At 37.4% G+C, this 72,089-nt stretch overlaps 1 protein-coding gene across 4 annotated transcripts; it reads right to left on the reverse strand.

Annotated features, from left to right (window-relative positions):
- Nucleotides 1-40,632: 40,632 nt before the first annotated feature.
- On the reverse strand, nt 40,633-52,332 carry LOC141724605 (putative serine/threonine-protein kinase PBL10). 4 transcript variants are annotated; one of them, XM_074526817.1, is made up of 6 exons: nt 52,015-52,332; nt 47,582-47,907; nt 47,341-47,476; nt 47,003-47,145; nt 46,777-46,900; nt 40,633-41,253 (listed from the first exon to the last, which is right to left on the reverse strand). In XM_074526817.1, the coding sequence occupies exons 1-6, from the start codon at nt 52,064-52,066 to the stop codon at nt 40,874-40,876; spliced, it is 1,161 nt and encodes a 386-aa protein (XP_074382918.1). In that variant the 5' UTR covers nt 52,067-52,332; the 3' UTR covers nt 40,633-40,873. The 4 variants fall into 4 exon arrangements, with proteins under 4 accessions (XP_074382918.1, XP_074382919.1, XP_074382917.1 ...); XM_074526818.1 differs by lacking the exon at nt 52,015-52,332 and adding an exon at nt 50,762-50,902 and having other exon boundaries at nt 40,633-41,202; XM_074526816.1 differs by lacking the exon at nt 52,015-52,332 and adding an exon at nt 50,762-50,899.
- Between the last annotated feature and the right edge of the window lie 19,757 nt (nt 52,333-72,089).

The raw sequence follows: 72,089 nt of genomic DNA on the forward strand, positions 1-72,089 counted from the left end.
AAGTAAATGTGATTGTAGGTTTGTTGATCATTGGACTGTCGATATTTCAAAAATCTGTCATCCTTGGCAGCATTCTTTTACCTCCTTTTTCTCAATAAAGGAATCAAGCTTGCCAAATTGCTGACAGATGACAAAAAAACTCATATAACTAAATGTACTAAATTTTAACATTTCCACGGTTTAATAGAAGCAGTATAAAACGAATTCACAAACATGCCTGAAGTTTCTTGCATTTCCCTATAAGCTTCAGCTCTCGAATTTCAACTGCAAACATAGGCTCCGTTTGGTTTGCTGTTGTAGACATCTACAACAGCTTTTTGCTGAAAATCTGCCAGAAAGATATTTGGTAAATTATAAAAGCTGTTGTTTGAAAAATTGGTCTAAAAGCTGCTGTTAGCAAAAGCATGTCCCTCGTGCTTTTGGAAAAAGTTGTTTTCAGCTTTTGCAGGAAGTAGCTATCAGTTTTACCATCAGACCTTCTCAAAAATATTATTTTTATATATTATATCTCAAAATATGTATAAATTAAAAAAAAATATCAAATAGTCATCTAATTTTCCCTAACAGCACTTTTTCATCAATACTTTTTCTACAACACAACAGTTTTCAACAACACACCCAAACCGAGCCATAGAGTCAATTTTAGTTAACAAATTGGCATGCCAAATCTATATACAAAATACAAGAAACCGTCATAAAGATACCAAGGTCTGTATCTTTCCCAAGTTATTGTCATTCATTTGTACTAACCACAGTTTGTACTTCAATATTATAAACTACATGCATTTCATTGTTGACCTATCTTGCGGTCCAAAATGTACGGTACAAACTAATATCCCCATCAGAGATATTTTCTAAGACTTACAGTCAACTTAAAATTGGGGAACTCTTATAAAGATAATTTTTAGGCTAAACCTAATCTTGAGGTCTATTTCTCTCCTAAGTTATTAGAATTTATTTCCAATAAGCACGATTTGCTGCAATATTATACACTAATTGCATCTAGGGTGGTGAATCATCATAGTTGTCCAAATGTAAAGCACAAACCCCCAAACTGATCTTCCTGTGAGAAAGATGCTCAGAGACTTAAAATCAACTACTAACATAATTTTTTCTATAATTATTATCGATGTTAAACCCAACCTGCTCTTGCCTCTATACCGTTTAACTGTTTCCAAGCATTGCCCAGGCTCTATTTAAATCTTCCAAATTTGTAGTTACCAACTTTCAAACTACTTCAATTCAGAAAAATAAAAAGAAATATGTGCAATGCATCATTCAGTATTATAGCTTAAACTGAGTTAACTGACACTCAACACCTAATGTATTTATTGTCACAACATTTGTAATTTTAAAAAAATGCCATCTAAATTTCAACTTTTCATTTAATACTCTAACATGTTGCCCTATCATTCATGAAGCCTTGCTAGAGCAAAAAATTTATACATCATGCTCTTTTTTTTCTCCTGCACCAGATCATTGCCCTACCTGATAGTACATAGGGCTCCTGGGAGGCCTACTCCTAAGCTCCTAACTCCATACAGCTCCTGGGAGGCCTACTCCTAAGCTCCTAACTCCATACAGCTCCTGGGACGCCTACTCCTAGGCTCATAACTCCACGCAGCTCCTGGAGGGAGTAGTCCCGTACACCACCACTCCTGACCAGCCCGGTCCCGCAAGCAGAGCCTTGATAAACCCCGACACGTGAGACGTTGGCCCAAGCACGTGATGGGAACAACTGTCACACATCAATCATGGGAATAATCAGGGCACGTGTCAGAGGATCCTCAGAACATTCCTCGACCAGTCCCGCGCCGACACGTGTTAAGCATCCACTCCAGCCAGGTGCCCTCCGCTCCCAGAACCAATGGCTACGATTCAAAGTTACCAACCCCAAAACCCTATCCTTGAGCTATAAGTAGCCCAAGAAGGTGAGGTTTTGGGGTTAATCATTCTCACACACTCATACACACACACAGCCACCCTGCATCCATATCCATCTTCATCTTCCCAAAAAGCTAGTTCTTACTCTCACGACGGAGGCGCCGCGGGACCATACCCCCCTTCCGGTGTTGTTTTGTAGGAGCCCCACAGCAGCTACACAACCACAACAGCGAAGGATCCAGGCACGGCGACGAAGGAGCAGCCCGCCACCAGGAGTTATCATTTGGCGCTAGAAGGAGGGGCTCTCCATCCTTGGGTCTCGGTGCCCCTGGATTCACCTTCATCAACAAACTCTTCAAAGAGTCCATTTATTCAAACTTGTAAGAACTCAAGCAACCAACCTTTTCCGTAAGCATGAATGTTGTTTATATCGGCCACGTTTGTATGTGCTCGTTACTTTAGGCCACGTTTGTGTGAGCCCGTATTGTTGATTTAAGCCACATTTGTGTGAGCTATCGTTAGTTTTAATCGTTATTGTTCTAGTTTGAATATAACATTTGCGTTGTACTTCATCGTTGAATAGTCCCATAAAATCGTTTGAGCTGCTCCCAGGAAGCTATTTGTTAGTATTTGTTGTTATTTTGGGTAGTTTCTGCAAATTTCATAAAGCAACCTTAGACCGATATTCTCTATGCCATATTGTTGTTATTTGTTGTTGGTATTGTTGAGAAATGGCAAGACCAGGAAAGAATACCTCTGGGAGGCCATCTGCTAGTGCTCAGGTCCAGGAGCCGGGCCACTCCCAGGCTCTTGACCCAGGAGCCGAGAGAGAAACATTCCAGGAGCAACCACTACACACTCCTGTAATGGAGAGAATTATAAACACAAGGGATGCCAGGACCCTCATAGAGCTCAATCAATACAAGTACACCAATGTCCCGGTAGCCGAAGAGCACATGGCTAACCTCACAAGTGATGAACTAGCAGAAGCAATCAGACTATACAGACAGGAGCAGACCCGCCTCCAAGAAGAGGCAGAACTAGAGGAGGAGCCGGAGGAGTCCGGGGACTCCCAGCAATCAAAGAGGTCTGTATTCGACCGCATTGGAGCCAAAGGAAAGAAAAGCAAAAAAGACCAAGGCAAGAAAGAAGCGGAAGCTGCTAAACAGAGAAAGTTGGTAGAAGTCCGGGAGCAAATCAGGAAAGAAGAAGAAGCAAAGCTCGAGCTAAAGATCCAAAAGAGAATGCAATTAGAAGAAGAGAAGCTGCTGACCAAGTCTAGGAGCAAAAGAGCCCGGAGAGACCCTACTCCGGAGCTAATTTCTGATGATGAAGAAGAAGAGAAGCAGAAGGACCTAAAAGACATGATCTATGAATTGCAGAGGAAGATGGACAGAGACTCAGGAGTGGAGATTGGAGAAACACTCACTCCTTTCAGCCACTCCTTAGAAGCTATCCCCCGGAAGCGGAACTTGAAGCATTACAACTTCGACTCCTTCGATGGTCTGGGAGACCCGGAGGAGCACTTGAACTACTTTGAGCAGATAGCGCAGATATACTACTACAATGACTTAACGAAATCAAGGTTCTTCGCTTCAACCCTTAAGGGAGGGGCCCAGAGATGGTTCAGCGGAATCCCCTCCCGCAGCATCCACTCATGGAAGGGATTTCGAGCCTATTTCCTTAGGAGATTTCGGGCGAACAAAACGCACGAAATGCACATGTGTCACCTGGAGACGATCCGGCAGCACGACAATGAATCCCTCTCTGCATACATGCGCCGGTTCCAGGAAGCAATCAATAAAGTTTCAAATCTGGATGAGAGGGAAGCTTTAAGCATCTTTAGAAGAAACCTGGACCCGGAGCACAACGAAAGGTATATTGTGGAGCTAATCAATAAGGAGCCGCAAAGTCTGTCAGCAGCCTATTCCATGGTTGCCAGATTCATTAAGGAAACAGATGTGCTCCAGGCAATGAGAGTGACCCGGAATGGGGGGTCCAGAAGTAAAAACACTGATGACCGACCGAAAGGGGGTTACCATCAGGACAAGAAATTCAAGCAAAGCAACCAAAGCCAAGAAAGGCAAGCAAACCCGGTTTTTCAAAGACTTGGTCCTAAGCAGGAGTCGAACAGCGACCCAGGACCCGTGAAGCAAGCTCGGGAGCCGAAGCAGGAGCCGGACTGGACTCCTCTCAACATGACCCGGGAGGAAATCTTGAAAGAAGTCAAAGACAAGCCTTTCTATTATCCTCCGAAGCCGATGCAAACTCCTCCGGAGAGCAGGCCCTACAATAGGCAGTGTGATTATCATGAGACCCATGGCCACAAGACAGAGAATTGCTTATCACTCAAGTACTTCATTGAGGACCAAGTGAAAAAGGGGAATATGAACAAGTACTTGGTTCGGGACAACAGCAGAGGGGAAGCGCAGAAGAAAGGAAAGAATGTAGTCAATGTGGTCCTAGGCGGATCCTACTCCCCACCCCGGAACCCGTACTTCGGCGAAGAAGTACTTTCAATCCAATCACTCCCAGACCTGGTGATATCCTTCAGCAGCAAGGACTATGAAGGAGTCAACCGTCATCACAATGCAGCTTTGGTTGTCACTCTAGACATTTTCGATAATGAAGTAAGAAGGATGCTCATAGACAATGGCTCTTCAGTAAACATCCTCTTCAAGCACACAGTGGATAGAATGCAGTTAGGAAACATCCGCTCAAATGAATGTCGAGAAGACCCAATCTATGGCTTCGGCCACAACTTAGTCCCGATCCAAGGAACTTTATATCTGCCAGTCATCTTTGGATCTGCTCCTAACCAAGTGACTCATGTCATCAAGTTTTATGTGATCAACGCTCCTTCCTCATAGAACAGAATCATTGGCAGATCAGCTCTAACCATGATGCAAGCAATAACTTCAATCTCCCATCTCAAGATTAAGTTCCCAACCCCGACGGGAGTCGGGGAGATTAAAGGAGATTACGGAGTTGCTGAAACATGCTACAACCAGGGGTTAGTTATGGCAGAAACCCATCAAGACAACAAGAGGAAGGCTACGGTCCTTCGCAAGCAACAAAGCATGAAGAAGCATCGACCCCGGACAAGGGAAGAAGCAAGCAAAACAAGTCCAAAAGAACTGGCAAGCAACCAAGTCATGGTAGTGGACAAGACAAATCGAGTCCTAGACCAACCTTGTCCTACCATGCAAGCAACCGAAGAACCTGAAAAAGCAAACAACTATCTAAAGAAGAACTCTGAAGCCCGAATTCATCAAATGATTTCAAACAAAGAACAAGCAAAATTGAAGCAGCAGTCGAAACAGAAGAAGTCGAAGTAGATGAAAGCAATTCAAGCAAAAAAGTAAGGATTGGGTCAGGACTCGAGGAGTCCTTCAATGAGAGATTAGTATCCCTGCTCCGGGGGTATAAAGATGTTTTTGCCTGGAGTCCAAGGGACATGCCAGGACTACATGAGTCCATAGCAATGCACAGCTTGGATGTCAACCCCAACAGAAAACCAGTAAAACAGAAGAGAAGAAACTTTGCTCCAGAGAGGCAGAGAGCCATTGATGAAGAAGTAGAAAAGCTACTCAAAGCAGGAATCATCAAAGAAATCAAATATCCGGAGTGGCTAGCTAATGTGGTCATGGTTAAGAAGTCCAACGGTAAATGGAGAATGTGTGTGGAGTACACTGACCTAAATGATGCATGCCCGAAGGACCCGTATCCTCTTCCAAATATTGATCAACTGATAGATGCCACCTCAGGACATGTAATGCTAAGTTTCATGGATGCTTTCTCCGGGTACAACCAGATAAAGATGAACCCGAAGGACATCCCTAAGACAGCATTCATAACTCACAGAGCAGTCTACGCTTATGTGATGCTACCCTTCGGGCTTACCCGCGCAGGATCCACTTACCAAAGAGCCATGAACAAGATATTCATGTCCCAGATTGGGAGAAACTTAGAATGCTATGTCGATGACATGATTTCTAAATCAACAACTATACCAGGGCACGTGGAAGATCTGAAGGAGTGCTTTGAAAATCTAAGGAAGAACCAACTCAAGCTAAACCCGGAGAAATGCACCTTCGGAGTAGGAGCAGGCAAGTTCCTAAGATTCATGATCAGCAACAGAGGTATAGAAGCCAATCCGCAGAAAATAAAAGCAATCCAGGAGATGAAAGCTCCCAGGACCCAAAAAGATGTGCAGAAACTAGCAGGATCACTAGCAGCACTCAGGAGATTTGTCTCAAGACTAGCAGAGAGGTGCTTACCTTTCTTTGATTTACTCAAAGGAGCAACCAATAAGAAAGAGGTAAACTGGAGCCCAGAGTGCCAGAAAGCATTTGAGGAAATCAAATCCTACCTCTCTCACCCACCAGTCTTAACTAAAGCTAAGCCAGAAGAGCCTCTCTACTTATAGTTGTCAGCAGGAGCACAAGCCGTAGGAGCTGCCCTAATCAGGGTAGAGAATGGAACACAGCAACCAGTCTACTATGTAAGCCAGGTCTTAAAAGATGCAGAAACAAGATACCCAAGATTGGAAAAGTTTGCCTTTGCTTTGGTTACAACATCAAGGAAACTCAGACACTACTTCCAAGGGAGGGAGATCAGAGTAGTGACAAATCAACCACTAAGGAAAATACTCCACAAGCCAGATATCTCGGGAAGACTTGTTAATTGGGCTGTGGAATTGAGTCAGTTCAACCTAAGCTTCATTCCCAGGACTGCAATCAAAGCTCAAGCTCTAGCAGATTTCATAATCGAATGCAACTTCCCGAAAGAAGACCAAGAGCCAATGGACACGGATCAGGAGCCAAAAAAGGAAATTAGTCTGGGAGCCTGGACCTTAAAGGTAGATGGTTCTTCAACAACCGAGAGGTCAGGAGCCGGACTCATACTCAGGAGCCCAGAAGGATTCAAGATTCAGACAGTTATATCCTTCAGCTTCCCAGCAACAAATAATCAAGCAGAATATGAGGCGTTGATCGCAGGACTAAAGCTCTCCCGGACTCTAAGGGTCCAGGACTTAAAAATCTACAGCGACTCCTAGATAGTGGTCAAGCAAACAAACAGAGAATACATAGCGAAGGACCCTACTCTGGCGAAGTACCAAGCGCTGGTTCAGAGCTACTTAGCCTCAATCCCAAGCCACCAAGTCCTTCAGATATGCCGAGAAGAAAATGAAGAAGCGGATATCCTATCCAAATTAGTCCGGAATTCAACAGATCTGGACTGCTCAGTCTACTTCGAAGAACTCCACAAACCATCCATTGACTCCGGAGAGGTCTTGGAAATAGAAAGCACCCAAAATTGGATGACTCCCTTCATAAACTACTTGGACAAAGGGTAGCTCCCAGAAGATAAAGGAAAAGCTCAAAGATTGAAAGCAAAAGCAGCCAAGTTCTTCCTCGAAGAAGGAGTACTCTACCACAGGACCTTCTCATCTCCAATCCTGAAATGTCACCTATCCCCTTCGCTGTTTGGGGTATTGATATCATGGAACCCTTCCCTCGAGCAAAAGGAGACCTCAGGTACCTACTAGTCACCATTGATTACATGACAAAATGGGTTGAAGCAAAAGCAATGAGGATAATCAATCAACAAGATTGCATAAAGTTTATGGACAACATTTTGATGAGATTCGGGATACCACGAGTCCTAGTATCAGACAATGGGCCCCAATTCATCGGATCAGAGTTCGAGTCTTACCTCCAAGAGCGCGGGATCAAGCACAAAAAATCATCAGTGGCATATCCCCAAGGAAATGACCAAGTAGAAGTAACCAACAGAATCCTACTCCGAGGTATCGAGAAAAGACTCAAAGAAAGCAAAAGCAAGTGGCCAGAAGAACTACAAAGCGTACTTTGGTCCTACAGGACAAGCCCAAGGACAAGCACAGGAGAAACTCCATTCAAACTAGCTTACGGAACAGAAGCAATGCTGCCCATTGAAGTGGGTTCTCCTTCCCACAGAGCAATACACTTCGAAGAAAAAGCAAATGAAGAAGGACTCAAAACAAACATGGAACTAATTGACGAGGTCCGGGACCAAGCTGTGGAAAGAATGGAGAAATACAAGGAGAAAACAAGAGAGCATTTCAGTAGGAAGTCAAGAGTCAAAAACTTCCAAGTTGGAGACCTAGTCCTTCGAGACACTTAAGCATCAGACCCCACAAACACCGGAAAGTTAATGCCCAAATGGGAAGGACCATACAATATCAAAGAAGTCCTCAGGCCAGGAACCTACAAGCTCTTGAACATGGATGCCTCAGAAATCCCAAACACTTGGCATGGACTAAGGCTAAGGAAATTCTATCAGTAGTAAAGCAAACAAAGCAACCAAAACACTTGTAGCCAATATTGGAAAGCAACCAAAATGTTTCTCATTCTATATTGTATGAATGATCAATGAAAAGCTTTCTCTTTAACTTGCATATTTTTAGAAATCCATCACTAGTCCAGACAGCCTATTAAGTCAGGACTAGAACAACCAAATTTTACTTAGAATTAATTTTCTAACTAAAAGCAACCACTAGTCCGGACGAGCCATTATTCAGGACTAGAGCAAACAAATTTTACTTAGAATTAATTTTCTAACTAAAAGCAACCACTAGTCCGAACAAGGCATTAGTCAGGACTAGAACATCCAAATTTTACTTAGAATTAATTTTCTAACTAAAAGCATCCACTAGTCCGGACAACCTATTAGTCAGGACTAGAGCAACAAACTTTTACTTAGAATTAATTTTCTATCTTAAAGCAACCACTAGTCCGGACATGCTATTAGTAAGGACTAGAGCAATCAACTTTTATTTAGAACCAATTTTCTAACTAAAAGCAGCCACTAGTCCGGACAAGATGATTAGTCAGGACTAACCAGCAAAATTATACTTGGAAAAATATTCTAAGGCAAAAACAAACTACAGAAACAAAATAAAATAGCATCAAGGAAAGAATTCATTATAAATTCACCGGACTCAACCAAGTCCGGAGCAAAGTAAGAATATTACATACATCAAACGTATCAAAAAGTCTTTAACAAATAGAAAGTCAAGCGTCCGGAGCACTGGGAGGAATGAAACTGGGACAGGTTCCGTCAAATGGCTCCGGTTCCCCCAATCTGAGCTCAATGTCTTCCTTAGCCTTGATAAACTTGGAGACGAAGCTATCCCAATCGGCCTCCGGATTAGTCTTGATGTGTCGCTCAGCAACCAGCCAGTAGCGAGCTATCTCCGGAGCACCAGCATTGGCAAGGGCCCTATCGTACTCCTCGGATCTTTTAAACTCATCTATAACCTCAGCCTCCGGACGAACAGCAGACATTTGCCTCCGGAGCTCTGCCAATTCGGATTTTAAATCAGAAACCTCCCTCTCCGCTTTATCAGCCCGGATAGTCACTTCGTTCAGATTCTTGTTCAACCCGGACAAAGAGTTATCCTTCTCAATTATTTGGTCCCGGAGCCCACTAATCTCAGCATCCTTATCAGCAACAGCGCTCCGGAAACCTTTAATCTCATTATAAGCAAGAGAGGCGGATCCGGCCATATATCCACCAAGCTACAAAAGACAGAAAAACTTAGAAAAATATTCTAAGTCAAAATAACACAATAAACAAGAAGCAAGAATAGAAAGAAAATACCTGACCCCAGAGCCAGGAACACTCCTTCATTGTGCCATCGAATCCGGACCCATTCATCTTACCCCACTAAGTTTGAGTCGGAATCCCAGCCATGAAGCGAGCCACCCTCTCCTCCAGCACCGGACCATCTTCATCCAGACTATCAACATCAACTGTTTTTCCTTTGCCAGCTCCGGACCCAGAGCCAGCTTCATAGTTTTCAGCCCTAGGAGGTTTCGACCCAAGAGTCCGGAGCCTCTTCCTCCTCCACCCAGAATTAGCACCCGGAGCCTCCCCAATAGGACCTAAATCCTCAAGATTGTCAAACTCATTACCCATATCCAACTCAACATTGCGCTCCGGAGTGGATTGGTTCACAGGAACTTCGGGCCCCGGATTGGGGACGGCATTACTCTGCGATCCCTCCTCAGCCGAGGCGTTCGATCCGGAGCCAACAACAGCATTCTTCTTGGGCAACTTGAAAGCCTTGCCCAAACCTTTCAGAGCATCACTGTACGCTGAAGACGACATGTCCGGATTGTAATGGGGCAAACCTGCAAAGAAAACCAAAAACACAAGTCAAAACTAGTACAGAATCAAGGCAAATAAAGAAATATAAGAAACATATAGAAGGTCCGGACAAAAAGAAACTACTTACACCCTATTCTATGCATAGTCCTATACATCATAAACGTATCCCGGGTCATTTGAAAACCCAAGCATTCACAAAATGCAAAAATCATCCGGAGCGCATCTCCCCGGAGAACATCCCTTCGGAAACTAGTCCGGACTCCTTCAGCAGCTATGTAGGGAAGATAAAACAAATCCAAGCCCCTCAGCATGATAAGCTCTCCATTCCAATGCTTCAGAGAAGACTACTGAATCACTGGCCTATAAGAACCCCCATAACCGCACTCAGCAGCCTGGAACCAAAGATCATAAAGAGGGGTCTGACCGGACCGGACCAAATGAAATAAGTGATGCCATAGTTTAAAAGTGGGCTGAACTTTAAACTTATTACATGTGGCAATAAACCAAGTCATCCATTTTATTCCATTGGGCGTAATCTGCATCGGAGAAACCTTATATACATATTTGCACAAGTGCTTGAGAAACAAGTGTCAGTGCGGGTTCCACCCGGACCGGAGATGCTCCAGCCATACCGGAACAAACCCATCAGACGGCCTATGATAAATCCTTTCGTCCGGAGTCGGCCACCTCCACTCAATCCGTCGATCTAGTTGAAAGGCAGCCCGGACTGAAGAATCCTGCGCCTCATGGTCCAAGGCGGCGTATTCCTCCTTCAACTCATAGGGCTCCTTAGCCACTATGCTCCCAGCAAATTTCCTATCCAACTCTTCCTGATTGTAAGGCCCCGGAGCCGCGTTCTGTTGCCTAGCGTATTCGGACCTAATGCTCCTATAGTAAAAGCTATCCTCAATTTCCTCACTCTTAGTCACGAAATACCCGAGATTCTCAACCCATAGCCCCTCCGGACTACACGGTACCTTCCTGGAGGAGATCTTAGCAACCGAAAGCTTCGTTATGGCCTCGGAGTCCGAAGTAGAAGCTTTCTTACCCATTTCAACCCGCTCAGAATCACCAGAATACTCAGAATCTGAGCTAGATGGCCCCGGATAGCAAGTTATGTAGGCCTTGGCAAGAGCTTTAGTCCGGACCATAAACCTAAAATAAGTGACAAAGGTTAGTCTATAACCCTACAATTTATTTATTTTCAAAGCTAGATGGTCCGGACTACCCTATTATCAATTTTATTACAAGTCAAACGTAGACAGTCCAGATACCCAATCCAAAAGAAAACAAAACTCCAAAACTCAACAGGAGCTCCGGACTGCGAGAACCCCGAAGTTAAACACCCAAAACTAGCCTAAGACTCCGAAATCAAATGACACATTAACACAAAAACAACAACCAATTACGAGCTCCAAATCCTACCCTATCAGCCCGGACTAGTTATCCAAGTCCGGACCCAAACAGAAAACCCTAATTCCAGAAACACTATCAAAACAGAATCAAACACCAAAGTATAGACAAAAACACACACATATACACATACATACAAAAACATCCAACAAAAACCAAACACAATAGCACAAATAAAGAATTCAATACACCAGCAAAATAAAAAAATGGAATAAAAAGCAGAAAAGCAGGGGAAAAAGCTTACAAAGTAGAGATAACGGAGACGACCAAGAACCAACCACTGGCTAAGCTACAGTGACAGGCGGCGACGGCAAGAACGGCAAAGCAAAACTCCATAGAAAGAAAGAGGAATAGAAAAATTGAAGAAACAATAAAAACAAAACAAAGACCACAACACCTCCTTTTATAGGGGGGTGAAAAACTAAACAGCCATACCACGTGGCACGATCCTAGCCGCCCATCACGAGCGGTCATTATTGGAGAGTCATTATTACAGCACATCTTTTGAAAAAGACAACTGTAAAAATTCAAATAATTGGGGGGAAATTCCCCAAAACCGTTTCAACTTCCAGGTCCGGACTATGCAACTCAAGTTAATCCGAACTGGGGGCAGAAAAGCTCAACTCTTACTAAGGACAACCACCTTAGTCCTGATTCGCCGAACTCAACGAACTCCGGACTGGCGGCAAGAAAAGCTCAACTCCTGCCAAGGACAACCACCTTAGTCCTGATTCGCCGAACTCAACGAACTCCGGACTGGGGGCAGAAAAGCTCAACTCCTACTAAGGACAACCACCTTAGTCCTGATTCGCCGAACTCAACGAACTCCGGACTGGGGGAAAGAAAAGCTCAACTCCTGCTAAGGACAACCACCTTAGTCCTGATTCGCCGAACTCAACGAACTCCGGACTGGGGGCAGAAAAGCTCAACTCCTGCTAAGGACAACCACCTTAGTCCTGATTCGCCGAACTCAACGAACTCCGGACTGGGGGCAGAAAAGCTCAACTCCTGCTAAGGACAACCACCTTAGTCCTGATTCGCCGAACTCAACGAACTCCGGACTGGGGGCAGAAAAGCTCAACTCCTGCTAATAACAACCACCTTAGTCCTGATTCGCCGAACCCAACCAACTCTGGACTGGGGGGAAAGAAAAGCTCAACTCCCGCTAATAACAACCACCTTAGTCCTGATTCGCCGAACTCAACGAACTCCGGACCGGGGGCAGAAAAGCTCAACTCCTTCAAACAAAACAATAAGAAACTCATGTTCTAAAACAAACAAAAATAACACTCCCCCATCCAGAAAATCTGCATAAGGGAGTGGGGGGCACATGATAGTACATATGGCTCCTGGGAGGCCTACTCCTAAGCTCCTAACTCCATACAGCTCCTGGGAGGCCTACTCCTAAGCTCCTAACTCCATACAGCTCCTGGGACGCCTACTCCTAGGCTCATAACTCCAAGCAGCTCCTGGAGGGAGTAGTCCCATACACCACCACTCCTGACCAGCCCGGTCCCGCAAGCAGAGCCTTGATAAACCCCGACACGTGAGACGTTGGCCCAAGCACGTGACGGGAACAACTGTCACACATCAATCATGGGAATAATCAGGGCACGTGTCAGAGGATCCTCAGAACATTCCTCGACCAGTCCCGCACCGACACGTGTTAAGCATCCACTCCAGCCAAGTGCCCTCCGCTCCCAGAACCAATGGCTACGATTCAAAGGTACCAACCCCAAAACCCTATCCTTGAGCTATAAGTAGCCCAAGAAGGTGAGGTTTTGGGGTTAATCATTCTCACACACTCATACACACACACAGCCACCCTGCATCCATATCCATCTTCATCTTCCCAAAAAGCTAGTTCTTATTCTCACGCCGGAGGCGCCGCGGGACCATGCCCCCCTTCCGGTGTTGTTTTGTAGGAGCCCCACAGCAGCTACACCACCACAACAGCGAAGGATCCAGGCACGGCGACGAAGGAGCAACCCCGCCACCAGGAGTTATCACTACCTTTCATGCAATAAAGTTTCAGTGAAAAAATTACTCAATGGTTTCTTTTGTTGCAATGTTCCTACAATATACCTTCAGCATTATTATTATTATTCCTGATTTTTCTAGGTCCTCAATTTGATAGAGTACTACCACACCTACAACCTGCAATATGCAGGGTGCGTGTTATTCTTGAGAAGAGGGGTAGGAGGCTGTGTGCATAGTTGTGATGAAAAGCCTGGGAAGAGTAGCAGTAGTTTCGTAGATTGATGAGATTAGACGTGGTCTATTTAGTGTTTTTCTTTTTTTAAAAAAAAAATTGGAAATCCTTATTTGTATAGTGATTGACTAATTCTTCTATTTACAATTATGCACTACTATTTGATCTCTCTTAATATTTGTATAGTGATCACAAAGGATAACTGCCCTAAATCATTTTATGACAAGGGCCGTCTTAAAAAAGCTCCATATGCTTCGGTAATTGGATCTATAATGTATGCAATGATATGTACTTGTCCTGATATTTTGTATGCTTTGAGCATGACGAACAGATACCAGTCTAATCCAGGTGAGGGTCACTGGATAGTTGTCAAGAATATTCTTAAGTACTTAAAGAGGACTAAAGATTTATTTTTGATGTAAGAAGAAGATAGGGAACTAGTTGTAAAGGGTTACACCGATACTAGTTTCTGAACCTAATTTATGGATAGACAAGGATAATTATGTGTCTATGCCTGGTTTGTGTTATGTCTAAATATAATTGATGTTAGCTTGAATAGTTCACAGCAAGAACATTGATGATTCTATGGAAGTCGAATATATTGATATTTTCGAAACAACCAAGGAGACAGTTTAGGCATGTCCTTAAGCGATATCACCTTATTAATGAGATTAATGATAAAGGAGATATAAATGTAAAGTGCATAGTAATGATAGTGTTACAAACCCACTGACTAAGGCTTTGTTGCAGCATAAGCACGATAGTCATACTAGTTCCATGAGTATTAGATACATGGGTGATTGGCTCTAGTGCAAGTGGGAGATTGTTAGTGTTTGTGACCTAGAGACAACACTATGATGTTTTAGTTTAAGACATTAGGATTATTACAGTTTATGTTCTATCGATTATTCCCTTATAGTTTATTAATTCTTAATTTACTGCGATATAATTGTTAGATTAATAAATGTCCTTGGAATATGATATGCAATTCTATATCTCTAAGTACATGACTTACAAATGAGATTATGAGAATAGTATCAATATTCCTAATGGTCCCTAGTCGAGTATTATTATTAAGGGACAATAATAATGCATTAAGACTGGTGTGTTTGTTGACTGATGATCACATTTCATTGATCATAGGTATAACGATACTAAAGTCAAAAACACAGGTAGATGTAAATGTACATGGTGATGGACAGACCCAATGTGAGATTCTACATGTCTATTGTGTCATAAGTAATTCTCACAGTGATAATGATGTAATGGTCCTCAGACCTGAAGTCATTATATTTCTATACGAGAATTAATATACATTGATTCCATTAAAAGTTATCCTTGACCGGGTAATGATAAAAGTGGGCATTGGGTATATTATGAATCGTATAAGAAACATGAATGATCTAGATGGGATTTAACCCTCCTATTTTAAGAGTGATATTATTGGCCTCTTGTGTGAGCTAGACTATGAAATGCGTGGTCACGTTCAAATATTGATTTGATATGATAGTCTACTCATTGATCAAGGAAACTTGGATTAAACTATGATGAGGATGACACATTACATGTCTCTAGTTTAATCTATAATATTATATTAAAGGGATTATATTACATTGTACATTATTCACGAAAGGTTTAATCGATCACCGATTCAATTATTATTACTGGGGTAGCAATGATGTATTACTAGATGTCGCTCATTGTTTACGATTTTAAATTATATTTAAAAATCGTTGCCAACGTAATAATAACCTATAGGGTCACACACTAGGAATGCTTGAAGGATTATTTAATTTAAATTGGATTTAAATTATATTAAAGTAATTCGAATTATTTGTAATATTAATTAAGTATGACATAATTAATTAGATAAATATTGATATTCGAATTTACTAATATTAATTATGAAATTCATTTGTTAAATAATTAAGTGTGACTTAATTATTATACAAATAAGAATTTCGAATTAATAATAACTCCTCATTAGTTAAGAGTTATAATTCTTTTTCTACTCTCTATATATCTCTTATGTGGCTGATTTTGAAGGCAAGCCTTTTACTAAAACCCTAGCCATCAAGGGAGAAGATGGAGAGAGCAAGAAGAAACGAGTTTGTGCTAGTACACATCCAATCCTTGAGTTCAAGCATTCGTGTGGATACCGATAGAGGGTATATCACGGGAGCGGGATGCGTGGTGATTGAACAAGCTTTGGATCTCCATTAGTCAACCAATTGGTAAAGCTTCTTAAGGTAAACAATCTGATCTACGAATTAAATATATGTTTTTCGCATGGATCCTGCGGTGGGTTTCGAAAATTCTATTTTTTACATTTTTAATTACCGTTTTCGTTGCGTTTATGTGCTCGAAACCCAACAATGTTGACTACTAGTGAATATGCAGAATAGGTTGATTAATTGTAAATATGAGATGTCTTGTAATTCTGTGTAAGTGAAATGGAGTCAAGTAACAAATAGCTACCCGACGGATGATCAACAAAGCTACCCGACGGATGACAAACATGTACCCAACGGATGATCAAATTCAAATATCTGTTGATAGTGACAACACAGTCACATGCATTGGGTGTTTGCAAAAGGAATGTGGCAGCCTGTTAAGTAGGAATTTGAGAACAAAGAAGCATTACCATTTCCATGCTATTATGAAGATATTCAAAGATGCTGGAATAAAGTAGTGAATCAGCATGGAGTTAGACTAGATATGTTTTGTTTTATTATCTTGTCTTATTATCATGTAAACTTGGTGATATATAAACCAAGTGTAGCTAGTAGAACATTCAACTAAGCAAACATATTTAAAAAGAGAGAGATAGAAAAAGCTGTACTTGTCAAGAATTTCTCTGTAGTTTGTTTGTTCTACATGTAAGTAGCTCTGAGCTATTCAAGCTTCACACAGTTCTCATTCGATATATATATATATATCTGGTGGATACTTTAAAATCCACCAGAAAGTTTTAAAAGCTTGTGTTTTTATTACTTTGTGTTTTGATTTATATAACTACTTCATTCCGTAATCTGCAAATCAAACACATATATTTGTCGAGTTAGAACTGTTTTAAAATCTTGAAAAAGTGGCAAGAATTACATTCAACCTCCCTTCTGTAATTTATGTTGTATTGTTAGGGAATAACACTTGGTATCAGAGCAAGCTCTTGAAGTACAAAGAGTGTAAAGATCACAGCAAACAGCAAGATGAACAAGAAGGATGTTGGAGTCAAAATTCCATTTCTGGACAAAGACAATTATCACCATTGGAAGGCGAAGATGCACCTCCATCTTCTTTCTCAAGATAAAGCCTATATGGATTGCATAGGGAGAGGTCCTCATGTACCAATGAGAGCCGCAACTGGCAATGAACCATCTGTTCCCAAACCTAGGCATGAGTGGTCAGATCCTGATATTGAGCAAGTCAGGAAAGATAAGAAGGCCATGAACATATTGTTCAATGGAGTTGATGGTGATATGTTTGATAACATCATTAACTGTAAAACAGCCAAAGAGGTTTGGGACACAATCTAAATTATTTGTGATGGTATTGAGCAAGTAAGGGAGAACAAGATGCAGCCGTTGATTCAGCAATATGAGCATTTCCCCTCTGAAGAAAGTGAGTCTCTCGCTGATATTTTTAGTAGATTTCAGAAACTACTAAATGCTCTGAAGTTGAATGGAAGATTCTATCAAACAAAAGACTCTAACCTCAAGTTCCTTAGATCTCTTCCAAAATAGTGGAAGCCAATGACAGTCTCATTGAGAAATTCTCAGGATTACAAGGAGTTCACCTTGGAGAGACTGTATGGCATCCTAAAAACTTATTAGCTTGAAATAGAGCAAGATGAGAGGATCAAGAAAGGAAGGAAGAAAGGAGAGTCCATAGAACTGGTTGCTGAGTTAGAGAAGGAGAAAGAGATGAAGGTAGAAGTTGTTGAGTCTACATCAAAGGTCTGTGAAAGCAAGGGTAAAGGGCTAGTAGCTGAAAATGAAGATTACTTGAGCCAAGATGACATGGATGATATTGATGAACATCTAGCATTCTTATCCAGAAGATTTTCCAAGCTCAAATTCAAAAAGAATTTTGGAGCAGCCAAGCCAAGTAGAAACATGGTGGATAAATCCAAATTCAAGTATTTCAAATGTGGCTTGGCAGGGCATTTTGCAAGTGAATGTAGAAAGTCTGATTCTAGCAAGAAGAAGTTTGAGCCTGTTGATTATAAACATAAATACTTTGAGTTGCTTAAACAAAAGGAAAATCTAGTCAAGTTAAGAAGGAGAGGAAAGTTAATGTTGGTCATATGTCCATCAAGCAATTGAATGACAGATTAGAAAAGATTGAGGTTAAAACAGAAACTAAAAAGAAAACCAATAGAAATGGGAAAGTAGGAATTAACAAGCATAACAACTACACACCTGATAAATATGCACCAAGAAAAATCTGTGTTAAGTGTGGTAGTGTTAATCACTTTTCTGTCAATTACAAACTTATAAATCCTACTCCTATGTCTGCACCTCCCTCTTTTCCCAACATGAATGCTATGCCTACCATGCATATAAATGTTATGTCTGCTCAGAATATGAATGCACAATTTGCTAATATGCCATTTGCACATAATCCTTATTATGCTGCATTTAGTATGCCTCAAATGCCATTTAGCATGCCTTAATGGAATAACATGTTTGCAAATAGCATGCCTTTTCCTGTTAATCAAAATGTGCATGACTATTTTGTTTTAATGACTGGTTTCAAAGGTCCAACTCAAATGACTAAGGATGAATCAGAAATTCCCAAGTTAAATGAGATCATACCTAAGAAACCAAAGAAGAAAGCTAACAAGGCAGGACCCAAGGAAACTTAGGTACCAAAATCAACTTGATTTGATTTTGATGTGTGCAGGGAAATAAAAAGAATCTTTGGTATCTGGATAGTGGTTGCTCAAGGCACATGACTGGAGATTCTACCCTGCTCACTGAGTTCAAGGAAAGATCTGGCCCAAGTATTACTTTTGGAGATGACAGCAAGGGTTATACTGTGGGATATGGCTTGATTTCAAAAGACAATGTCATCATTGAAGAGGTTGCCCTAGTGGATGGTCTCAAGCATAATTTGTTGAGTATCAACCAGCTTTGTGATAAGGGCAACTCAGTAACCTTTAATTCAGAAGCCTGTGTTGTGACAAACAAAAGGAGCAACAAAGTGGTTCTCACTGGAGTGAGAAAAGGAAATATGTATTTAGCTGACTTCAACTCATCTAATGCAGAATCTGTCACTTCTCTTCTCAGTAAAGCAAGTCAAGATGAAAGTTGCCTATGGTACAAGAAGCTGTCCCATCTAAACTTCAAGACCATGAATGAGTTTGTCAAGAAAGAACTAGTTAGAGGTATTCCTCAAGTGGATTTTACTAAGGATGGATTGTGTGATGCCTGCTAGAAAGGAAAGCAGATCAAAACATCATTCAGACTGAAGCTTGATTCAACAATTGAAGAACCTTTGCAATTGTTACACATGGATTTATTTGGACCAGTCAATTTGTTGTCTATCTCAAGGAAAAGATTTTGCCTAGTAATTGTGGATGATTTCTCAAAGTTCTTTTGGACATATTTCTTAAAGTTTAAAGATGAAGTTAGTGAAATCATCATCAATCACATAAGGCAAGCCAACAATCATCCTGATTTTAAAGTAAGAAGAATCAGGAGTGACAATGGAACTGAGTTCAAGAATTCTGTGATGAGATCATTTTGTGAAGAGAATGGGATTATGCGTGAGTTTTCTGCAGCAAGAACTCCAAAACAAAATGGAGTAGTGAAAAGAAAGAACAGACCTCTTATTGAAGCTGCAAGGACAATGCTTGAAGAATCAAAGTTACCAACATATTTTTGGGCTGAAGCTGTGAATACTGCCTGCTACACTCAAAATATTTCCTTGGTCAATCAAGCAAAGTGTATGACACCCTACCAATTGTTCAAGAATAGGAAGCCAACTCTAAATTTTCTTTATGTCTTTGGCTGTAAATGTTATATCTTGAGGAATCAAACTGATCAACATGGGAAGTTTGATGCTAAAGCAGATGAAGGAATTTTTGTTGGATATGCTGTGGGAAAGGCATATAGGGTCTACAATCTAAGAACCGACATTTTTATGAAATCAATACATGTTGTGTTTGATGACAAAAAGATTGAAGGACTGAAAGATGGAGATTTTCATGAAAGCCTCAAGTTTGATAATGTGGAGATGGTTAGTGATGACAGTGATGATGAAAGTGATCAAGAAACAGTGAATAAGGATAATGCAGAAAAATCTATAATTAATGAAGCACATAATTCAACATCTGTCGAGTTACAAAATGCTTCATCCGTCGGGAGACAATCTGCCTTATCCGTCGGGAGACAATCAGCTTCATCCATCGGGACACAAAGTGCATCATCCGTCGGAACATTAAGAGAAGCTGAAAGTCAGAATAGATCACCTACAGAAAGTTCCCCTTTCTCAAATCAAAGATTCATAAACTCAGGGGAAGTTTCTCATAATCAAAACTCAGTCACACATCAAGACAACAATGAGGCCTCTTCATCTAGAGCTAATCTACCTCAACAAAGAAAATGGACTAAAGATCACCCTTTTGAGCTCATCATTGGTGATGCATCTTCTAGAGTTCAAACAAGGAGAGCAACTCAAGAAGAATGTCTATATAGCAGTTTCCTATCTAAGGAAGAACCAAAGAAGGTAGAAAAAACTTTGTTGGATCCTGATTAGATTTTAGCTATGCAGGAGGAGCTAAACCAATTTGAAAGGAACAAGGTATGGAAGTTGGTACCCAAACCTAATGGAAAGAATCCAATTGACACCAAGTGGGTATTCAGAAACAAGATGGATGAAAATGACATAGTGGTCAGGAACAAGCTAGATTGGTTGCAAAGGGCTACTTTCAATAAGAAGGAATATATTTTGATGAAACCTTTGCTCATGTTGCAAGACTTGAAGCCATCAGAATTTTCTTAGCCTATGCAACTCATGCCAACTTCAAGGTCTATCAAATGGATATCAAAAGTGATTTTCTGAATGGAGATTTGGAGGAGGAAGTCTATGTTAGTCAGACTCCTGGTTTTGAAGACCCAAATTTTCCAGAATATGTCTACTATCTTTTGAAGGCAATTTATGGACTGAAGCAAGCACCTAGAGCCTGGTATGATACTTTATCAAAGTTTCTTTTGGAAAATTACTTCACAAGAGGTACTGTTGATAAAACTTTATTCTTTAGAAATGTTAATGGCTCTAGTATACTTGTTCAAATCTATGTAGATGATATTATATTTGGTTCTACAGATGAAAAACTTTGTAAAAAAATTGCCAAATTGATGCAAAGTAAGTATGAAATGAGCATGATGGGAGAACTAACTTACTGTGGTTGAAAAGCAAAGAGAGGAGTGTGAAGGTGAGTAAGCAAGGTGAGGGACAGGGTGAAAAGCAAAGAAACCCTAAGGATAAGGCTGGTGAGATGAGTGTACCCAAGCCTAGCCACACCACAGTTTCCCAACAAACTGTGGTTGTTAATAAGGAAATAAGCTCATTTCTAGTTTCATCCTCCCAAAAGGATGTTACTATTGAAACAAGCTCCCAACCAGGAGCACAGGCCAAGAGGGTTAGGGACACTAGTTCACCAAAAACTTATACTAGAAAGAAAAGATCAAAAACCCTTGGGGATGCACAGGGAACACACACAGTGCAAACTGGTGCTAAAGACCCAGTCACTGCACCTTCTCAAAGTCAGATTGATGCGACTCCAATAAATATGGAGTCACAACCAAAATCATTAACAATTGAAGCACTTGAAACACCAAATTCACCCAAACACTCGCTGGATGTTGACATTGTTGGATTTTTAACGCAGCGGGGGCATGGCAAAACACTTTTACACATACAAAATCCAAATAAAAGCATACAGATCATGAATAAAAATTCGAGGGATCGAATCTAACCTTTTAAAATAATTCGGAGATAACGATCAGAGATCCTTAGCAGTTGCTCCTCAAGTGTGAAGCACTCCACCGGTATCCACCAAGAAATCGATGTTAAGGAGGAGGAAGGAGGTGGAGAGAATTGGGTTTTCCAAACTTTTTGGGTTTTCGGGTTCGATGTGGGTTCGAATAAAATAGGGTCTATAATAGTGTATTTATAGGCAAAATTTTCAGCTGAAATTTTCCCATAAATAATATTATTATTATCCCATTTATTATTCTCATTAATAATTAAAACACCTTTTAATTATTAATCCTTTTTCTAAACACTTTAGAAATAATTCTCTCTCTTGATTTAATTTCCAAAAATTAAATCCTTAATTAATAATATTAAGAACTTTTCTTAATTAATTTATAATCAATTAAATCTCATTTAATCAATTATTAAATTTGCCAATTAATTATTTATTTCATAAATAAATAATTATTAGCCATTATTAATTAATTCCTCCACCATTAAATCATTCTCTTTTTATGGTGTGACCCTGTAAGTTCAATATTAAGCCGATAGTAGAAATAAATAATAATAAAACTATTTTATCATTATTTATATAAATTCTATAATTTATTAAATATGATTAATTAATTAATCACATTTATTCTACATCGTGAGGGATACTTCTCAACATATCGCGACTATCCGGATAATATAAATTCACTGCTTAGAATACCAAAAACCTATTCAGTGAATAGTTACCGTACAATAAACTCCTTCTATCCTACAATGTCCCGATTAAATACAAGGCATGGATCTCGTGTCAAGCCTATCTAATTTAATCACTTGCTTACCATTTACTATGTGTAGTTCTATGCAAATTAGAAACTCCTTTCTAATTTCATTCACTCTGGCCAGAGATTCCTGAACTAGCATAAGTGGATCAGCCTTGAACATTCGCTTCCTTCACTGGAAGGGGTAGATCCTTTATTGATCATACACTATCTTCGTGTACAAATTCTTATACCCAGAAGAGCCCTAATAATTGTCCCTGGAGACTAAGAACTAAACCAAAGCATAGTTCAGTGTACACAAGATGACTATGATGACCTCAAGTCTAAGGATACTTGTACAACTATCACTATGTGAACAACTGCTGACACGTGAGTGAACTCCATCAGTTGTTCAGCTGTGCGAGTCATGTTCAGTGAACTTATTCTATAATAAGCACCTACATACTAGCTATAGTGTCACCACACAAATGTCTATGAGAACAGACATCCTTCATAATGAAGCAAGCATAGTATGTACCGATCTTTGCGGATTATTAATTACCAGTTAGTAATCCTATGACCAGGAACTTTTTAAGTTTAGAGTTATCATCTTTTTAGGTCTCACTATTATGATCTCATCATAATCCATAAAAAGCTTTACTCTAAACTATGGTATATCTTATTTAAACACTTAAATAGATAAAGCCCGTAATAAAAACAAAACAAGCCTTTTTTTAATATCAATGAAATCAAAAACAGATTACATAAAGAGTTATTCCTAAATCCTAATACATGATTGGACTTAGGACATATTCCTTTCAATCTCCCACTTGTACTAAAGCCAATCACTCTGGTATCTAATACCCATCTTGTCTTTATGACGATCAAAGTGACTCTGAGAAAGTGGCTTTGTGAGTGGGTCTGCTACGTTGTTATGTGTGTCAACTCTCTCGACGTTGACATCTCCTCTTTCAACAATCTCCCTAATCAGATGAAAGCGCCGCAGGACATGTTTGGAATTTTTATGAGACCTAGGTTCCTTGGCTTGTGCTATTGCTGCGTTGTTATCACAATACAACACAATAGGCTCTTCGACGCTAGGAACAACTCCTAACTCAGAAACAAATTTCCTCATCCAAACAGCTTCTTTTGCAGCCTCACTTGCAGCTATATATTCTGCTTCCGCTGTGGAGTCAGCCGTTGTCGACTGTTTGGAACTCTTCCAACTTATCGCACCACCGTTTAGAGTAAACACGTACCCTGACATGGACTTGCTATCACTCTTTGATTGAAAACTAGAGTCAGTATAACCCTCTATTTTCAACTAAGATTCACCGCCAAAAACAAGAAAAATGTCCTGAGTCCTTCGCAAGTACTTAAGGATGTTTTTCACTGCTTTCCAGTGGTCTTCACCTGGATTGGACTGATATCTGCTCGTCACACTAATTGAATAAGCAACATCAGGCCTTGTACACAACATCGCGTACATGATAGATCCTATTGCTGAAGCATAAGGAATCTTACTCATACGCTCTCTTTCCTCAGGTGTCTTAGGAGACATTTTTTCAGAAAGGGACACTCCATGACTCATCGGTATGAGACCTCTTTTGGAGTTTTCCATGCTAAACCTTTTAAGCACTTTCTGGATGTATGTACCCTGGGTAAGACCTATCATTCTTCTAGATCTATCTCTATAGATCTTCATACCGAGACTGTAGGATGCTTCTCCCAAGTCCTTCATGGTGAAGTTCTTTGATAGCCATACCTTGACTGATTGCAGCATCGGTATATCATTTCCTATAAGAAGTATGTCATCCACATACAATACAAGAAATGTTACCGCGCTCCCACTAACCTTCTTGTAGACACATGGTTCATCCATGTTTTTGATAAAATCAAACTCTTTGATTGTCTCATCAAAATGGGTGTTCCATCTACGAGAAGCTTGCCTTAAACCATATATGGTTCGCAGCAGCTTACACACTAGGTGTTCATTTCCCTTGGAAAGAAAACCTTCCGGCTGTGTCATATACACTTCCTCCTCAAGTTCCCCATTGAGGAAGGCCGTTTTCACGTCCATTTTCCAGATCTCATAGTCGTAGTAAGCAGCAATCGCAAGCAAAATCCGAATTGATTTTAACAGGGCTACAGGCGAATAGGTTTCATCAAAGTCAATCCCTTGTCTTTGATTAAATCCTTTTGCCACTAGCCTAGCCTTATAGGTCTCCACCTGGCCATCTGCTCCAATCTTTCTCTTATATACCCACTTGCACCCAATAGGCTTAACACCTTCAGGCGCTTCAACCAGAGTCCATACTTGGTTGGTATACATAGATTCCATTTCAGATTTCATGGCACTATGCCATTTCTCTAAGTCAACACTACTCATAGCCTCATTATAGGTCTTAGGGTCGTCTTCATCAATGATTGACAACTCATGGTCATTCTCAATGACAAGGCCATAATACCTCTCAGGTTGGCGAGACACTCTCTCTGACCTACGAATGGGCTGTTCCACAGAAGGTTGTTCAGTCTGAACAGGTGTTTCCACTTGAACCGTAGTAGTTTGTGCTTCTTGAACTTCATCAAGTTCAATTTTGCTCCCACTGTTTCCTTCAAGGATAAACTCCTTTTCCAAGAAGGTAGCATGTCTGGAGACAAACACCCGATGATCGGTGTAAAAGTAATACCCTGAAGTCTCTTTAGGATATTCCACAAAACTACATTTTACGGATCGAGATTCCAGCTTATCTGGGTCAACTTTCTTGACATAAGCTGGTCATCCCCAAATCTTAACGTGTTTAAGACTCGGTTTCCTTTCTTTCCATATCTCATACGGAGTTTGAGGAACATATTTGGAAGGCACCTTATTCAGTAAATATGCTGAGGTTTCCAATGCGTAACCCCATAGGAATACTGGAAGATTCGCATAGCTCATCATGGACCGAACCATGTCTAACAGAGTTCGATTTCTCCTTTCAGATACCCCATTCAACTGTGGAGTATATGGAGGAGTCCACTGGGAGACTATACCATTTTCTTTGAGATAATCTAGAAACTCTACATTCAAGTATTCACCACCTCGATCTGATCGAAGAGTTATAATACTGTGTTTGGTTTGTTTCTCCACTTCATGTTTATATTCCTTGAACTTTTCAAAGGCTTCAGACTTGTGTTTCATCAAATACACATATCTGAATCTAGATCTATCATCTATGAAAGTAATGAAGTACGAAAATCCTCCCATGGCTTGCGTAGATATTGGTCCACATACATCTGTGTGTACCAATCCTAGCAAATCTGCAGCCCTCTCTCCATGTCCACTAAATGGAGATTTGGTCATTTTACCCAATAGACAAGACTCGCATGTAGGATATGATTCAAAATCAAAGGGGTCTAGTAACCCTTCCTTATGCAATGTCCGAAGTCTATTTTCACTAATATGACCTAGCCTACAGTGCCATAAATAGGTCAGATTTTCATCATCTCATTTTCTTTTATTAGTTTGTTCAATCTGAAGTAAATCATACTCTACGTCACATACATACAGACCATTATTTAAAATTCCAAATCCATAAAGAACATTATCTCTAAGGATAGAACATTCATTATTCTTAATAATAAATGAAAAACCATCCAAATCCAACATAGGGATAGAAACAATATTCCTCACGATAGAGGGAACGTAATAACAATTATTTAAAATAATAGTCTTGCCCGTAGGCATATGTAAACTAAATGATCCTACAGCTATGGCCGCAACCCTTGCTCCATTGCCCATACGTAGAATCACCTCATCTTTTTCAAGATTCCTACTTCCCTTTAGTCCTCGCAACGAATTGCAAATATGAGAACCACAAGCGGTATCTAATACCCAAGTAGAAATTTGACCTAGTGACATATTAACTTCGATCATGAACATGCCTGAATCAGAAGCGGTAGTCTCACTACCCTTCTTCTTCTTCAATTCTGCAAGGTAAACGTTGCAGTTTCTCTTCCAGTGCCCTAACTTGTTACAGTGAAAGCATACAGCTAAATTAGGATCAGTCAACTTGTGAGCATCTAGTATGCTCCCGAGTGATAGTGCAGAAGACATAATATAGTAAATCTGTAAATGATAAACACATAACAACACTTAGCAAATATTCGATTTCATATTAAAAACACTATATGAATCGGGTCTTTATTCATAAGTGGCTCCCACTAGTTTACCTAATTTATTCAACCCCCTACGTGAAAAATTAAGCATTCATAATGCTAGTGGGAATAGGGATCCTACATTCCATTACACAACCCCGGCTGTAGCACGAACCGCCATGTAATGTTCAATAGGCAGACAACTCTTGTCAATTACATCTTATATTATTCCCTAATCAAACTTTAGCCTCTTGAATAATTGAGTCTCGGCTGTAGCACGACAAACTCAATATTCTAAGTCAAGTCTAACCCAACAGTCCGTACAGTTGAATCAGTCCCCAAAGGCCCACGGCTGTAGCACGTACCGACCTTTAGATTCTTATTCAATGTACACATCTCTATGTAATAGACAAGTATTTCTTATTTTGAAATCAAAGCCCTCGGCTGTAGCACGAACCGACAATGATTCAAAAATAAGAACTACTTTCTATCATGTTGGAAGGCTATGACCGACACAAGCCTGTTGTGTCATTGGCCAATTACTACTTGATATTATTTAATTTTAGAGGGATTATATTACGTTACAATCATAATCATATTATAAAGAGATTCTTCCTTTTAAATTAAATATTTCAAATCAATAATCAATAATCAGATGATTCCCAGATCGGGTGGAGCATTGTCAAGAGGCGTCACTTAATAACCCTTTCTTACAGATAGAAATCTGTTGTTGACAAAATCATCCTTTCTCTTATATCGAAAATTCATATTCAATTACGTGTTTCATAAACACAAGAATCTCATGATTGTATTCATAATATTATTATTAAGGTTATGAAACAATTTCACTATACTAGGTTGTCTAACAAACGCCTTATGTTTATTTAAGTTCACCTAAATCTATCATCGCATGATAAACTAAGCATATATCACATATATAAACATGAATAAACATCAAGGTAGGCATGTTATATCATCTAGCACATTAGTCTAAGAATTATACATCTCTATGTATCACATGAAGCATTTAAAAGCAATTAAAACAGTCAAAAACATCTTTAAAACACTTCATGGAAATATAAATAGTTCAAAACTTTTATATAAACTAAAATTTATCACTCCATTAGATCCGTCTCAGAAAAACGAATCCAACGGTATATTGCACGCCCAAAACGGAGTTACGAAACTCCCAGAAAATCAATTTTAAATTCAACAGACGGGCTGTAACGCATTACAGGAACGCGTTACAAGCCCTGTAACGCATTCCGGTGATGCGTTACACCCCTTTTAAGCCATTAAAGGGTGTAACGCATTCTGTGAATGCGCCACAGGTGTGTAACGCATTCCCGGAATGCGTTACACCCCTATTTTTTTTTTTTCTGCAGCAACCGCCGTACCTTTTCCTCGGATTTTGTGCCGCCTGATCTGTCATTCTCTGTGCTGCTTATCTTTCTTCAACAGACAGTACAAACACAGCAGATGACAGCATATACAGATATATACATACATACAATTCATATATATATATAATTATTTAATTACGTTAATTACAAGAACTTCAAAAATTCATAATAAAAAATCTATACATCCTAAAATTATAAGAAAAATACCCAGACGATCTATAACACTTGTAGAACCCAGATCAACATTCAAAATTATTCTGAGAAACGATTTCTCATCAGAAAAAATTAATCCATGATATAACTTATAAAAATCATAATTAATTCATACAAGCACATAAAATTCTGAAATTTTTACCACAGATCTATATGCATACAACCTATGCTCTGATACCATTGTTGGATTTTTAACGCAGCGGGGGCATGGAAAAACACTTTTACACATACAAAATCCAAATAAAAGCATACATATCATAAATAAAAATTCGAGGGATCGAATCTAACCTTTTAAAATAATTCGAAGACAATGATCAGAGATCCTTAGCAGTTGCTCCTCAAGTGTGAAGCACTCCACCGGTATCCACCAAGAAAACGATGTTAAGGAGGAGGAAGAAGGTGGAGAGAATTGGGTTTTCCAAACTTTTTGGGTTTTCGGGTTCGATGTGGGTTCGAATAAAATATGGTCTATAATAGTGTATTTATAGGCAAAATTTTTAGCTGAAATTTTCCCATAAATAATATTATTATTATCCCATTTATTATTCTCATTAATAATTAAAACACCTTTTAATTATTAATCCTTTTTCTAAACACTTTAGAAATAATTCTCTCTCTTGATTTAATTTCCAAAAATTAAATCCTTAATTAATAATATTAAGAACTTTTCTTAATTAGTTTATAATCAATTAAATCTCATTTAATCAATTATTAAATTTGCCAATTAATTATTTATTTCATGAATAAATAATTATTAGCCATTATTAATTAATTCCTCCACCATTAAATCATTCTATTTTTATGGTATGACCCTGTAGGTTCAATATTAAGCCGGTAGTAGAAATAAATAATAATAAAACTATTTTATCATTATTTATATAAATTCTCTAATTTATTAAATATGATTAATTAATTAATCACATTTATTCTACATCGTGAGGGATACTTCTCAGCATATCGCGACTATCCGGATAATATGAATTCACTGCTTAGAATACCAAAAACCTATTCAGTGAATAGTTACCGTACAATAAACTCCTTCTACCCTACAATGTCCCGATTAAATACAAGGCATGGATCTCGTGTCAAGCCTATCTAATTTAATCACTTGCTTACCATTTACTATGCGTAGTTCTATGCAAATTAGAAACTCCTTTCTAATTTCATTCACTTTGGCCAGAGATTCCTGAACTAGCATAAGTGGATCAGCCTTGAACATTCGCTTCCTTCACTGGAAGGGGTAGATCCTTTATTGATCATACACTATCTTCGTGTACAAATTCCTATACCTAGAAGAGCCCTAATAATTGTCCCTGGAGACTAAGAACTAAACCAAAGCATAGTTCAGTGTACACAAGATGACTATGATGACCTCAAGTCTAAGGATACTTGTACAACTATCACTATGTGAACAACTGCTGACACGTGAGTGAACTCCATCAGTTGTTCAGCTGTGCGAGTCATGTTCAGTGAACTTATTCTATAATAAGCACCTACATACTAGCTATAGTGTCACCACACAAATGTCTATGAGAACAGACATCCTTCATAATGAAGCAAGCATAGTATGTACCGATCTTTACGGATTATTAATTACCAGTTAGTAATCCTATGACCAGGAACTATTTAAGTTTAGAGTTATCATCTTTTTAGGTCTCACTATTATGATCTCATCATAATCCATAAAAAGCTTTACTCTAAACTATGGTATATCTTATTTAAACACTTAAATAGATAAAGCCCGTAATAAAAACAAAACAAGCTTTTTATTAATATCAATGAAATCAAAAACAGATTACATAAAGAGTTATTCCTAAATCCTAATACATGATTGGACTTAGGACATATTCCTTTCAGACATGATCAATACATCACTTCCAAATTCTCTATGTTTAACTCTGTTGGAGAAGCCAAAAATCCAAGCAATTGAGCATCATCTTTTAGATGATTTCTGGCTCACTTTCCAATTCTTTCTGAATCTATTGAGACATCTGTGCCCAAATTTTCATCAATCTGCACACAGTCTACAATAGTCTCCACTCCAAACTCATTCATTTCTTTTATCCCGGTGGATATCATTCATCCGTCTAGTAGTGATTGTATCCCGAAGGATTTTCCTAACAGCAGTCATCCGTCGGCTAGCCAAACTACTACCCCGATGGATATTCCTCATCCGTCGGGAGTCTCTGCACAACTTCAAATTTCTTCAATTATCACAAGTGCATAGGACTTAGTGGTAGTATAATCTCTCTTAGAACTGAGGGAAGGGAGTGAGCTGAGTGAGAGGCTGGGTCGCTCCCAGGAAAAAGGAAAGAATATGAGTGAACAAATGTAGTTCATTTCTTCAGGACCGGAAAAAGTGAGTGAGAAGAGTCCCACCTTAGATGATGAAGGTGATGGTGTGAGGGTGGGAAGCCAAGGGGAGCCCTTGATGCAAAAAGAGAGAGATATTGAGAGAAATGCAGGTACAGGAGAGATAAGGATGGACACTATTGCAAGTGAGTCAATGAATGTCAATGATGCAGATAGAAAAGACTATTTCAGCAAGAATATCAAGCTGTGATACATTCTATTTCCCTAGATGCTGAGACATTTACTCATCCTGTTACAGCTTATCAAACACTAGCTGTACAGGGCAATGAGGAGGCTGAAAGAATGCTTAATTTGGTGCACACCACTCAATCCATGCAAAGAGTTAGGGATGCCAACAAAGGCATGCCACCTAAAGCTGATGATGATATAGACTATGGCACTGGTGAATCTGAAGATCTTTTTGGAGATGATGATGAGGATAGTGAAGAGCCCATGGATATTGGGGGAGCAGCAGGCACCAGCTCTAGATATGGCCTGCCATCTTGGGCATTCTCCAAGGAATGTGATCTTCAACATTTCAAGATCACTCTCATCCATCAAATCTAGGAGACACATAATGCTATTCAATCTACAACAGATGTTGGCACCAGGATGCTCTTAAAGGCACATTTAAATTCTCTATAAATGCATCAAATCTAAGGCTTTCAACACAATCAGGATGTCAATTCTGTCAAGACTGAGATTGATCAAGTGAAGAAGGATATTTTTGAAAGATTGGATGCTAAACTTTCAGAAGCAACACTGATTTATATTAAGAGACAACTAAGGAAGAACTATGATCTTTCCAAAAAAGTGGAGTCCTTGGACAAAAGGATGACTGCTATGGAAGCATCTCTCAGCTATACATCTACATCAAGCACAACAAACTCAACTGCTGCAACAACTGGTGGTTGTACAATCTTCTTCCTCCACTCTACTTGATGATAACAAAAGGAGGGAGAAATCATTATCTCAAGTTAGTCAAGCAAAGCCATATGGTGAGGGGGAGAAAGTGGTAAATGTACAAATCAGCCAAGTAATTGTTTCAGAAATTACTCTTCCAAAGCCACCAGTATTGGACATCATTGATCTGATCCATATAGCAGTTGCTAAGCTTGAGTCAAATTCAATTCCTAAGATGCTTGATGTTGCAGCAGTGGAGAAGGAAGTAGATGATAAATGGAGAAAGATAGATGCAGAAATTCAACAAAAGTTTGGGCCAATTCAGAAATCAGACAAAGTCTTCAATCATCACTCTCAAGTCAAGCAGATTTATGTGAATGAAATAAGTATGAATTATCTGGAAAAAGGCCAAACATCTTGCATCAAATCTCCAAAAGAAAATCTTATCATGAAGCCTAAAAGAAACTACTCAAGGTTTTAAGACAAAAATCCTATGGATATTGTGTATGAGACACCTAGGCCAGGTGAGAAGAAGCTGTTGGCTAGGTTAATTATATTTTTCAAGGATCCTACTGATTCAGCACTTAAAAGAAGAATTGCCAAGATTTATAGAAATGGTAAAGAAATCTGTATGGTGGCTAGACACCCTCAATTTGTAGAAGCTAAAAAGGAAGAGAAGGAAAGAATCAGGCAAGAAAAGAAGCAAGATGGCTTAGATGCTAAGAAGCTCAAACAAAAGAAGGAGCAAGCTGCTATCTTGGCCAAACTTCAAGCTGTAAAGACTACAACTGAGATTTCTACACAACCATCTGTAATTGCTGGACCTCAAGATCAAAAAGTGCAAGATGAACCACAGCAAAAAAGAAGATTCAGATACAAGCTCCACTCCAAAAGAAAATTGGACTTCAGTGATGAGAAAATAGAAGACTACATTCCCAAAAAGTCTACAACTTCAACTCAAACATCAAAACCCTCAATGGTATTTGAAGAATTCAAGGTGGTGGATCCAACAAGGAATATTCATGGTGAGCCCATAATTCTAAAGGATGAACAAGTAGACTGGGATAGTTTGCCAATTCCTGAACTAAACTATCCAATCTTCAACAAGCCAAAGAAGACAAAGACCAGAGCAAGTAAGAATTGAAGCCTGTGACTCTCAGATCCAAGACCCTAACCAAATCTCAACCTACAGTCAACAAGGAAGATCTCTTATACATCTGTGACATCAAGGAGATCTCTGAAATAAAACTCTACTTGGAAGAATTGGAAGAAGTAAGAGGGATTGATGCCTACAGACATTTTCCTGAAAGGCTAATATTCAAGTATAAGGGAGGGAAAGAGATCACATGGCCACTTCATAAGATTCTTCAAGAAAGCCAATTTGTACTGATAAAGGTCTATTCATCCTTCAAGAAGAACTTTGGATTTAATGTGACTGCAAGGAGGATAGTCCTAAAGAAAATAGAGGAGATAAGGAGCAATAGAGCCAAAGATGCACTTCCAAAAACTCTGTCTATTCCCTTTACAGGAAATAGAGTGCATTTGAGGCCTTGTTGGCTGACTGAATTCATGGATGATAAGGGAGTTAGAAGATTTTTCAGACTGGATGACCAACTGAGTATCTCTAGCAATGAGACTCTTTTAGAAATGCAAGAAATGCTAGATTTATCTAAAGCTGATGAACTTGAATTCCACAGACAACTCCAAAGTCAGATAGAAAAGAACAATAGGAGGCTTGGGAAGAAATCCAGACAATCAAGGAAATAAATGTATCTGCTCAGGATAGAGGAGCACCTTAACAATGATTGTGAGCAACTTTTTTGTATACTTTGCTTTGTTCAATTTTCAGTAAAAATTGTAGCACTTATCAGTTTTATCTACTATTTTTATTCTATATCTTTAGGATGTTATGTTATCATCAAGTTTCTCTTATTTATGGCTACAATTCAAGTAGATTTAAATTGGGGGAGATTGTTAGGAATATGTTGTGAACTTGATGATAAATTAAACAAAACACCTTATTAGATTTAATTTAGTGAATTTTATAGCACTCGATGGATGATTAAATATAGTCCTGACGGATGATTCAATATAGTCCCGACGGATGACAATTTGACATCCACCAGGTGAGTAGCTTATGTAAAAATAAGATCTGTAGCACATTTCTGCAAACAACTTTGTGTAGATTCTGTAGGAGCATATGAGTCATGTTGACTACTAGTAGATATGCAGAATAGGTTGATTAATTGTAAATATGAGATGTCTTGTAATTCTGTGTAAGTAAAACGGAGTCGAGTGACAAATAGTTACCCGACGGATGATCAACAAAACTACCCGACAGATGACAAACATGTACTCGACGGATGATCAAATTTAAATATCTATTGACAGTGACAACACAGTCATATGTGTTGGGTGTTTGCAAAAGGAATGTGGCAACCTGTTACGCAGGAATTTGAGAACAAAGAAGCATTACCATTTTCATGTTATTATGAAGATATTCAAAGATGCTGGAATAGAGTAGTGAAGCAGTATGGAGTTAGACTAGATATGTTTTATTTTATTATCTTGTCTAATTGTCATGTAAACTTGGTGATATATAAACCAAGTGTAGCTAGTAGAACATTCAACTAAGCAAACACATTTAAAAAGAGAGATAGAAAAATCTGTACTTGTCAAAAATTTCTCTGTAGTTTATTTGTTCTACTTGTAAGCAGATGTGAGCTATTCAAGCTTCACAAAGTTCTCATTCGATATATATATATATATATATATATATATATATATATATATATATATATATATCTGGTGGATACTTTCAAATCCACCAGAAAGTTTTAAAAGCTTGTATTTTTATTACTTTGTGTTTTGATTTATATAACTACTTCATTCCGCAATCTGCAAATGAAACACTTATATATTTGTCGAGTTAGAATTGTTTTAAAATCTTGAAAAGTAGCCAGAATTATATTCAACCTCTTTCTGTAATTCTTGTTGTATTGCTAGGGAATAACAGATGGTACTTACTTGTTGCCTTTTGTATTAAAACTATTGTCTAGCCTGGTGGTTAATTCAGGTCTTCCACTACGAAAAAAATTAACCTGAATGTTCCTCTTGGATCTTATACAATTTAAAGCTCTTGATTAACTTTTAATGGAACATCTAACACCATTACACCTTTTCTTTTTATCTACAGTATTACATGGTACTTTATAAAAAAATTGCAGTGAATGCATGAGTTGGAAATATTTTTAACCTTGATATAGATGCATTGCACACTTGTTAGAAAGTAAACAAGATAATTTATTTCAACTTCAAAATCGAAAACAGAGAAAGTACGTTGGCTCTGTAGTTTATGGTTCACTCATGCCATTGAGCAGGACGATATGGGTATAATTTTTTTAGCAATTACCTCAACTTCTACTTTTTTTATTGGTTATCAAATATGGCTTATCAACTTCTACTTTTTTGATTAATTTTGATTTATAGAATCCACTTAATGATAAGTACTCCCGCAAGATTTTCTTGCTCGGAAATTTCAATTCTAATAAAGTTATCATATACCTGCTTCAGAACTATTAACAAAATTCTGCATATTTCTACATCCAACTTTTAATATTGTACATCATAATGTTATAACGCCTCCAACATTTTATAACTTTCAAGTGACCTCTGTCATCCATTTTATAAAATCTTGTATGGTGAATCCCAATTTCTACATAGTCCAGTTGCACCCTGCTCCCCCACATTATGACATCATTTAGGGACATACTCTCAAAAAGAAACACTAAATCATTCAGAGGCTCATTTTTCTGTTTTTCTGGATTGTACTTAGTTAACTCAATTTGCTTTTCCACCATTATTAAGAGTAAATTTAGGACAATCAGTCGTATTATAATTTGACACGTCTCTGGTAAAAAATAATTGAAAGACACTAATTTCTTCATTGACATCTTCTCTAATCTCCCCATCGCATGACAAACAAGCCCCATCATCCTATAAGTCAGCCTAATATCCACACAGATAATAACGTCCCTTAAAAGCAATTTCTCGAGTAAAGCTATAGCAGAGTTGACAATTCCACCTTCAAGTGACTTAGAATCAAATACTGATTTTCTGCTTTCAAACCGACCCTCAACCTTACCATACTCGTTCTCGTGTAGCCTATAAACTATTATTTCAGATTCACCATTCCAAATCTCTAAACTCCTACTAAGCGTATTGTATGAAAGTTCACATTCTCTTACAATACCAGATCTACTTACGAGCATGAACAAAATCATCATCCTAGCAGCCTTATCCCTAACAATACATTCATCCATTTCCAGTACTTTGTTCAATATCCCTTCACAAGCCTGATACAATTCCATTTCAGCTATTTGAATGTAACCAGGCCTCTTATTTCCATATCATTGACATGTATCCATTTTTTTATATCTCCCTTTCATACGATAATTGAAATACTCATCTTCACCAAGCTTAAAAACCAATATCTTATCAGAATTCATCTCAGAACGTACTCTAAGCACATGAGTTGCCTTCTTCATATCCTTAATCTTTTCATAGAATTTACTATCAATTTTACCGTACTCATTTTCATGAAGCTTAAAAACCAATTTCTTATCATTCTTAGCACGTTCAATACCCAGTCGGGTTGTCGAACCTCTTTCAGTTGATTTGCCATGAGAAGCTACAGAGCTAAGGACAGATAAAGGTATTGCTGGAATTCGTACCATATATATCTTCTCAGGACTTTCATCAAACATATGAAGGGCATAAGGTTCCGACCCTTCTAATTGATTCAAATATTCATCCTTAACATCAATTATTTTCTCAGATCTACTCAAACTATCCCTATTACTGACAGTTGAACTACGATTAGATGTAATAGAAGAGTGATTTACCACAGGGACAATCTCATCTAGGTGAGTACTCTTTTCATCATCTTCATCGCTATTCTCCTGGACTGGATTAGTTAAGCTGGTAACGCTCTTCTCCATCTTCTTTAGCATTTGAATAATTTGGTTGTATTTGTCCTCACATTCCTCATTTCCTTCAAATTTTATGAATTATAAAATTGAGCACTACCAACACAAGTTTCAGGCCCGCAGGGGTTAGATCAGTTGGTTATTAAAGAGGGGATAACTATCCTCTTGGTCACAGGTTCGAATCTCACGGGAGGAAAATTTATGATTATGTCTTCTGAGTCAGAGTCTGTCGCTTAAATGCGGTTTACCTAGGTTCACGTGGTTTGCAGGCTATTGCGTGAGCCCGTATGATTTACCCCGTGCACACCCAAAGGCAGCGGCTGCGGGTTACCTACGATAAAAAAAACACAAGTTTCAGAAATTTCTTTAAACACATGTAGAATCGGCAGATTAGAAACCCTTTTCTTCTCCTCGATTATCGTCCTGATTTGGGAGAGTTTTACATCCAACTGGGTGACCTTGTTATCTAATTATTGTAGGAAACACTTGGTAGTATCAGAAATCAACATCTGAAATGGGGTAACATAAGGTGCTTCGGGAGTTGTGTAGAAATATGACGGTGGTTGAATATGATGGTAAACATGAGGAGGTAGGGGTGAACAAAAACCGACCAAACCGAATAAACCGACCCAACCCGCCCCTTATTTCGGCCGCACGAGCCGACCCGCCAAAAACCGAGGTTTAAATGGTTTAAATTTTTTACAACCCGAATATATTGGGTTGGGTCAGGGTTTAACCAATTTTAACTCTAACCCAACCCAACCCAACCCGCATACAATTAAACTACAGGCCCAATATATATTAGTTTTAGCCCATTACATATTATTCATTTCAGCCCGGTCTAATTCCAGATTTACAGTCATTTAACCTAGGTCAGGGTTATAACTTATATTCCAATTTCAGTTCCGCCTCTCTCTCTCGCTCACTGTTCCGAGTTCCGTCTTCACCTTCATACCTTCAAATTATTCAGGTACATAATTTCCCCAATCCAATTTAACTCTTTTAATTGTTTATTCATGCTTAGCTTCACTGATAGTTTTTATATATGTCATATATGTTTGTGTTTGTTAATGTTTATATATGTCATATATGTTTGTGTTTGTTAATTTAGGATGTTACGAGATGCTTAACCTCACTCTTCGAGTATAATTGAGATTATAATTGTTTTGATAATTTCCAGTCATTTAACTTGTTTTTTTGTTGTTTCTATTTGTTTTCTCTTATTTTTATGTATGATTCTTTGTGTGTTTATTGATTTCAGCTGTATAATTGTGTATAATTAGCTTCAATAGCAGGCGTAGTATTGAATAGTATGTTAGTGAATTGTTACCTTACATAATTGGTAGCTTACATGAGATTACTTGAGAACAAAAATGATATTGACAAGTACTTGAGTGAAGAACCTATCAGTCCTATGACATCTTCATTCGATATACTACTATGGTGGAAGGATAACTCAAGTAGGTACAAGACTTTATCGTTGGTTGCTAGAGATGTGTTAGCTGTTCCGGTGTCTACTGTTGCTTCAGAATCTGCGTTTAGTACTAGCGGGCGCATACTAGACCCGTTCCGTAGTTCTTTAAGCCCTAGTATGTTGGAAATGCTAGTGTGCACTCAAAGTTGGTTGAAGGAAGGGCGTGGTGGGATAAAAACCAAGGATTTTTTGGATGACAATCAGTCATATTCCTTTCTAGAAGCAGGTAAAACAAATCTGATCAATTAGTTTAACCATGTTTACTTTTCCAGTATAGTCTTGTTTAACAATGTTATCTACATTCATATTGTATTCTTTGAACCTGTAGGTAACATGGACAAGGCAGCGCAAGACACAGTCAAGATTCAAGATGACGTTTGATGTTATTTACGGATAATTCTATTAAGATTTTTGATGTTATTTGAAGTTTGAACTTTGAAACTAAACTGCTGCTATGTATTTATGGACTGATTTGTGGAGTGATGTAATATTTTCTATTTGAACTTAATATCTATTTTGAGTATTATTGTGTTAAACTATCAGGTTATTGTTAGTTGACAACTTGTTACCAACTTACTGTGTTAGGCAGTTAGCAACTTCGCATAATTTGATATTATTGTATTTGCATGTTTGAAACCCAACCCGACCCGACTCGACCTAACCCAATGTATCGATAATAGGGTTGGGTTAAAAAAATATTTTTAACTTAATGGGTTAAAATTTTACAAACCGAACCTATTGGGTTGGGTCATTTTTAGGGGTCCAACCCGCCCAATTCGACCCGCGTTCACCCCTATGAGGAGGTGTTGGGGTAGGTGTATATTGATATGTTAGGGTTGAAGGTAGTGTGTGCAGAGGAGTTACATAGGACGTGGATGTGTACTGGTGGATGTGTACTGGTAGGGATAGAAATTAGGATTAGGGCTTTGAATTGGGTACGAACAATATGCAGCGATATTAGGGGTGTCAGTTATGTCCGAGAAATCGCTAGCTCTGATATCATTTATCATGATCTTGACTATTGTTTTGGATTTTTGTTAAAAGTAAACTAAGAAAATGAAGCAAGAACCGTAAGAAGATTGCACAAAGTAAAAGATAAACTTAACATTCATTTCATTTCATTGATAACCATAAAATGAAGACTGGAGTTATTGCTGACTGCTACTCTATTGGGCCAAAATAGAACCAAAAGCTCGATAATATATTTAGCCCAAATAAAGCATATGAGCAAACGGTGTCATTTAGCATGAGCAAATGGTGTCATTTAGCATGGTTTGTGACACACTCAAGTAAGGCTATTTTTTTCACAAACTATGATTTTCGCAATATTGTCCTGAGTTTTTGCTAAATTGGTCATGGGTGATCAATTGTTTACATGTTTTATGTAATTAGGTTCAAGTTTCAAATATATATAATCTCTTTTTGATTTCTATAATATCGTGTTTCTTTGTTCAGTTTCTATGCTGTTAGTTAGTTCTCCCTTTGTTTAGACTTGTTTGTATAAAGATTCAAAATCAAAATCAAATTTTCTTAATTTCAAATTCTAATTTCCTGTTTATATGATCTGATTCAGGAAACCTCAGATTTGAAGAAGCAGAAGCAGCAAAGAAAGCACGCATTGCTGCTGTACTTGCCGAAGGAAGGGGTTTGATGGCGAAAAATTATGTGGCTAAATTAGAACCACTAACCGGTAGGCAGTGTCCTGAACTTTGTTGAACTCTTACTTATTCGGGAAGCAAGGACGTATATAATACTATCTCCGTCCCTCTCATTTTTTTACAGTTTTTTCACGTATTTGACACGTATTTGAAGATAATTATAAAATATATATCTATAATTTTTTTTAAAAAAAAAATTTATAAAAATTTAAACATTATATTTTTATTTAAAAGAAAAAAATTGAAAAAAAATATGCAATTACATTTAATAAGAGTATTAAAGTGCGTGTCAAGTTCCCGTCACCCAATATAAAAAATTGAGGGGGACTGAGAAAGTAACAAATATTTAATTGTTCAAGACACGCAAGCACACCTCACACCTAATACGTATAGAGTAACTTGATGATATGATAATGTGTAGAGCAATCCTAGGATCTGGATTCGATTCCAACCAAAAACAATGTTTAAATAAATATTAAAAATAGGCACATTTTATTTATTTTAACTCATGAATAAAACTTGTCACTAATTTTATGTTCATGTTCACATTAATAAAATGTCTTTGTAACTACGTTTCACTTGTGATATAGAATGCGTAATCCTTTTAATGTAAACATTCAATCCTGTTGAAATGCTTGTCACTAATTTTATGTTCATGTTCTCTTTAATAAAATGTCTTTGCAACTCCGTTTCATGTGTGATATAGATGCGTAATCTTTCTAACGTAAACATTTAGTCCTGTTGAAATGTTGAAATGCAATACTTCAGTTTGTGATTAAATTTTGTCTATGCTCACTCCGTCCTACTCATTTATTTAACATTTTTTCTCACACATTTTAAGCCTATTTCTAAATCTTTAATTTTTTTTATAAAAATTTAAACATTAAATTTTTTTTAGACAAAAAAATAAAAAAATTTAGGCAACCACATTTTATTATTGTATTTTATTATTGTAGTGTGTGCCGAGCCCAATCCCCAATCAAAAAAATTGGATGGGACTGATAAAATTGCATTGGGACGTGTGTTAAGCAACTATGTAGTGGACTCGTAGTTGATCATACTCCGAGCTTTAGTTCCAACAAAATCAGGAACTGGGATAGAAGTACTTCAGCTCAAACTCAAGTATCACCTTCCATATTATACATGAGACAGTATATAGCAGACTGTGCCCAACATTAACAACCTTATAATAACTGTCCACCCCTATATAAAAAAATTTAGTACAGTATGTGGTTGAAGTTTCCGACATCAAAAACTTTATATAAGATCAGAAAACTTGTTTATGGTATGAAAAAAGTGGTACTTCATATCTACGGTCTTGGGTAAGGAGTCACTGAGGTTTTTGGTTCACCACTTCAGGCCGTTTGAGTGGCCATGTCCCTTTAACTGAACATCCTTCTGATCAATTCTTGCCTTGTCCTTTGGGTTTTGAATTTTCTCAAGAGCTGTAACAACCTCATCCATGCTTGGTCTCAACTTGGAATCCATGTTTAGGCAATCAAGTGCAATATTTGCTGCTTGCAGGGCCCGGCCTAGGGAATACTGGCCTTCAAGTCGGGCATCAAGGACTCGGAAAATTCGACGTTTGCTGTTCAAGCAAGGTTTTGCCCAGTCGACAAGGTTGTGTTCTCCATTAGGCCGGTTTTTGTCTATGGCTTTCTTCCCAGATAGTATTTCTAAAAGAACCACACCAAAACTGTATACATCACTCTTGGTGGTTAAGTGACCTTCCCATTTAAAGCAAAATTGTCATTAGAAAAATCGTTTGGGATGTGTAAATCCAACTAAAAAACTGGTTAAATAATAGAACAGCTTCAGTGACGAGCAAATTTTGGAGCACAAATTTCTCTAAAAAGGAAATTAACCAAGCAGTTCCTCCTATTACTTAGTTTGCCAGTACTAAATCAATGTTATCTTCAAACATTAACTTAACCTAGAAAGCTATATTTTCTGAAATCTAAAATCAACTGTTTCATGAAATACCCATTTGCTATACGGATCAAACATGCAATTCTTTTTCTTTCTTTTTTCTTTTTTTTAATAGCGATCGATCATGCATATTATACGAGTAGACATTAACACAAACAAACATTCAAGTCTAAAGAAAAGCATCACATATTAATTCAAATAAAAAAAACTTGGTACTATTAAGAAACTTTTGCTTTTTTATACAAATAGCAGGGATGCAACTTTCAGGTGACTAAAGAATATAAAATGATAATACTGTACAACGAACAACAGAAAGAAACCATATGCCACTTAAAATTATACACGGCGTCACTTAAAGACATAGGAAGGGCAAAGAAGTAATTACAACTTGATGGGTAGTATGGTAATTGCAGGAAGGAAAATCCAGCTTAGATAAAAGAGAGAAATGGCCCTTTTAATCACAATTTGAAGTTAAAATGCCCAAAATATCACTATCCAAAAAAATGGCCCTTCCTATCACATAGAAATGTACTATTTAATTACGTTTCTAAAAAAAAATTGAAACCATACTTCTCTTACCGGGCTGGGCCTTGATCTGTAAACATGGTGATAAAATGTTCTGTTAAAAACGCAAGCTTCACTTGCATTTCCATATTATTTTAATTTTTCATGTTGCTGGTAACGCATGTATAACTTGCGTTTTCGGTAAAAAAAATTTATATGTTTTAAGTTTTGAGGAGAAACGCATTACTGAGATGCGTTTTTAGAAAACACAAAACAAACCAGCGTTTTTATGTGATAGTTTAGCCCATTTGCTCAAATTGTGATATTTTCGACCATTTTAGTTAAAATTGTGATAGAAAGGGCCATAGGGATGAGTGTGAAGGTTATCGAGAGTTTTATTTTGTAAACCCTAGTGGTTGTAGGAGTTACCAGGTAGCTCGAAAAGCCTGGGAAGGTTTCTAATGCTATTGTTTTTTTTTTGTAATTCAGAGTTTAATTTTGTATTGGTCCACAAGAAATTGTACTGTTATGTTGCTTTGTGTTTTCTTATCTCTAGTAATCAGCATGTAGTCGAGTTATTCCATACCAAATCTGGTATCAGAGCTGTCAATCATGGCTCCTCAATCGGAAACACGACAAGCCCAACGTATAGATTAAGTGTAAGAAGTAGTGACATTCAAGCAGAAGTCTGGATGCTTGGTATATCTACATAGAGAGAGGCCTTTATTTTAGATTCGATGAAAAATCGATGGCGGGACACCGATGTAAAAACAGGGAGTTCAGTGTGTTAATTACACGAGAGGAGGAAGATCGAGGGGGAACGGTAACCAGCAACCTGATGACGAAGCTATAATCAACCCAGAAGTATCATTGAACTCGGTAATTGGGTTGTCATCACCAAAAACCATGAAACTTAGGCAGATTGGGGGAAAACCAGTAGTAGGAATGACTGATCCCGGCATAATTTCGTATCCCTGGAAATTGTGGATAAATTGGGACTTCCGGTGATACATACCAAGGATTTTGGGGTCTTGTTAGGGTTAGGGAATGGAGAGGTTGTAAAGGGGAATGGCGAGTGTCGAAATGTGTTGTTACAATTGGGGGACTTGGATGTTATCGAAGACATCTTGCCAGAAATTCTGACATTTTTCTTGGCATACAGTGGTTGGAGAAATTGGGGTCTGTTACCACTAACTAGAAGTCTTAACAAATGAAATTCAAGGTGGGGCAAAGGACAGTGGTACAAGGAGATCCATCATTGGCTCATTCAAAAATTTCACTCAAGTCTATGTTATAGACAATTCACAAAGAAAAGTGGGGGAACCTTGATAGAACTTAGTCAAGTGGAGGTGACAAAAAGGGAACAGGACCAGCCAACATTACCCAAACTTTTGCAAGATGTTAGCCGATATGAGAAGGTTTTTCAGACCCCTGAAGGCCTACCCCCATACCGAGGCCATGAGCATGCCATCATAATGAAAGAGGTTAGCAATCCAGTAAGTGTTCGGCCCTATCGCTACCCTCAATTATAAAAAGATGAAATCGAGAAGTTGGTAAGAGAGATGGTAGCAGCAAAAATTATTCAGCCCTCAACTAGCCCCTATTGGAGTCAGGTACTACTTTTAAAAAGAAAGACGGCTCAGGAGGTTTTGTGTGGACTACCACGCACTTAATAAAGAAACCGTTCCGGATAAATATCTGATTCCCGTCATCGATGAGCTATTAGATGAATTGCACGTGGCAACGGTTTTTAGCAAAAACTTGACTTAAAAGCCAGCTACCACCCGATTCAGGTATGTGATGAGGATGTCGACAAAACGGCTTTTAGAACACACGAAGGGCACTATGAGTTTGTAGTAGTGCCCTTCGGTCAACGCCCCTTTAACCTTCCAATCCCTCATGAACGAGGTTTTCAAACCATATCTTATTATGTTTGTACTTGTGTTTTTCGACGATATATTGATTTATAGCAGTTCCAAGGACAACCACACTGCCCATGTTGCTTTGGTACTACAGGTCCTGCAAGACAACAGTTTGGTTGCAAATTTCTAAAAATGTGCTTTCGGGATGGAGAAAATTGATTATTTGGGTCAGGTTATTTCGGCTGAGGGTGTGGCAGCTGATGTACACAAGCTCCAAGCCATGATTGACTAGGCTGAACCTGCAAATCTCCGGAGTTCCGAGTATTCTTAGGCCTAACGGGTTATTATCGGAAATTTATAGCCCGTTATGCCCAAATAGCACAGCCCCTTACAGATCAACTCAAAAAAATTCAGATTGGGTGGTCGGTGGAAGCTACTCGAGCCTTTGATAACCTCAAACAGGCCATGGTTACTGCCTTGGTGTTGGAGATACCCTTCACTTCCATTCATGCTAGAAGCAGATGCATCTGAATTTGGGGTGGGGACGGGGGCGGTGTTAATGTAAGTAGGTCGGTCATCCCGTGGCATTTTTTTAGCAAATTTGGGGTCCTCAGGCATGGCAAAAGTCCATATACGAGAAGGAGCTCATTACCATCTGTCTTACCGTGCTCAAATGGAAACATTACGTGCTAGGGTGGCATATACGTATACATCCTGACCAACAAAGTCTTGAATATAACATGCAGTAGAGGGATACTGGGTCCAACTATCAAAACTGGGTGAGCAAGTTAATGGCATTTGATTTCGAAATCCTGTATAAGGCATGCTCTGTGAATAAAGTAGCTGATGCCCTTTCTACTAAGGAAATAATGTTGTCAACAATGTTGACTTCCAGAGTCATTGACTGGACAGACATGTTCGAAGAAATGGAAAGAGATGAGTTCTTCACTCGCCTCAAAAAAGAAGTCGGTGACAATAAGGGAGACATGACACTTTTCTGTCTCTGGGAATAGGCTGCTGTACAAGGAGAGAATAGTAATTCCTAGAAATTAAAATTCATTCCAGCTCTTTTAAAGGAATACCATGATTCCACGGTTGGAGGGCATTCAGAGGAGCTCAAGACTTATTTGAGGATGGCAGGGGACTGGTTTTGGCAAGGATTGAGGGCTGATGTCGCAAGTTACTTCCGAGAATGTGCAATATGCGAACAAAATAAGGTCTTCAATCAAAGCCCTGCAGGACTCCTACAGCCCATTCCTTTACCAGCCCAAAGTTTAGGATCAAGTCACCGTGCACTTCGTGAAGGGGTTACCCAAATCACAGGGATTCAACACTATTCTGGTCGTGATGGACCGTTTATCAAAATAGAACCATTTCATTTTACTTAAATATCTTTTTTCAGCTCAAAAAGTGGCCAAGGTGTTTAAAGAGGAAGTGTGTGAGGCTACATGACTTCCCGATTTCCATAATCTAGAATTGAGATAAGGGGTTTATATGTTTGTTTTGGTAAGAACTGTTTCGATTGCAAGGTACAACGTTAAAACGTAGTTCAACTTACCATCCGCAGACGGATGGCCAATCTGAAGTTGTCAACAAGTGTTTGGAGACCTATCTCCGCAGTTTTGCATCTGGACAACCAAAAACGTGGGCAAGATGGATTAGCCAGGCAGAATTCTGGTCAAATACATCTCCTCATTCATCAATCAAGATCACACCGTTCCAAGCTTATACGGTCGTGCACCCCCTCATTTGCTTCGATTAGGGGTGGGGCAAACACCGATAGGCACCCTTGAAGAAACTTTGTAGGAAAGGGATGCAATGCTAGACGAACTTCGGTTCATCTGTTACGAGCCTAGCAAATCATGAAGGCTTCTGCAGATAATCTTCGACGAGAAGTCCAGTTTCAGGTGGGGAGCGAGCCTATCTTAAGATACAACCGTATAGGGAGAGATCTTTGGCCACTTGTCCCAATAAAAAAACTGCATTTCTATTGGCCGCTTATGGTGCTTGAACGAATCGGACAGATAGCCTACAAGTTGGACCTGCCACCCACTAGCAAAATCCATCATGTCTTCCATGTTTCACAGTTAAAGAAAGTGGTAGGCACCACACCAGTTGTACCTACTCTGCCCCCGCAGCTCAGTTCAGACTTAAAATTGTTGGTTGAACCCGAGATGTTACTGGATGCGCGCAGTCCAATGGTAGGAAACACAGCTCACATAGGAGTTCTTGTCAAATGGGTCAATATGCCACTATTTGAGGCCACCTGGGAGAGGGCAGAAGTCATTGATGAACAATTTCCTGAATTCCACCTTGTCCTTGAGGACAAGGTGAAAGTCCTGGTGCAGGGTAATGCAACGAACAACAAAAAGAAACCATATGCCACTTAAACTTATACATGGCGTCGTTTAAAGATATAGGAAGGGCGAAGGAGTAATTACAACTTGATGGGTAGTATGGTAATTGCAGAAAGGAAAGAACAGCTTAGATAAAAAAGGGGAAAATGAGTGTGAAGGTTATCGAGAGTTTCATTTTGTGAATCCTAGTGGTTGGAGGAGTTACCAGGCGGCTCGAAGAGCCTGGGAAGGTTTCTACTGCTATTGTTTCTTTGTAATTCAGAGTTTAATTTCGTTCGGTCCAGCTGAAATTATACTGTTATACTTCTTTGTCGTTTCTTATCTCTAGTAATCAGCTTATAGTCGAGTTATTTCATACCATACTGCTCCTGAGGATGACCTCAGGAAAATAACTTGAGGTAGGTGCATTTTAGTGTATAAAACCATATGGCTAAATTTGAGGTTTCTGTACAAGATGTGTATTTACAAGTCTACCCCTGTAATTTTATACCAAGAAATGTTATAATCTCAGGTACTAACCTAGGGTCAGCCTCTGGTCCATTATTCTCATATTTAATATAGAAAACGAGTTTATTCTTCACAAGAAATTTGAATATACCTGTTGATAGATATTCTGGGGCAGCATACCCATAGGTCCCCATAACCCTGGTTGAAACATGGCTTTTGTCACCAGTTGGTCCATCTCTAGCCAACCCAAAATCAGAAAGTTTTGCATTGAATTTCTGTTATATTAATGAACCGAAAATAGAAATTTACCGATCAATTCAAACTTTTACAAGTGCTCAATAAAATATTTTTCAGGAAAGAAACACAAAAGTATATACCGAGTCCAGTAAGATGTTAGAGGTCTTGAAGTCCCTATATATAACTTGGTTATCAACACCATGAAGAAAGGCTAATCCCCTTGCTGCACCAAGGGCGACTTTCATTCGTACACCCCAAGAAAGTGGCTGAAAGTGTGACCCTCCTGTTCCGCAAGCAATTTAATATGTAAATAAATATGCATATATAAATAGAAGGAATAGTCTATGAAGAGTCCTATTAATTTATTTGATAAACTTGATGAGCAATATCATTTTCTCCAAGTCTAGTTTTTAAAATAATAAGCACAAAATCATAGAGGGGTCTGTTTGTCATTGTAAGTAGATACGAAAAAACTCACTCCTGAAGAGATGATTTTCCATGCTTCCCTTTGGCATAAATTCGTATACCAAGAGTCTGTGATCATCCTCTAAGCAATAACCAATTAATTTTACAAGATTAGGATGGCTAAGCTGCCCAAGATAGTTGATTTCTGCCTGTACATCCAAGGACATGATGGAAATTAACTACTATAGCCCAAATTGCAAACTTTGTATTTAGCATTAAAATAACAGAGAAAAAGTGTACCAGCTTCAGCTTACCAGCCATTCCTTGTGCCCCTGCAACCCTTCTTGGTTAAGCCTCTTGACAGCTATGACAATCCCAGTACCGGGCTTCGATGCTGCAAGTGACTGTTCATCAATCCATCCTTTAAAGACAGAACCAAAGCCACCTTCTCCCAGTACACTGTCCGGGCGGAAGTTTCTAGTTGAATTCCTTAATTCACTAAAAGTGAAGCTCTTTAAATTGGGAGACTCTAGGATTTCACCTTCACTACGTGGAGTTGCAGGTATGGATGTTGATGAACCCTTGCTATAGGAGTTACTAATATCATGTGTATCTCTGCTTACATATTTAGAATCCTCGCCTGCATAATATCCACTACTAATTGTAAACAAACACACAACTGCAGAAATTTCGGTAACACTTTATCAATGCAACAAGAGTCTACTATAGGCACAGAACACGCTGCATATATAGAGAGAATATAATTTCACTGATACTTTTTTACAAAATTACTTTCACCTTCATGTATACGTAAAATATTTAGGGGTTTTCTGTCACCAATAAAAACTAGAATCGGTAATCGGTACACTACATCTTAGAGGAATAGCTAGTTGAACATGCAATTTTATGAATGATCTGCATGTAGAATGTACAATACATAGATTTCTTCGATCATAAACATACTAAGTAATCATGGGATTTCATTCAAGCCTTAATTTGTTGATCCATACCTTCAGGGAGTAAGTGTACACAAATATGTAAGTACGCATGCTCAGGAAAATTTTTACAGCAGTAAATGTATATAGCATAGACTTCTACCATATATTAATAAAGGATTCATGAAAAGGTGTTCATTGCCTCAAGACTGAGAGAAAAGCATCAAAGGTTCTACTAACGGGTAACGAAAATCACAAGAGAAATCTCTGGAAAACTGGAAAACCAAGTGACAATGTATTAAGTTCTTATTTTTATCTATGTTCCTTTCTGAGCCATTGTTATCAGCGTAGCTTAAGCGAAGCGCACCTGTTGGGCTTCGCTTATAAAAAGCCCAGAGTAAATTCAAAAGCCCTGCTTAAGCGGGCTTTTTGATGACGTGAGAAGCGCATATAAGCATTGAAAAAGCGGGCTTTTGTTTAGATGAGTACTTTTTATTAGATCTGATATAACTTATACAGTTGGACTAGTCTTTAACTTACTGGGCCTTTTTAAATCCTATTATAAAAGAAAATTGTTACAGCTACTAACACTTCAGGAACAAGTGTGTCTCAAGCCAAAGAAACTCAAGAACAAGATGACATATCAGCTGACATCAACATGGTGAAATGTGGCTGACTGTGGTCCAGCCTGTGTGTTTGCCAGCTCAGCAGTTAGTTAGAGAATGTGATAGCTTAGTCTGTAGTCTAGTAATATATATAATTGAGTAGGAGCATTGTAACAGAATTAAGATGATTACATACTGTATCTAGTTGGTTTCTCTTTCTTACTTCTTAAGTCATCTTCATCTCTTTCTCTAGCTTACATTCTTTACTCCATTAATGGAGTTTCATTTACAAAACTGACAAAAATATTATATCAAAACCAAAAAAAGAAATCGACAAGCTCAACAAAAATTGAATAATCTTGTCTTTGTCAAATATAACGGAGCTTTGAGGCGTCATTATGAACTCCGAGACACCATTGATCCTATATTGTTAAATGATATTGATGGAAGTAATGAATGACTAACCGAAAGGCTTAGAGGAGAATATGAGAATGACTACGTATTCAATGAAGAAGATGAATTAACATATAATGATGTTTATAATGCTTCTCGTGTTCGGGAGCCACTATATAGATCAAGGTCACAATTACGAGCGAAAAATGCAAACGGGAATTCCGGATCTTCTAGGCATCTAATTGACGAGATCGAGAATTAGGATGTTTAATATGAGAATGAAGAAGAGGATTGAGTTTGTGCAGAATACGAGTCTCTATCTTAGTTCTGATAAAGGGTGGGAGTATTTGGGCGAGGAAGAAGATCTTGATGGACAAACTTAAATTTTATCCCCTTGATATCTTTTAGTAGTACGAAACGTTGATCTAGTTCAATCTTTTAAGGCATGAATTATTAATAGTATACCCATTGTTTACACGTATCTTAAATTCTTAATATATGTACAACCATATATATAAATATATTATTTTAAATAGTGCGCTTTTTTTACAAAAGCCTGCGCTTCGCTTTGCGCTCTTCGCTTAAGCTATAAGAGACCCCTCGCGCTTCTCTGCGCATTTTTCCTTTAATAACACTATTCTGAGCTATTAAAGTTAGTAATCAGTCTAATTTCAGTTATAGGAAAACAATGAAAATCTGTGTAGTTGCTTACTTCCCTGCATGGGCTATCCCCATATATATACAAAATGTTACATAAATGTCAAGTTGTTTAATTTTGAGAATTATTAGTGACACTTCTGAGAATAAAGATGCATAATATTTGTTATCCAATAACTTCCGTGATGCCTCTCCACCTTTACGAGTAAAGGTTAAATGGAGAACATCTCACCCTCCCTAATTCCAAACCGTCACTGCGTATCTTTGATTAAGTTTGGCAATGAACAAGGACCAAAACGAAAACCAACATAATTACAAACACATGAAATAATTACTGAAATTAAGTCAGCAAGCAATCTTTCTGTTTAGCTACACTTCATTACCGAACTACAACAAACCAAACTAAATATAGCAACAAGATAATGTACTCTTTATAATGAGAATAAGGATCCTGAGATAGACCATAGACCATAGACCTCAGGAAACTTCCCTAAGGTAGTGATTGATTTGTGTGCATTATATTAAGTATCTAATCATTCACTTTCCTCATTTAAAACAAAACACAAAGATGGCAAGTATATAATTGAAAATAAATATCTAGATTTATTAATTTACATGATTTTCTTATGATCTCGGAAAAACTATCTCAGGGACCTCAGAATCCTTTTTCTCATTTATTGTAGGCCAACTTACAAATAACTAAGGATACAAAAAACAAAGAAGAAACCAATAAACTCAAAGTTTATCAATAATTTAAGCAAGTGATAACTCAAGTGGTTAAAAGTTTATATCTTAAATTTGACCCTCGCCCACACCCCAGAATCATTTGTAAGGATATAAGTCAAATTTGTTAAAAAGAAAAAAGCAAGTCTTGAAATATATTTAAGGTTTATACAGATCTTACCAAGATGAAATTGACTATAGATCCTAAGTTGAGTACTATAACCAACCACCCGCAAAGACATTCAAAAGATCACAAAAGCTGATGTTAAATATGCGCTCCCAGATAAGAATCTAGCTTTGAGAAACCCGGATAAACATTAAACCTAATAAACAAGTAAACAGTTGGATTTTATTGTGAAACCCGTGATTTGTTTTTGTTTTGACTCTTTATTTAAAAATTTAATGAGGGAGGATTAAAATATTGCTCTGAGAGACTCTTAGTGCCTCCTCATATTACTAAGAGTCGTCCTTCCCTCATTTATAAAGAACCTCCTCTAACTCTTAACTCTTAAGTTATAGTTTATAATACTCCCTCTGTCCCAACTATTTTTATACAAATTGTTTGGGTACGGAGGACAAGAAACATATTAAAATAATATTACTTTTGATAAGGTAGTGGGATGAAAGAGAAGAAAAAAAAATGTAATTTAGTGAGAAAATGTATAAAGTTGGATAAAATGGTGAGACCAATTAATATTTATTGAATAAAGTAGGTGTAGTGGGAGAAAATAGTGGATGTAGTTAAATTTTATATAATTAAAATTTTACTATTTTGGGTAAGTTTTGAAATTATAGAATTGAACGAGACATCTCAAAAAGGAAAGTGTATAAATATAAATGAGACAAGGGAAGTAATAAATTAATAGAAGAAATATCTGTATCTCTCCACTTCTACTTACACTCTTATTTATAATAACAAATAGTTATAATAATTAAAAATTATATAAGGAGTATTGTTGGAAATAGGTACACACAAAATTACGAGGGAGCCGAATTATTTACTTTATTTAGGGAGTGAACTAAGATGCTCCTAGCTCACCAAACCGGTCCTTTTTTGTTTTCTATATGGTTGCAAACTTGGTCAATAACGGGTTGGGAAAAGTTGGGTAAAGCGGAAGCAGCTGGGACGAAGAAATGTAAAGGGTTAACTTGGATCGTATAGAAGAGGTTGAGTTTAAGTCTTGATGGTGGTGTTGGAATGCTGACAGGAGGGATCAGTAAGTATGTTCTAATTTTGGTTATTAGAATTGATGGCTACAAGTTAGAAAGTTAACCGGATTTGGTAAAGGTCAACCCCATTCGCTGAGGCTATAATTACAATATAATTACAAACTTAGGAAAGTAAGTAACGAAGCTAAATTAGCAACAAAAAAAAACCACCTGTTTGTTTAGCAACACATAATTAAACATCTAACAGGAGGCTTAAGGGGTTACCTCTATGAAAGTGAGTATCGATCTTGATTTGAGTACTCCAGCAAACCCCCATGAAAATCAAGAATCAAAAACCTTGATAATTCATATATGGTCGGTCTCCTAACTTTAAGAAACCCCCCGCTAATAAACCTCAAAGCAACTGGGATGTGATGTGAAAACTGTTACTTAATATTTTTAAAGAAAAGGGTAAGCTGTTAGCTGCCGCTGAAACTTGGGTGTGACTGAAAAAATGGTGGTGGTTTTGGAGCTGACAGGAATAGGGGGAGGACTCAGTTGACTAGCCTTTCCTTTGTCCTTTACCTGCCTCTCCGATAAGATAACTGTCACAATACTCCCGGAAGGCATGCCTATAAATATGTTTTTTGTCAAATATAATAAAATTTAATAAATAATTATTATACTAATATACAGTTAATTTGAATATAAAATTAAAGTTAGTTAACACTAACAACCAAATACCATCATAATACTCATTTAAATTAGTAATTTTTTAAATATTAAAATATACTAGCTTTACAACCCGTGCGATGCACGGGTCTTCATTAATATTTTTATATTATTTAAAATTATAATAAAAAAATTTTGGATCATTACCTTATTAGTATATTTATAAATAATAATATAAATATTTGTTGTTGGCAGGATTCGAACCTGAATCTTGGGTAGTGTATAAATAATAATATAAATGTTTGTTGTTCGTGGGGTTCGAACTTGAGAGTTTTAGTATTGTATAAATAATAATATAAATATTTGTCGTTGGCGGGGTTCGAACATGGGAGCTTGAGTAGTGTATATTCTTTTAGTATTGAATCGAACGATCCTTATCACTTAATTAAAAAGATTCGACGGTCATAAATGGGGATAACCAAACCAACAAAAAAAAGCATACAAAATTATACCCCATTCCGGTTATTATAGTATAATATAGATGTAAATATTTTAAAATTATATTTGTTATTTCAGGATATTTCTAATATTAAAATAATTATTAAAAAATAAAAAAAATTAGTAAAAAGGCATGCCGAATCATGAAAAGGCATGTCTAGCTAAATGACGTCATGGCATGACCATGTTGGCATGCCCGTGCCGGTGTGACATGCACCCTACTCTCTGAACTTCACTATTCTGTTTCCGTCCTCAATTATTTTATTTTAGGATAATTTCCAATTTTGCCAAAAACTTTGCTCCAATTTTCACTTTTTTTGTGTTACGGCCAAAACGTCAAATGATTTTTATTAATTTAACTAGTTTTATAATTTGTGCACATGTATTTATTAATATTTTTTATATTATTTAAAAATTATAATAAATTTCTTTTAGTTAATATTAAACAGTATATAATTGATGAGATTTGGACCATTAATCTTATTTGTACATTTATAAATATTAATATTTGTTATTGACGGGATTCGAACATGAAATTTGGATAACAAATAAATAATAATATAAGTATTTGTTATTGACGAGGTTCACACCAGAGAGTTTGAGTATTGTAAAATAATAGTATGAATATTAGTTGTTGGCGGGATTCGAACTTAGAAACTTGAAACTTGAGTAGAGCGCATTATTTTAGTATTTGAATCTAACGGTCATGATCACTTAATTAAAAAGATTTGACGATCATACATGGGGATAAACCAACCAAAAAAAGAGCATACTAAAATATATCTAATTCTAATTATTATAGTATAGTATAGATGAGCTAGTACCTCCGTTCATTCGAACTCAAGCATGTTCAGGGCCCTTTTGGGGTTTCTTAACAAATATAACTTATGACTTAAATTAAAAAGTATCGTAAAAGTGATATTAACATCGTAACTTATAAGTTATTTAGGTGTTCGGATATGTTCTAAACATAAGTTAGTTACAAGTTGATAATGTGTTTGAAAATCATAATTAATAAATTATAATTTTTTTTGAAACAAAACAAAATATAATATAAATTAAAAATTACATAAATTAATAATTTTAATAAATGAATATAACATAAAATAGATATTTTTTTAAAAAAAAAAAGATTAATGACCTCGAGATATAACTATATAATACACTATTTATCCCAGCAAAAAATAAAGTTATAATATTGATAATTGATCCAGGCTAAAAAGACAAAACTACGTATAATTAGTTGGATTTAGTTTGGTTTGTATAATGAGACTAAAAATTATAATTTATATTATTCATCGGGGTTAAAAAATATACTATTAAAACCGATTATAACAAAACTGAAATTAAAAGATAACTAACTATCATTTAAAAAATTTAAATGAACAAATTTTATATCTAAAAAATAAGAGAGACAAGGAATGGGAACGAGAATGAAAAGCGGAAAGTACCTACTTTTTAACATTCTACACATGTCATATGTTATAAATATGAATGTTCTGAAATTTTGCCGAACACTCCATGAAAATCTCGATTAACTTCTAAGACAAATGGAATCTCTTTTAAAAGGAACCAAACATGTACTTAATTACTTCCTAATCCATTCGATATCTTATAAACATCGAAACATCTAATTAGCAACATTTTCATTTTCTCTGACATCCTGATATATGAATCTTTGCACTAACCATACGCTACATTATCACTTCATAAGGAAAGATTATCAAAAAAACAAAGTTCTCTCCATATATGTGAGAGTCTAGGTTTTTCTCTCCACTTTTTGATACATTCACTAGAACTTGAAGGTGTGTGAGTCGGTGTTAGCTATGTGAAGATATCAAGATCTCAATTCTCAAATGGCGACAATAGATTTAGAGGAGGAAGAAAATATAGCGGTGGTGTTTAGAGGAGATGATAAGGAAGAAGTAAACGAATATGACTTGTTCCTGGTAGGAAAATTCCTCACTGAGAAGAACATTAATGTTCAAGCGATGAGATCAACACTAGATGACATCTGGAAGCCATCCATGAGGATCAATATCAAGGAGCTTGAATCTAGAATCTATTTATTTCAGTTTTACCACAAGTAGGATCTGCAATGGGTTCTTAAATGGGGTCCACGGTCGTTCGATAACGCAATGCTTGTTGCAGATACTATCCCTCAAGGAGAGGATCCAACAAAAGTTCCTTTGTGGTACCTAAATATTTAGATTCAAATACATGACTTACCAGCGGGTCTCATGTCATAATCATTGGAAAGCAACTGGGAGATTTCTTTTGTGAATTCGTAGAGTACGATCACAAGAACAATACGAGCATACAGAGGGAAAGCATAAGGATTAGAATCAAATTGGAAGTCAGGAAACCTTTTAAAAGGAGAAAGAAAATATGCGGAAAAAATGGATCAGATGTGATTGTTTCTTGCAAGTATGAGCGTTTGGGAGACTTTTTATTTTACTTGTCGTCTATTGTTAGAGAATTTTGGATAAAGGAGCTGATGGTAATGATAAAGAATGGGGAAACTGGTTATAAGCACCTCTGCGTAGGGCAGCCGGACAACCCAAGAGTAAGTGGTTACAAAAAGACAGTGATGCGAATCGGGAGGATTGGCAGGGACAACAACCCAACACAATTTGGGGGTGGTAGTTGCACAGAGAGGGGGACTTAACATAATCAAGGGAGTGAAAATAGGCTTGTGAACCAAAAATCACGGACTTAACAATTTTATCTGATAAGAAAACAAACAATTCTAATTTGGAGGGATTCATATCATATTCGAATCTTTTATAAGGGCCAGACGAAAATGAACTAGTTGGGCTTAATTTAAATGATAGGAAAATAATACGAGGTGTGCCTAACTCTTATAAAACCATGGATATTGAAGGAGGGATGATAACTAGAATTAGAATGCTAATGAGGATTATCTACAAGATGATGTTCTTTTTGGAAAAAATTTTGCATCAACTTCGACACCTGTTTTGGATAAGCTTGCTTGTAAGCTAGTCAGTCATAATAAATGTCTTCAGTTGGAACTGTTGAGGGTTGGGGAACCCTCGATCAGTTCGAGTACTGAAGGACTTGATCAAGTCTCGAAAACCTGATTTTCTGTTTTAATCTGAAACGTTTGTTAGATATATTTGTGATGTCATGTCTAATATGTTGTGTTTAGTTTCAGAAATTAATATCAGGACTTATCAAGACTTACTGGAAATCAGAACTTACTGAAGTCAGAACTTATATCAGAACTTAAGGCGTTATCCTTTTGTGTGCAAAGTTCTTCTCCAGTTAAACTATGTAATCCTTGATCCATCATTTCTTCCTGACACTTCTTAATCTTATCCATCAATTCTGGCCGAAAAGTGATCTCATACAATTTTCCTTTTCTTTCATTTGGCGCTCGAACTTCAATTTCCAGCTTCTCTAATTCTTTGGCGAGTTCCTCAGAAACTTTGATCGCATTCAACCTTTCCTTCCTGCTCAGGGCATCTGCCACTACATTAGCCTTGTCTGGGTGGTAATTAATGGAGCAATTGTAATCCTTAATCAGTTCTAGCCATCTCCGTTGTCTCATGTTTAGATCCTTCTGGGTGAATATATACTTTAAGCTTTTATGATTTGTATAAATCTCACATTTTTCTCCGTACAAGTAATATTTCCACAGCTTCAACGCGAACACGATCGCTGCTAATTCCAAATCATGCATTGGATACTTTTGCTCATGAGGCTTTAACTGTTTGGAGGCGTAAGCAATGACTTTATCATGTTGCATGAACACACAATCCAAACCTCTCAAGGAAGCGTCACTATAGATTACGAAGTTTCCTGTCTCATCTGGCAAAGCTAGTACTGGAGTTGTTACTAATCTCTTTTTCAACTCTTGGAAGCTTTCCTCACACTTCTCCGTCCAAATAAACTTCTCATTCTTCCTGGCCAGCTTGGTCAATGGAGTCGCAATCTTGGCAAAATCCTTTGAAAATCTTTGATAATAACTTGCTAACCCAAGAAAACTTCTAACTTATATTGGGGTCTTTGGTTGTTCCCACGTAGACACAGCCTCAATCTTTACGGGATCCACTTTAATTCCATCTTTTCCCACTACATGACCTAAGAATTGAACTTCAACCAACCAAAATTCGCACTTCGAAAACTTAGCGTACAATTGCTTTTCTCTTAGCCTTTGCAGAGTGATCCTCAGATGATCAGCATGATCTTCTCTAGTCTTCGAATAGATGAGGATGTCGTCAATTAATACAATCACAAACTTATCCAAGTACTTTTTATACACCCGGTTCATTAAATCCATGAAAGCAGCTGGTGCATTGGTCAATCCAAACGACATCACTAGGAACTCATAAGGTCCATATCTGGTTCTGAATGCAGTCTTTGGTATGTCTTCAGGCTTAATCTTTAACTGATGGTAGCCCGATCTCAAGTCAATATTCGAAAAATAGCACGCTCCCTTAAGTTGGTCAAACAGGTCATCTATCCTTGGCAGGGGATACTTATTCTTGATGGTCAACTAATTTAACTCCCGATAATCGATACACAGTCTCATACTTCCATCATTCTTCTTTATGAATAGTACTAGAGCACCCCACAGAGATACACTTGGCCTAATCACGCCTTTGTTCAATAATTCCTGGAGTTGCGTAGCTAGTTCTTTCATTTCTACTGGAGCCATGCGATAAGGAGCCTTTGAAACTGGTTCGGCTCCGGGAACTAAATCAATGGAAAAATCAATCTCACGATCTGGTGGCAATCCAGGCTATTCATCTGGAAATTCCCTTACTATTGGAATCTTGTCTAGATCAGGTACTTCTTTCTCCACGTCTACCGCATGTGCTAAGTAAGCTTCGCATCCTTGTCTTAACAATTTCTTTGTTTGTAGTATCGAGAGAAATTTCTTTTCTTGCCTTTGTCCTTGATAATTTACCTTAACATTATCCTCGGTAACCATCACAATCTTCTTTTTTTTAAAGTCGATATTTTCCTTATACTGGGACAACCAATCCATTCCTAAAATCACGTCGAACTCTCCTAGCTCAAAGGGTATTAGGTCAGCCGAAAAAGAGTACCCGTGGATTTTCAATTGATATTTAGGGCAAAACTGACTCATTGAAACTCTATCCTGATTGGCTACTTCTATAGTCAAAGGTTCAGCCAAATCTTCTACATTAAATCCATTTTAACTACACAATCCTTTGATATAAAAGACTTAGATGGTCCTGAATCAAATAAAACTTTAACAGGTATGGATTTGAGAGAGAGAGTACCTGCCACTACGTCCGAGTCCTGAGCATTGGACCATTTCGTCATTTTAAAAGTTCTGGCTTTAGCTATACTGGATGTCGCTCCTTGAGATGCAGTACCTGGAGTAGTTGTCTTACAATTCCTAGAAACATGTCCCACCTTCCCACAGTTGTAGAAAGTAACTGCGGGTTTCTCTGGATTGCACTCCCATGCGTAATGACCCTTTTGATGACATTTGAAGCACTGAACATACCTTTTGCACGGGCCACTATGTCTTTTTCCCACATCCCTTACAATCCTTCACTGAGTTTGCTGACTGAGCTGGAGTGGAGGCAATTGAGGTGGTAGCAGCCTAGCCTGAGGAAAATTCTGTCTTCTAAATCTTTTATTCCTGTTTTGGTCAAACCGCTTCTGAAACCTCTAACTGGATCCTTCTGGATTCGTCTCACCATTAATACTTTCATACTTCCGCTTCTTATCACCCTTTTCCTTGGCAGCCAACTTCTGATCACTTTCAATTAATAGAGCGGCTTGAACTACAGAGGGATATATCTTGAGCTGCAAGGATACAACCCCACTGCGAATTTCTGGCTTCAGTCCCTGCTGGAACCTCTTCGCTTTCTGAGCTTCAGTACTCACATACATAGGCACCAATCGGGCCAATTCCGTAAACTTGGCCTCGTACTCGGCCACACTCTTTTCATCCTACTTCAATTCCAAAAACTCAACCTCTAACTGGTTCTGCAAATAGTTCGGAAAGTATTTTTCTAAAAACAACTCTGTAAACCTGGCCCAAGAGACAGGGCCTTCTCCTTCCACGGCACTGGTGGATTCCCACCAATAATTTGCTTCACCCTTGAGAAAATAGCTCACATAGTCTGTTCTATGATTATCACTTACTTGCGTTAGGGTGAAAGCTTTCTCCATTTCCTTTAGCCGAATTCTGGCAGCAACTGGGTCCACCTCGCCCTTGAACTCTGGGGGCTTTACCGACTGAAAAGATTTAAAATTCACGGTTTGGTTCACTTCTCTTTGCTGAGGCTGTTGCTGAAGTTGCAGCTGTTGCTGTTGAATTTGTAGCTACTGCTGCTGTATGAACTGCTGTTGTTGTCATTGTTGTTGCAGAAATTGATGTTGCTACTGCTGAAATTGTTCTTGCTGCCAGGCCATTTGATTAGACTGTTGGCACAACAAATCTAACAACTCACCCATAACTGGGCCCCCTTCAGAAGCTCTGCTAGAGCAATTGGACGGGATATTCTTCTTGGGAGGCATTCTCCTGAAACATAACAAATGGTTTTAGTTTAAAAGAATTGCCCCAGGGTAGCAACACTTTCATGTGCCAAGAGAATGCTGCCGCAATAAAATATTCCCATCCTTATTTGGTTGGGCTCCGACTTTAATGAGTGGCTAGATTTAACAAAATCAGCAACAATTGCAACAATAAAAATAACAACAGTAATAACCGCACAACTCTAGCCGCATGCACCAATACCTATAACAGCCACAACTAATATCGCAACCTACCAACTAAATTCACATGGTAGGACTCGTTCTCGCGAAAAGACTATCTAGGAATCCCTATCGGCCATTACCAATGGCACCTATACCAGGGAAACACACTAAAGATCAGGGAAGTTCCATAATCCTCAAAATATGCCAGGGTTACACCTTCGAACGCTCGACTAGACTCTTAAACTTGCTCCTCTAGATGTGAATTGCTGATTCACACCCTATATACCAACTTTACACTTTTCCGACTCTATTCCTAACCTAAATCAGGGACTCAAACCTGCCGCTCTGATATCAACCTGTGACAGCCTTAACCTCGGGTTAGGAGTTGACGTCACTAACAATATTAAACTACAATTATAATACTATCAACTCACTTTTATTTCAATATAAACAACTCTTCCACAAGATCTTTTCCAGGTTCAAGTGTAATTTAGGTTACACACTTATTACATCCCAACTTATCGAAAATAACCTGACATAACCATTATTCTACAGCAACTCACAGACCACACTTGGTCAGACATAACCCACTCAGAGGAGCTCAACACAGGAGGGACTGGAAACCGGCCTTTACCAAGACAGCATCATCTCCTAGGCATCTGCAATGCAAAAAAATATACAAACATATTTGCAAGAGTGAGCGATCAATCACTCAGCAGTACCACTATATGAATACTAATTACAATAGTTTATAACAAACAATTGTAGGAACAAAAATCACAACTTGTTAGTAGAAAACAAGTAAAACAAGCGTAAACAGATGAAAAACTGATGAACTGTTGAAAACTGGATTTCAATATCTAGCATGCTCTCTAAAACATTTCATTAAATGTGCTCTGTAAATACCAGAGTTAAATTTTTTTAGCATGCTACTTTCATTTTCAAAACTTTCGTCCTATCACAGGACCCATAAAACGTGTCCCATCACAGGACCCATAAAACTTTTCCCATCACAGGACCCATAAAACTTGTTCAGATATAAATGTATTGGATGATCCCTGGTGAGACAGCTGATCAGGCTATCTCCATAGGATAACTCTATCTTGCCCATCCTATGAAATTTGTTCCGGAACTCAAAGACTAGCTAGGTCTCTGTCACGCTGGGCTGGTGGTTATAATAGGGTGCGCAACCACTTCACCTCTTACGCTATCTTCTAGGCCGTTATGGGCCTCCTACACACACTCATCCAATTATCTGATCATTTTTATCCAGTTTTCCAAATCACTTACCTATCTCTTTTCAAAACTATTCTATCACATCACACTTTCCAAAACATTATCATTTTATTCAAAGTTTAGAGATAGGTATTTTCAGAAGTTACTTTTCCCCCAAAACACAAGTTAATAAAACAATTTGAACACAGGGGATACGTAACTTAAAATGTTCTCTTCCACTACGAGAATAAAATAACAATATATTCATATATGCTGAACCATAAAGATATGGTCAGGGGTACTTGCATCAATACGCTTTAACAACTATATCTGAGTGGCTTTGCACCGACAGGGATGCTAGGGATTTCAACTAGAACCTACAGGAACCGAAATACCCTAAATTAGACGTCCGAATATACTTGACTATCCTTGCTAACAATCTACCCATACGTTAACAAACCCGACTCGCAATATATTCAATATAATAGTACACATATCAATTAGGGTTCGCATCTTCGAAAGTCAGTTCGGTGTTCGTTTTCAGAAAATAGGTATATTTGTCCTTTTATAAAATTATGGTTATCGGTTTTCGCAAAGTATTTCATCCCAACACATGATCAGGTTTCGCATATAATACTTATATATAACCGATCGACATCCCGATAGTCATTGGGTATGGCCTCGTATTTCCGTAGTTTAATTTTCCGGAAATCGGGCAGCACCTCCTTTAATTATCGGCTAACCCGTCGAATGTCCCGACGTCAAATCAATCACAACCGCAATCAATCACAATCCAAAAATCCAATTACCAACTTCAGTCAACAACGTCAGTTCGCAATTCACAAACACCAATTAAATACACTTATTAATTGTTAGTCATGTTTTTTTATGTTTTAATCTGTATTTTACAATTTTACTCATAGTTTGTGTTTTAAATTGTAGGACTCAGATCGAATCATCATAGTCCACCGTCGGCTCGCCAAAGCTCATCGCCGACGGCGATAAAATTTACGGGTTCCCGGTTATACCGAGCATCCTACGTAAATTCCATCAATTAATTACTATAATTCTCACAATAAAATATTTTATTTCACGAATCGTAATCAATGAATTTCTGCAGAAAATTAATAAAATTAATTAGTAAAATAAAAATTGCCACAGCAGTTAAACCCAGCAAATAACAGCAATATAAACGAGCACAACGCAGGCACACGCGTCAAAATGCGCAACTCACGCGCACAGGACCCAGCCGGCCGCCACGCCGGAAAACACGGCGGCAACCGGAATAAAAGGAGGAACACAGCAATAACAGATACACATCACACAATCAGGAAAACACGGGAATGATTGAACCGAACAAACAGAGTAGTGGTCGGAGAAAGAGGGCGGCCGGAAAAAGAAAAATAGCACTGGACTTACCACACACAAAGGAAGGAGCCGAGCAGAAGAAGAATGGAAAAACAAAGAAATATAGAGACGAAAGAGACGAGATAGAGAAGAGGGATTCGAGAGAGAGGAGGAAGAGAGATACTCAGGAGAGACAATGAATTGAGGGAGAAAAGAACGGGTGAGACCCGATAGGGCTGCCCTCTTTTGATCTTTTATTATTGAATAATTCCCGCAACTAATAGACCCGCACTTTAACTATTTAACGAACAATTCACGGGTAATTAAAACCCGAACATTAATAAAATATTTTATAAAAGATCACAAATAATTAAAAGTTATTTAAATTAATTTTTTCATAATTTGAAATTATTTTTAAAATGTAACTCATATCCGCATTTATCGATCAAATGAAACAACGCGCGGGTCGAACTAATCCCAAAAATTCCCAAAACAATTTTAAAATTCTTGAAATATTCCAAATCTACTGAAATAGAAATTTCGTAATTTTTGAAGAATTCTAGAATTAAATACTGATTTTACAATTAAATGAAATCAAAAAAATCATTTAAAGATAAATAAACAATAAAATATTGATTTCTAAATTTTATAAACTCCGAAAAATAATAAATAAAATTGTAAAGTGATAAAAATGATTTTAGAGAAAATCCAAATATTTATAGAAATAAATTTTGAATAAAACACCTTTAACTATAAAAACAAAATAACGCAACGTCACAACTAATTACACAAACGATCCTCGAACACCAATAATCACACATAATCAATAAAAATATTAACAAAATAATATCCAGCTGACGGAACCCATACACATAGCTTATTTATTTAGTTATTTAGTATTTACACACTTAAATAATACAGAAATGTACGAGTCGTTATACACGAGGACAACAAATACTGATTTTCCTATCTCTCAATTACCTTATGAAGATGATCATTCAAACAGACCAACCAAAGGGGTAGTTATAAGGGAGGTGAGTCAAGCAGATGCTAAAAAACCTCTCAGGTCCCAAGTAATCTTAAATGCTGACAGGAGTTATGAGGGGAAAGATAATATGGGGTAAATGTCCAAGCCAAGGCCTAAAGCTAAAGACGCTTAGTGTCTAAAGCGTCCAAACCTCAAATAATGATAGATCCAGTCTATACAGTAGATCAAGCTTTTGATACTGAAGAAAGAGTTGAAGAAGAAGAAGTCACTCAAGCTCATCAATGAAGAAAGATTTATGGAACTGATTGGGTTGATTAATTAAAATTAATCTCTAACAATGCTCAAGTTAATGAAAAGACAAATATTGATGTTCAACTAGTCACAACCTCTGATACTACTCAAGTTGTTGACACTTCAAACAAAATTCAAGCTAAGACTACAAATCTTGATTCTCAGAACTTAAATTCTGATATGCTAGTGCTTACTTTTGAAGAGAAGAGGAAGCTACTACGGGGAAGCAAGAAACCTGCACCTAGCAGAGATTCCTCTGAAACATTAAAGAATATTTATAGTGGGAGTTTTCATGCTAGAAGAGCTGAAGTCACAAGTGATTTGGGAAGGTTAGATGCTGATCCATTTGTGGATGATGCTTTAAATTTAAGGTAGCATGCAAATCTAACAGAAATTGAAGATAATGTGATGCTTGAAGACTTGCAGAAGATCATATTAGTACAAATTGTTATTGTTCTTTTTGGAGAAAAACTGATTTACTTTCTGTAATCTGGGAGGAGGTTGAGGATACCACAAGAGCAAATGAAAGATAAACCATGGCAGGAGTTGGAACTTGCTAAAATTCTTAAGGTAACTAATCCTGTAACTGCCAGATGGTCTGCATTATTGAAGAACTTAATACAGTTGAAGCATAGAGGGATGACTTACAAGTCAAACTACATTCCAAAGTACATTGATTAAACTGAATATACTGTTGATATGCCTATTCGGGGAGCCAAAGTGATTATGTCTCTAGGAAGAGAAGTTCTAACTTTTAATCCTGATGGAAAGAAGATTGGATTTCTGGAACTAGATGATCTATCTATTGGAAATTCAAAGCTACATGACCTCAGGGCAACCATCTACCAAAATGATGAATCAACAGGTGAGCTAAAAGATATCAAATAGAGGATGCAATGGTATTTGGATGTTATGAAAGAAAATCTATTGAGGAAGTTCCTTAAATAAGCTGAAGACTGTGTCAGAGTTCAGAATTGAAGATAAAGTCTGAAATTCACCGATTGTAAGAATGTATATGTTAACTTGATTTCTGCATTTAGATAGTTTTTGACATCATCAATTAGAACTTGTACATAATTTCATAATGCACAAGTTGGGGAAGATTGTTAGAAGAAATTGATGATATCAGGATATAAACTATCAGAGTTTATTATCAGTATTTGATATCAGGATTTACTGATGGTGATGTCATCTGTACTTGTCTATCAGTATTTGATGATCAACATTTGACGATATGTATTTAGTCACATCAGTAGATATCAAAGAAGGAAAGGGATTACAGAATTCAAGGCGGTGAAGGAATTTACTTACAGAAGCAATCATACATGCATATGTATTTAGTTTCCTTATTATAATTGAATAGGATTTCTTATTGATTGTGTAACTGTGCACTATATAGGCACGGATTAGGTTTACACTATATGTGTTACAAATTGTTATATCTCTCAGATAACCTAGAAGCTCTCAAGGATAAATTGTTCATCCTTTGAAAGAGTACTTTTGTAACAGTTTTTATCTAATTAATATAAAAACTGTTGATTCTGTTAATTGTTATCGATTTGTTTGCATAAACTCTATTCACCCCCCCCTCTATAGTTGTATTACGGATCTAACATTTCATTTGGAGTTGTTTTTATTTAGATTTCAAAACCTTCTCCCCCTTTTTGGCATCGTCACCTAGTAGAAGGGAAACAATAAGCTCCAAAGATTGATGTACCTCATCCAATTTCCCAAACATCTTCTCTTGAGTAGCTTTCAACTTAGTTTGGTTGGCTTCCAATTTGTCCTGTCTAGCAATGATGGGTGCTAACTGCTTCTGGATCTCCTTGGTTGTGGTCATCTTGGTTTCAAGAAAAGATTCCTTGAGTTTGTTGATTTGCGAGTTAGCGGAGTCTTGTGAATTTTAAACTGACTTGATTAGTAATGCTGAAGCTTTGAGATAATTCAAAATGTCAGGATTCTAAATGTTCTTCTCAGTTGTCTCCATATGTGACACAACATGAGTAACAGATATAGGATAATAAGCATCCTTCCATTTAGAAATCCAAAATTCATTAAAGAATTCATATTGCCTTTTGACCATCAAGTCAACTTGTCTTCTTTTCTTTTCATATTTAGGTAGGTCTTCAAGAAAGAAAACTTCATCAATATCCTCATCAGGATCTAATGCTACATTGACATCTTTTCCATCATTAGACTCTCTTTCATGTACAGATTCCTCATCAGCAACTGGCTCCTGTACTAACGGAGCTACTTCATCTCCAGTATCAGTATTTAGAAAATCATCAGGAATTGGAGCTGTGTGAGAATCAGCTGCTTCAGAAACTGCCACGTCATCAGCATTTAACTCCAAATCTTCAAGAATAGTGGCCATATGAGGTGGAACTTCATTATTTATATCCAAGACTTCAGTACCAGTTGAATGTTGCGGTGATTCTCAAATGACGGGTTCATCTTGAATAGACTGTTCTACATCAACATCTACATCAGGAACATGGAGAATAATAGAAGGTGAAATGATAGATTGAGTGGACTTTCCTTCAATAAGAACATGAATTGTTACAGTGGATGGAATAAAGATGTAAGTGGACTGCAGAAAAGTATCAGTACTTAGACCTGCAGGGAGAATATCAACACTTGGCACATCAGAGTTTATCCAAGGGTCTACAGACTGTTGTTCAACAACTGTATCTTTAATACTCTGTGCACCTACAAAATTTTCAATAAAACACTTCAATATCTATATTCTTTTAAAGTAGTCTCACTACTTCTCACACCACTCATCTCATGACTTTTAATAGTCAGAGTTTCCTCACAAGGATTAAGTAAATCCTGACTCCCATTTACCTCTCCTTTTTCCAGGTAAGGATTCTGCCTCTCTTTAATTCTGTTTTTCTCTAGATCTTTTCTCTCATTCTCGCATGAAAAGGATCAGATAATTTTTTCTTACAGAATTAAGAGGTGGCTGAGAAGAGTTTTCTGTGATCATATGACTAGAGGTATTCCTTGCTTAAGGTCTAATCACATTCTTGTCATCAGGATTTATACTAGTAGTAAATGCTGATAATACAGAATCGATATTTAAATTAAATGCTGATAAAGATAAATCAGTATTTATACCTTGTGCTTCTAAAGGATCAGCTTCTGTGTAGACATCCAAAGGTTGAACTGAGAGAAGTTTAGCTGATGTGGGTGTTGGATGTACCCTTCCTTCAAGATCAACAACCAAGATAATTGGATCAGGGGTTATGCCTTCACTTCCACTTTAAGGTAGTGGTTCTTGTGGGGCTGGAGATTCAGGAGTTGCTGGATGACTTTGACATTCAGGTTCTTGTGGACTCATCTCCTCAGATTTAGTTTCTAACTCCTGTGTTGCTCCAAGTTTGAAACTGGCTCTATGCTTAGAATTATGCCTCTTAATAGACTTGCAAATGTTTCTGAATTTGGTAACTTCAGTTGTTATCTTTGCAGTTACTTCATCATGCCATTCTTGAATGGACTTTTCAGCAAGATGCACCATTTGTTTAATGTGTGTCGCACTACTTTGAAGTACAGGCTCTTGTGTGACACGATCAGTATTTGCAGTAGCTACTGTATCCCTTTGAGATACAGGTTCTTGTGTGCTTGATCCAGGAAATAGTCTTTGCTTCAATAGCCTCCAGACAGATTTTTCTAATTTCTCATGAGTGATCTCCTTCACTCTTTTCCTCTTTGCTGGAGAATCGGTAATTGTCACAGGTGCATTAGTAATTTGGTTAGTCCACTGATCAGTACCAGCATTAGACTGATGATCAGTATTTGCACCCTATGTCTCCTCAGCAATTTCTTTCTTAATCTATATTAAATTTTGAGCAATGTAGGTTTTGACCAATTTCTTCTTCTTGATCCTTTGTCTCGGGCTTGAACCAGCTTGAACATCATCATTAGTTTAAACAGAATCACCAGTGACTGTGCCCTCATTAGTTGATAATACAACTGGACTCTGAGTAAAATCAGGATTTAGCTTCTTGAATTTTGATGATAAGGTAGCATTGTCCTCATCTTCTGATTATGGCTTAGGAAGTACAAGTTTTCTCCTGTCAAGTTCTGAAGTTTTAGAAGAAGGAGAAAATTGTACCTTGGAACCACTTGATCTTCCAGCAATAGCATTTGCACCAGTATCCTGAGCAACCTTCAAAACTGCTCTCTGACCATCAGGCTAGCACACTGGGTAATTATGTCATGTGGGTTCTCAATAGAAATAGTAAACCTAGCATCAGTCTTTGTTGGTTTCTTCCTTTTTACAACAAGTGTGTTTTGGGAGGAACCTGAAGTGGATTGTGTTTGAGAAAGTGTTTGGGTTGCAGTGCTAGGTTTAGCTATAGGGGGTTCCCAACTATAATTTCCTGTAACTTAGCACTTTGTAGATTATGTATTCCATAAACAGGAAACCTTTCAATTAGAAAGTTCCTTGTAGAGAGTGGTAACCTTAAAGGTACAAGAGCAACATTGTTCTTATCCTTAGAAATTAAATCAGAGAAAGCCCTATTTGCGAATTGAAACACTAATATAATTTGATTAGCAGGGATTGGGGTAACAGGGAAACAAATATTAATAATCAACTGACAAAATCTAGCATAATATACTATGTTTCTATCAGTAGTTAATCTATCCCCTATAAAATATAAAATTATTCTACCAAAGTCATAGTGAGCACCATGGATTATAGAGTACCCAATTTGCTGAGTCATGATAGGAAGTGCATCAAAGTTTCTGCACTTATTGTTGAATACCCTTGTTATGCAATCAAAGAAAAAGTTCCACTCTTTCCTTAACCCATTCCTCTTCAATTAGCCGAGATTTTTTGTGACGGCCTCAACCCCGGGGTCAGGTGTTGACGTTACTAACATTAAAAAGTCATAAATATCAAATAGCTAGATTAATATTATTACAATACCACAACCCCTACAAAGATATTTTTCCATGTTAAAGTATGATTCAGGCTAATTACTATTACAACAACCTCTTATTAATAAATCTGACACACTAACTTATTACAACAACTCACAGACCTACATCGGGTCTCACGTAACTACCTCAAAAGAACCTGCTAGTGGAGGCACTGGGATCCTGTCCTGGCTATGGCGTATCGGTCTCCTAGACATTTGCGATATATATATATATATATAAAACAGTTTGCGAGGGTGAGCACATAATTTGCTCAGCAGTACCAATATATATGAATGAGAGAGTAATAATGATGTGCTAAACAGTTATAGGAACAGAGATATAAATCATTTATGGAAAATAAGTAAATTAGTAAAAACCTGTAAAACTTCTGTCAGAAATAAACTGGATATCACTATCTAGCATGCTCTTTAAAATAAAACACAATCGTGTGCTGTATGAATACCAAAGTTCAATTTTAGCATGCTATTCACATTTACAAATCATTTGTCTAAATCACTTGTTCCGTTACGAGAACCACAAAACCAAATCAGATATATATTGACATTCAACGGTGAAGATAGCTGATCAGGCCATCAACACTAAATAGCTCCCCTGGCTATTTCACAATACTTATTTCGGAACTCAGAGACTAGCTAGGTCCCCGACACACTGGACTAATCGGCTAAGTAATGCGCGCAACCGAATTAGCCTCTTATGCAACCCCGCTGGACCACTACGGGCCTCTTACACAACCTTATCCAATATCTGATCATTTTATCCAGTTTCAAAATCATTTGTACCTATCTCAGTTTAAAAAAGTTTTATATAAAGACACAATTAAAACCCTTTTCAATATCATGCACAGTTTGGAGATAAGTCCCTTTCTGAAGTTACTTTTCCCCCAAAACAAGATTTAACAAACATTTATAAATACAGCTGCATATGTAACTTAAAACAATTATGTTCATGTTCGAAATTAAAAGCAACGGTTCATTCATATACATATATATTGAACCATAAAAGTTATGGTCAGGTTATTTGCCTTGCTGAGCTTTTTTCGTGTGAATCATAGGTTGACTTCTTAAACCGACTTTAACCCTCGCGAACTTCGACGGGGATCTACATGATCAAAATACCCTAATTAGACACTCTTGCATGCTTGATATCCTCCAAAAATCAGATTACCCAAATGTACTAAACCCGACTCGTATAATACGTAAATTATAATACACAGGACGCTAGGCTTTTCGTATTCAAATCTCGGCTGGTATTTACGTTTGTAAAATAAATATCATTTTCAGAATTCAGGGTCATTGTATCTTTTGCAAAATATTTCACTGAGATACTTAACTAAAGACTTATTTATTATTAAATGTAGGACTCAAAATATTTCATCATCGCCCACCGTCAACTCATCAAAATTCATTGGTGTCCGATAAATTCGGGTTTTCAAACAAATTCTACCGATTAAAATCTTAAAAATTAAAACAACTATTCGATTAATCACCAAAATTCATTCAAAATTTTCAGAAATAATTTGAATATATAAAATAATAATAACCGAATAATTTCATCAAGAATTCATGAACCACAACTCGGACAAACTTAGAAGAATATTCAAATTAATCGAATAACTCGACCAAAAACGCAGCAAAAGAAACAATAGGGACAACCACAACCACACGCAAGCACACACGCCGCACAAGCACACACAACTCGCCACCATCTCGCCGGAAAACTGAGGAAAGGCGGTATAATATCTGGGACATGACGTGTAATTATTTTTATCAATAAATGATTTTTATGCGATTTTATGTGATTTTTGATGAATTATCTGATGATTGGTGTTGTTATGTGAATGTTCATATGTGGTAAAGTCTAGGTATGTTAATTTTATTATGTCCAGAATAAAATATAGAGAATTAAGGTATTTTCTGGTAATTTTGGGAGTATTATATGATTATATATTGATTTATGATTTTATAAATTATTTTCTGAATAATTACAAAATTATTTTATAAAGCTGGGAATCGTCCAACCTCAACCGTTTTTACGTTTCTACAACCCGAAACTCTTCCGAAAACTCCTTCCTAACCAAATCTGGTAATTCCAGACATTTTCCATATTTTGACTTTTTCGATCCGGATTACGGTTTGACCCGTGCGAGGCCCGACACAATATTTTCGATATGCTAACCCTTTTCGATAACATTATCTTCGTACAAATCATTTTATAAAAGCACGGTTTTGATAATTATCCAAATCAGGATAGTGCTTATCCAAAACATGATAGTGCTTATCCAAAACAGGATAGTGTTTTTCCAAAACAGGATAATGTTTATCCAAAACGATCGTATTTATAGTTACTTAGTGCCAAAGCAACGTATTTATCGATCCAACACGATCCAGAACGTACTAATATTCCGTAAATATAAATACCCCTTTTCTTATTTCATTTTACTCATAAAATCATAATCAAACAGTACAAACCACTGAAAACTAGAGAAAACCCTAATAAAATACCGTGTTCTTGAAAATCAATCGCACAAACGAAGGTGTTATCGAACTCCGATTCAGGCGTGTAATATATCAAAACGAAGCTCTCGAAAAACTCTTTTTGAATCCACCATCTATTTATGTGCAGAAATCAAGGTATTTTTCTTATTTAATTGTTTTATTTCGAATTTATTAAAGATTGGATTATGAATTTTTGTTCTTGATGTTTTTGATTTGATTTGATGGCATAATCATGTAGATCTTTTCTTTCTGGTCATTTTGGTATATTATGTGTAAAAAACCGAGTTCAATAACATGTAGAAAAGTGTGTTTGATTCTCAGATTCATAAATTAGGGTTTTTGTTCTTGAATAATTTCAATTGAAAATTAGGCGTTTCTTCATCAGGGGTTATTAGACGATTTGAAAGATTGGGTTTTGTTCCTGGTTAAATTTGGGATCGATTCATGTATATATGTGCAACAAACGATTCCTGGATACCCCGTATTTGTGTTCGCTGGATTCTGGAAAACGCTCGCCGCCGGCGAGTGTTCTTCACCAATTTCCAGTCATTTCGAGCATGGTTGATGATTTGGTTTATGGAATAATGTTTATTTTGCTTTGTACTACAAATCTGCACTTTCCTATGTGTTTCTGGGCTTTGTAGCAATTTCCAAGCGAGCTTGGAGTCGCCGGCAATGGCTGCCGACAGCGAACTCGACGAGGACGGTGGCAAATTGCCATTTAGCCCCCCTGCTTTTATAGAATTTACTTTTCAGTCCCTGCTGTTTCAAAACTTTATAAATATTGGATTTTTGTTTATAAAAATCATAAAAACGATATTTTGCTTATTTCTATTTTCAGAATATTGTTTTAACTATTTAAGAATCCCAAAAATTCATTATTTAATTTCTAAAAATTATTTTTAATTTAAAGTAAATCTTAATTATTTAGTTATTAGTTGATAATTAATTATTTAATTAGTCAATTAATTTGAATATTAATTGATTAATTAATTTAATTGGTTATTAATTAATTTTAATTGATTTAATAATTAGATTTAATTATTTATTTTTGATTTAAATATTCTACAAAATAGTTTCGAGCTTTAATATATTATTTTAAATTATTTTCAAGACTCAATAATTATTATAAAATTATTTTAAAGTCAGATTCGGGTGTTCCAGCTCTATTATTTAATTATAAAATGATTCAGAATCCC

This window comes from Apium graveolens, chromosome 5 (genome assembly GCF_009905375.1).
Source record: "Apium graveolens cultivar Ventura chromosome 5, ASM990537v1, whole genome shotgun sequence".
In the NCBI taxonomy this organism is placed as follows: Eukaryota; Viridiplantae; Streptophyta; class Magnoliopsida; order Apiales; family Apiaceae; genus Apium; species Apium graveolens.

What these genes read in the sequence shown, in the direction of transcription:
- LOC141724605 (XM_074526816.1), bottom strand. Translation starts at nt 50,822, where the DNA reads ATGTCTTTGCGGGTGGTTGGTTATAGTACTCAACTTAGGATCTATAGT. An exon ending in CTATAGTCAATTTCATCTTG is followed by an intron (nt 47,908 to 50,761) that starts GTAAGATCTGTA and finishes GATATTATGCAG; the next exon opens with GCGAGGATTCTAAATATGTA. An exon ending in GGAAAATCATCTCTTCAGGA is followed by an intron (nt 47,146 to 47,340) that starts GTGAGTTTTTTC and finishes CTTGCGGAACAG; the next exon opens with GAGGGTCACACTTTCAGCCA.